The 68644-nt window shown below is 57.7% G+C and overlaps 2 protein-coding genes across 3 annotated transcripts; both read left to right on the top strand.

Moving 5' to 3' along the window:
• The first annotated feature begins 12734 nt into the window (after nucleotides 1–12734).
• Nucleotides 12735–24489, top strand: SUMO3 (small ubiquitin like modifier 3). Its single transcript, XM_062204508.1, has 4 exons — nucleotides 12735–12835; nucleotides 15985–16113; nucleotides 20311–20382; nucleotides 23225–24489. The coding sequence occupies exons 1-4, from the start codon at nucleotides 12815–12817 to the stop codon at nucleotides 23336–23338; spliced, it is 336 nt and encodes a 111-aa protein (XP_062060492.1). The 5' UTR covers nucleotides 12735–12814; the 3' UTR covers nucleotides 23339–24489.
• Nucleotides 24490–26269: 1780 nt separating this feature from the next.
• On the top strand, nucleotides 26270–58111 carry UBE2G2 (ubiquitin conjugating enzyme E2 G2). Of its 2 annotated transcripts, XM_062204520.1 has the most exons (7): nucleotides 27626–27690; nucleotides 34893–35005; nucleotides 37615–37650; nucleotides 37750–37795; nucleotides 49887–50005; nucleotides 55094–55234; nucleotides 56880–58111. In XM_062204520.1, exons 1-7 carry the CDS (start codon nucleotides 27641–27643, stop codon nucleotides 56990–56992), a joined length of 618 nt encoding a protein of 205 aa, XP_062060504.1. In that variant the 5' UTR covers nucleotides 27626–27640; the 3' UTR covers nucleotides 56993–58111. The 2 variants fall into 2 exon arrangements, with proteins under 2 accessions (XP_062060505.1, XP_062060504.1); XM_062204521.1 differs by lacking the exons at nucleotides 27626–27690; nucleotides 34893–35005 and adding an exon at nucleotides 26270–26479 and having other exon boundaries at nucleotides 55094–55218.
• Nucleotides 58112–68644: the final 10533 nt, after the last annotated feature.

Consider the following 68644-nt stretch of genomic DNA (forward strand, 5'->3'; position numbering starts at 1 on the left):
CAGTTGACATACGTCCGGGTATAAGGTGGGCCACCACGCCCCGGGGGTATGTAACCCACTAACGGACCAGGCCACCCGTCCTGTGGAGGAAATTACTTCCCACATTAACAATTGTGGAGCATGGGGATTGGAAAAACAATGGGGAAAGGCCAGGAACATCACAAATATTAAACAGTTTTTGAAAGTCTTAGCTTGAGTGGGTTCTGAGTGCGCTGGAGCTTCCATTTGGCTGGTCTATCCGGATCCTCGGGGCCCTGGGGGGGTGGTGCTCACTTCACGTGTGAGGCGTGGACCCAAGCAGCGATTCCGTCGACCTTGAGAGCGGTGGGAGTTGTCAACAGCACAGTGAAGGGGCCTTTCCACTGGGGCTCTAGAGTCTTAGATTGGTGCCTTCGGACATACACAGCATCACCGATTTGGAAAGGATGTGGGATGGTTGTCGTCTCGGGTTGGTAGGCTGCTGCAAGAGGTTTCCAGACCTGGTTCTGGATGATCTGGAGCGCTCTCAACCGGGCCTGTAACTTAGGGGCATCGGCAACGGAATCACTGGCAAGGTCAAGCAAGCCTGCTACTGGTGGGGGCCCTCCATAAAGGATTTCGTATGGCGTCAGCCCGCAATGAGAGGGCGTGTTTTGGACCCGGAACAACACCATAGGGAGGAGTTGGACCCAGTCTTTAACGCCAGTCTCCAACACTAATTTGGTCAAGGTCTCTTTAATTGTTCTGTTCATTCTTTCTACCTGTCCTGAACTTTGGGGTCTATAGGCACAGTGCAATTTCCAATTTATGCCTAATGCTTTGGCCACCAACTGACTTACCTGGGAGACAAACGCTGGGCCATTGTCGGACCCGATTACCTTAGGCAAGCTGAACCGGGGGAAGATCTCCTCTATGATCTTCTTGACGACCACCCGGGCGGTTTCCCGTTTTGTGGGGAATGCCTCAGTCCATCTGGAGAAGGTGTCTACAAAAACTTTTAGGCAGTCCTGCTCTGTTTCAGCAGCAAGGAGGAGGTCGTCCACATACTGCAGGAGGACCAGGTCTGGATGGTTGACTCGGAAGTCGGCCAAATCTAGGTGCAGAGCTTCATCAAACAAGGTAGGCGAGTTTTTAAATCCTTGGGGCAACCTTGTCCAGGTGAGTTGTCCTGAAAACCCGGTCTCTGGGTCTTTCCACTCAAAAGCAAAGATGGATTGGCTCTGAGGGCTCAGTCTTAAACAAAAGAATGCATCTTTTAGATCTAACACAGTGTACCATATGTGGGTCGGAGGCAAGGTACTTAGCAGATTGTAGGGGTTGGGCACTGTGGGATGCATATCCTCCGTTCTCCTGTTAACCTCCCGCAAGTCCTGTACCGGGCGGTAGTCACCCGTCCCGGGATTCTTTACTGGTAGTAGGGGGGTGTTCCAAGGTGAACGACAAGGTTTTAAAATGCCTAGGTGTAACAGTCTCTGGATATGTGGCCGGATACCTTCCTTAGCTTCCTTGCCCATCGGATATTGACGAACTGACACGGGAATGGCCGTGGGCTTCAGATCTATGATCAAGGGAGGCCGGTTGACGGCCAGCCCTATTCCCGCAGTCTCTGCCCAGGCCTGAGGAAAATCTGCGAGCCACTTGGGGTCCAGGGGAGCCATGGTGGACGAGGGCCTCTCGAATAATCAGTGTTCGTCCTCCAAGCGTAGTGTTAATACCTGGAGGGGCCGCCCTCCTGAGTCTGTGATGGTAGCTCCTTTCTCATGGAAGTGAATTTGGGCTCCTACCTTCGAGAGTAGGTCCCTGCCCAGGAGGGGGTAGGGGCAGTCTGGCACTAGTAAGAACGAGTGTGTCACAAGTCCTGTACTCAACTGGACCTCTCAATTGGTTGTCCAGCGATATAACTTCCCTCCAGTTGCCCCCTGAACCCAGGAAGTCTTGGAGCTTAGAGGCCCTTTTTCTGAAGTCAGTACCGAGTGCTGGGCTCCCGTGTCAATCAGGAAGGTTACCGGTCTGCCCCCCACTTTAAGGGTTATCCTGGGCTCGGGGCGGGGGGGGGGGGGCTCCTGGCCCTGACTCACCTAATTGTCTTCTTCCAGGGACAGGATTGGAACTGGTCTCTTCTTTGGTCCCGGTGGTTTCTTCGGGCCGTCTTTGACCCAGTGTCCTCTTTCTTTACAATAGGCACATTGATCTCTTTCCACCCGAGGCTTTCGTTTGTCTCCCAAGTCCCTATTCTGTCCTGGTCTACTCCTTTCCGTATCCTGCACTACGGTGGCCAAAATTCTACTAGGCTCTCGATTATGTCTTTTGTCTCTTTTGTCTTCCCTTTCCTCCTGATCCTTGCAGATCCTTTCCTCCTTCTCCTCTCGGGTCTCCCTTTTGTTGTAAATCTTTTCTGCCTCCTTCATTAAATCTTGTATAGTATACCCCTGAAGCCCCTCTAGCCGCTGCAATTTATTGCGGATGTCTGGCGCTGACTGTCCTATAAAGGACATGATTACATCTCCATGCTGGTCCTCTGCCAGGGGGTCAAACGGGGTGTACATACGGTAGGCTTCCATTAATCTTTCTAGGAAGCCTGCCGGCGTTTCCTCAGCCCCCTGCACTACTGCACGTACCTTGGCCCAATTGGTGGGGCGCTTTCCAGCCCCTCTGAGACCCGCAAGGAGAATCTGGCGGTAAAGACGAAGTCACTCCCTAACAGCAACAGTGGTGTAGTCCCAATCAGGACGGGTTAAGGGAAACGCCTCTTCGATTTCGTTTGGCAGTAGGGCCGGTCGGCCATCTGCTCCAGGGACGTTTTTCCGTGCCTCAAGGTAGACACGCTGCTTTTCCTCAGTAGTGAGGAGGGTCTGCAGAAGCTGCTGACAATCATCCCAGGTGGGCTGATGAGTCAATAAAATTGACTCAATCAGCCCAGTCAGAGCCTGGGGGTCCTGAGAGAAAGAGGGATTATGGGTTTTCCAATTGTAAAGATTGGAAGCGGAAAATGGCCAGTACTGCATCTGGCCAGCCACTGAACGAAGAGGAAAGGTCTGTGAAGTCCAGACGCTTCCCGAGCCCCCTGCCTGCCCCCAATGGAGGCGCAGGTGGCTGGAGGGTGGGGAAGGCGCTGAGACTTCTTCCCCTGCCCTCGTGGAATCAGGGGATGGTGCAGAAGGTTGCACATCCCGCTCTGGTTGTTGTGGGGGTTCCTGCGGGGGAGCAGGCTGGCCGGGAAGATAGGGTGGGGGAGAGTCAAAGAGCAGAAGGTCCTGATCAGCCGGAAGAACCAGTGGCTTGTCAGGTTTTGGATCTCGAATCTCCTTCAGAGGGTATAGGGAGGAGGTTGGCACAACCGTGACGGGAGGAGGGGGGTTACTTGAAAGATCCTCCCACGTGGTAATGTAGGGCACCTGATCAGGGTGTCCATTGGATCCTGGCTGAAAGACTCGCGCCTTAATCTGTAAAATAATATCGAGGTTAAAAGTGCCATTCCTTGGCCAGCCGACCTCGAAGGCCGGCCACTATGAGGAACAGAATTTTGCCCATCGTTTCCTTTTAACCTCCACTGAGAGGTGGTGCGCGCGTTCTCGAACGTCCTTCCAGTGATCTAGAGTGAGACTTAAAGGGTGGTTATTTGTTGACCCATGGGTGCAAAGATTTCAGCCCAAACAAAAAGAACAGCCAATGCACAGACACATACAGTAAACAAAACAAACCGCGCGGCACCAGCTCTAGGACAAATCGACAATGCTACCTCAGATGGGAGGAGCCGCTTGGCCAGGCTTTTCCTGGGGAGGGAGACTTGGTCCCCGGCCTTCCTCCAGACCATTCCAGGCACGTCAAACCAAGCAAAAAGAACAGCCAACAAAAACCGCGCAGCAACAGACCTACGACAAATCGAACGCTATTGCACTATTTTTGGGAGCGACTGCCTGACCAGCCCTCCCCGGGAAGGAGGGAGACTTGGTCTCCGACCCACCTCCAGACCACCCCGGGAGCGTCTTCCGGGGGAACGGACCGAGGGTTTCCCCTACTGGTCTCACAAACCGGAGCGTCCTCCGGGGAACGGACCAGGGGTTGCTGGGCACGCCTGCCTCCCCCACTGGTCTCACAGAGTCAGGTACTGGCCAGTCAGAACACTCAAGACGAAGAACAACAAACAGAAAACACTTAATTATACCTCCAACTGGTCCGCGGGGAATGGGTCTGAGGGCGACCTAAAATCCCCGTACGGGCCACCAAAATGTTGGACCTCTCAGTTGCAGAGATGCCCACTTGCTCGGGAGGACGCCCAAAGATCCAGACTCCAGACCAGTTGATGCAAAAAGCACGAGGTTTTTATTGAACGTTTGCGCAAATGGGCCCCCACCTCAGTAGTGAGGAGCCCTGAGCGGCAGTTTCACACAGGTTATATAGGCAACGAATTAGCATATTCCTAATGCGCATGCGTAGGATTGGTCAGTTCAGAGGGACCATTAGCATATGGGAGAATGCTGGCGAAGAATGCTGGTGGAGAGTGCTGGTGGAAAATGCAGAGGTGGCATGGGATTGGCTGGTTCGGAGGGACAATTAGCATACCGGAGAATGCTGAGGGAGAGTGCTGAGGTGTTACAGGATTGGCCGGTCGCAGTGACATCATAAGTGCGCGCCTAGAGACTCTCCGAAGGGGAGGGGCAGCTCTGCTCTGGGCGCGCCCAGAGGTTTCCCGGAGGGGAGGGGCAGCTCTGCTCTGGGCGCGCCCAGAGGTTTCCCGGAGGGGAGGGGCAGTTCTGCTCTGGGCGTGCCTAGAGGTTTCCTGGAGGGGAGGGACAGCTCTGCTCTGGGCGCGCCCAGAGGTTTCCCGGAGGGGAGGGGCAGTTCTGCTCTGGGCGTGCCTAGAGGTTCTCTGAAGGGGATTGACTTTTCCTTCCCAGAGAATGTCCTGCCCGCTGGACTCTGGGGAACATCTAACCTCTTAAGAAGCCCCTGATATTTGCCCAGGCCTAGTTTCTTGTCCCTCCCCCCATAAGGGTCCTTCATAGCGAGAAATCTGTCGCCACAGGCCTGTTCTGACAGCGTTTTCCCGTTAGTTAAGACAGTGCCCATGAGGAGAACTGTGTCCTTCCAGGTAAGGGCAAACATGGTGACCTGGTAAATACAGCCAGTCTGTAGAGTTGTCAGGGTCATTAGCAAGACTTCCCATCTGCGGTTGGTGTGGTTTGAAGGGGGGAATTCTGCACCGCCCGTGCCCATCGGAATCAGGCTGGCTGTGGGATCACCTGACAGCGTGAGTCTCCTCCTCTGCGGTGCTCGCTGGTCCTCTGTAATGTGGCCAGGCCTTCTTTCAGAGAAGAGTCTGGGATCAAACCGTACCTCCTCCCGGAGAGCCTTGTGGCAGAGAGGCAAGTTCCCATCTGGAAGAGAATAGAGGAGAAATGAGGTGACAAGTCGGCCTCCCTCACTGTTTCCCCACTCAGGAACAGCTGGGGGCTTTCCCTGGGTTTTCAACTTAACCCGTGCTCCCACACAGTCCGACTTCCTGGTCTTTTGGATTTAACTGGTGCTTACCGCACAGCCCCAGCTTGGTCATCTCTCAGTCTCTTCCCCGTGAGGCAGGGGAAGGGTCAGCTCTGACACCTGGTTCCAGAAGCAGCGGTTGACCCAGGCCGCTCTGCAAAGCCAGGGGCCAGCACTTGATCGAGATAAGGCCTTTGGTCACGGTGTGAAAAATAATCCGTCCAGCCTGAGAATTCTCATCAAAGCGAGGGGCCAGCTCCACTCAGAGCTAGGGTAGCGCTCAGACGTTGAAAACTGGACAGACAATGTGGTTAACATTAAGACCCCAGCAATCAAGTGCAGACAACAGAAAACACAAGAAGCGCTCCCCATGACACACAAATTCTCTCACACAAAGTGTCCGTTACAAAAAGCAGAAAAACCTTCGTTAAAAGGATTAGCATCTAATATCAACATGTGATCTCATTATCTGGGGCAGTTAAATATATCAAGGAACAAATAGGTAGGAATAAGGTAATCCTGTTATCTGGACTTCTGAGATAGGAGCTGCTTTTAAAATAATTTCCTTCTAATCTCATCCAACCTAGCATTCAATTTTCCCGACCCTCTCAACATACTTATTCCTCCAGTTCCTCTTTCTATGAGAAAACCTCTTAACATTCTGTCAACAAGAACACCCTCATGCTTGCTTGTAGCTTCCTCCACAACTTTCCTACCTACTGGTTCTTTCTGTTCATATCCTAAAGCAATCCTCTAACCCCTCAAAGTTAAGAGAAAAACATCTTTCAAAAGGATAAACAGAGTTTTAACCCATAGCTACTTTAAAGTAAATTAAGTAGGACACAGGTCAATGATTTTTACATAATTATACTTTACCAAAGTGTTGCAAACCCTAGAAATTCCAGGAAAATTTTAAACCCAGAAGACAAAACATGAAAGTATAGAACAACAAAGTTTCGTTAAAAGACATAGCTCTGTGAATCTGCTTGCAAATATTTTCACATAATTATAGATGGCTGAAGTAACAACTCAGGAACTTGCAGAATGTGAGACAGTACACAGGATTCCACTGTTCAGGCCTCAGGCCCTGTAATCAGGTAGTGGTGAGCAGAAAGCTCTGAGTTTAGCAAGACATATATCAGCTACAGCCATGGAACAGAGGGATCCTAGCTAGGTGGCAGAGAAGTTTCCATAATTTAGCAAACAAAAAAATGGGAACCCTTTGGATCAGAGAGGCCACGAGGCCCACCCCTGTGAACCTAGACAAACAAAACAAAACAAAAACAACCAAACCCCACCAACTTAAAAGGGAGGGAAAGCATGGTCCTGCAGAGGGTCTTATCAGTGGGAAAAATAGCAGTTTAAGACAAAACCTCTTAAGACCAGTTCTTGCCAGTGAACTACCTATTGGTAAATAGTGCCAAAGCAGGTAGGGGAAATGAGGCACATAGTGTCCTTCAGCAGGGAGGGCCAACTAAGACCATATGCTGGGCTTTAGCTGTTAAACCAATGTGATGTTGCCCCTACTTCTTGACATGTGTGATGAGGGAGGGGGCCTGTGAACGGATGCTGGACAGGTCAGCCAGGACAGGGAGGGCTAAGAGGGTCAGGGTAGATAGTTGGAAAGAGAGTAAGTTGGCCTTGGTCTCAAATAGACTTTGGCTGAACGAGTCAGAATAGGGAAAGGCCAACAAGCCTAGTTTAAGGAAAGTGGACAAGCCTCTGACTCCAGGAAACATTCAGTGAGACTTGGCTGCCACTAGACAAGGCAGGAGAAAGCACAGAAGTAGGCTAGACACAGAACATTGCTCAGGGCAAGGTTGCCTGGGACTCACCGCTGCTCTCGTGGTCTCCTGGCTGGCTCGCCAAACATGTTACCGGATATCACTGTCCTTGTCTTTACCCAGGAAAGAATTCAGACATGAGACAGAGTGGTGAGAAGTGAGGTAGCAAAATGTAAAGAAGAGAAAACCCCTGATAGTCCAGGCGGACATTTCAGGGAGGAAGTGAGCGCCATAAGTAGCTATTTTCTTTCTGCATTTTGGAGATCATATCCCACGGTCACCTTGCTCCTGTGCTTCTGTGGAAAAGTCAGGTGTCAGTCCTGTTGTTTCCACTGTATGCATCTGGCTGGTATTATCTTTGTCTTTAGTTTTCAGAAGATTTTTGTGGTTTTGTTTGTATTTATTCTGGTTGGGGTTGAAAGTATCTCCATAGTCTGTGGTTTATCTTTGGTCAAATTTGAAAAATCCTCTATTGTTATTTCTTCTAATATTGCTTTGGGCCAATTCTTTTCTTTCCTTCTAGGTCTCCATTTTTTTAAAAAAAGATTTATTTGTTTATTAGAAAGACAAAGTTACAGACAGAGAGAGTGAGAGATAAAGAGAGAGAGAGAGAGATTCCATCCACTAGTTCACTCCCCAAATGACTGCAACAGCCAGGGCTGGGCCAGGCTGAAGCCAGGATCCAGGAGCTCCATCTGGGCCTCCCGTGCGGGTGCAGGGGCCCAAGCCCTTGGGCAGCCTCCTGTTGCTTTCCCAGGTGCATTAACAGAGATCTGCATTGGAAGTGGAGAGCCAGGACTTGAACCAATACCCATGCTGCATTGCAGGTGGTGGCTCAATTTGTTAAGCCACAATGCCGGCCCCCATGGGACTCCATTTTACACATGTTACACCTTCTCACCACGTCACAGACGTCTCTGAGCCTTTACCACGCTGTCTGTACCTTCTCACCACGTCACAGACGTCTCTGAGCCTTTACCACGCTGTCTATACCTTCTCATGTCACAGACGTCTCGGAGCCTTTACCATGCTGTCTATACCTTCTCGCCACGTCACAGACGTCTCTGAGCCTTTACCATGCTGTCTGTGCCTTCTCACCACGTCACAGACGTCTCTGAGCCTTTACCACGCTGTCTATACCTTCTCGCCACGTCACAGACGTCTCTGAGCCTTTACCACGCTGTCTGTGCCTTCTCACCACGTCACAGACGTCTCAGCCTTTACCATGCTGTCTATACCTTCTCACCACGTCACAGACGTCTCAGCCTTTACCATGCTGTCTATACCTTCTCACCACGTCACAGACGTCTCTGAGCCTTTTCCATGCTGTCTATACCTTCTCACCACGTCACAGACGTCTCTGAGCCTTTACCATGCTGTCTATACCTTCTCACCACGTCACAGACGTCTCAGCCTTTACCACGCTGTCTATACCTTCTCACCACGTCACAGACGTCTCTGAGCCTTTACCACGCTGTCTATACCTTCTCATGTCACAGACGTCTCTGAGCCTTTACCATGCTGTCTGTGCCTTCTCACCACATCACAGACGTCTCTGAGCCTTTACCACGCTGTCTATACCTTCTCGCCACGTCACAGACGTCTCTGAGCCTTTACCACGCTGTCTGTGCCTTCTCACCACGTCACAGACGTCTCAGCCTTTACCATGCTGTCTATACCTTCTCACCACGTCACAGACGTCTCAGCCTTTACCATGCTGTCTATACCTTCTCACCACGTCACAGACGTCTCTGAGCCTTTTCCATGCTGTCTATACCTTCTCACCACGTCACAGACGTCTCTGAGCCTTTACCATGCTGTCTATACCTTCTCACCACGTCACAGACGTCTCAGCCTTTACCACGCTGTCTATACCTTCTCACCACGTCACAGACGTCTCGGAGCCTTTACCACGCTGTCTATACCTTCTCATGTCACAGACGTCTCTGAGCCTTTACCACGCTGTCTGTGCCTTCTCACCACATCACAGACGTCTCTGAGCCTTTACCACGCTGTCTATACCTTCTCGCCACGTCACAGACGTCTCTGAGCCTTTACCATGTTGTCTATACCTTCTCCTGGCTCTGCTTCTGATTATTTTCTCCTGACCTATTTCCTGTTCATTAATTGTCTCTTCGGTATCCAATCTGTTTCAAAATTCCTCTACTGAATTTGTGACTTCAGTTGCTGCATCTTTCTGTTTTTCAGATTTTGTTGGACTATTTTTCATGGATTCCACAGCGTTGCTGAAAATGTCCATCTGATAATCTAGCGTCTCGCACAAACAAATTACGGTTGCCTTAAAGTTTGTGTCCGATAGTCAACATGGTGCCCTCTGTGGGTTATTCATGCTATGACTGTTTCTTTCGGTTTTGTAACATTTGTCTCCTGGCTTTCTTGGGAACTTTATATTTAATTCTGGATACTGTGTAAGAAAATAGCTTAGTTTGCTCTAGGCCCTGGGTACTGCGGCTCTCCCCTTTCTGCTTCAGGCTGACAGTGGGAGGAGGAATTCAGCTCGTTCCACAGTGAGGTTGAGCTCTTGGAATCCGTGCTTTGGGCTCTGTGAGGGTTCTTCCACTCACTCCTCCACCTTACTCCCGCGGTGCGGTCCTCAGGGCTCCCAGCTGAAGGCCTGGGGGACCTATGGGAGCCCCCTCTCCAGAAGGCCGTCTTGCTCACTCGGGAGACCCGAAAGCTCAAGTTCCTGTCTTAACTTCTGGCCCACTGCATACGCTATGGACTGAATTGTGCCCCCCCTCCAACTCATATGCTGAAGCCCCGGCCCCCGCGTGGCTGCATTGGGGCTGGGGCTTTGGGGAAGTACTGAGGCTGACTGAGGGCACAGGTGCGAGGCCGGAGTCAGGACTGCTGCCCCCTGAAGAGCCGGAAGAACACCGAGGTCCCGCCCTCTCCCCTCTGCACACGCGGAGGGAAGCTCCCAGGAGGACACGGCAAGGAGGGGGCTGCCTCCAAGCCACAAGTGAGGCCCCACCAGAGAAGCCGACCCCAACAGCACCTCGATTTTGTAGTTCTAACCTTCAGAACTGTGCTAAGACGGATGTCTGTTGTTTAAACCACATACTGAGTGTGATGTGGGGTGTGTGTGATGTGTGCATGTATGTACTGTGTGTTGTATGTATGTGATGTGATATGTGTATGAGGGTTGTGTATGTGGTGTGTGGTATATATGTGTGTGGGTGTGTATGTGATATGCATGTGTCATGTATGTGTGTGATATGTGCATACCATGTGTGATATAGTGTATGTGGTATGTGCATGGTATATGTGTGTGAATGTGTGCGTGTGTGATATGGTATGTGTGTATCTGGGGTGTATGTGATGTGGTATGTATATGTGTGATGTATGTGCGTATGTGGTATGTATGATGTGTGCGTGATGTGGTGTTTGTATATGTGTGTATGTAGTATGTGATGTGTGTGAGACATGTGGGGGAATGTGGTATATGTGTGGTGTAGGTGTGTATGAAGTGTGTGTATGTGATGTGTGTGTATATGACATGTTTGTGTACGGGTGGTATGTGTGATGTATATATGTATGTGGAGTGTATGTGATGTGGTATGTGTATGATGTGTGTGATGTGTCTGTGGGATGTGGTGTGTGTGTGGGGTATGGGATGTGTGTGGGGGATGTGGTGTGTGGTATGTGATGGGTGTGCGGTATGTGATGTGTTGTGTATTTGGGGTGTGTGTGTTTGTTTAAAGGCAGCCTGAGTTGAATGACCAGCTTGCTGCTGGTCACCAAATACCTCAAAGGAAAATCGTCCCTCCTCTCTGGAAGCTTTGCTTCTCAGAGAACATCTCCTCCTGTTATCAATGACGTCATTTTTAGTGGTGACATTATATGAACTAATTTCTTGTTCTAACAGCTCTGGGCGCTGTTTCTGGGTCGCAAACTTTTCCTTTTAGCCCCAGAAAGCGGGATGTGGCTTCCACCCACCACCTGCCTCGGTCAGCTGTGTCTGGGGTGTGTAAGGACATGTGATCGTCCACAGGTCATGGCGTCTCTAGCCAAGGCTGTGCTGTTGGCCCTGGACACCGTCCACCATGGCAGCAGGGAGCCGGGCGCCGGAAGAGACCAAGCCCTACCCGGAGCCGTGGGGTGGGAAGCTGGCGTAGCTCTCACGGCCAGACTGCAGAATCTTCTTTTTCTCTCTGCTTTTACTTACTTATTGGAGAGGTAGCATTACAGACAGAGAGAAGTCCTCCATCTGCTGGTTCTCTCCACAACGGCCGGAGCTGCGCTGATCCGAAGCCAGGAGCCTGGAGCTTCTTCCGGGCCTCCCACATGGGCACAGGGCCCCAAGGACTTGGGCCGTCTGCTGCTTTGAATGGCGCCCATAGATTCCCGCGCTGCAGGCGGAGGCTTGGCCCCTGTGCCCCAGCCCCAGCCCCAGAAACCTTTGCTCTTAATGGTGGCCCTGCCCAGACGTTGGAGGGTAGAAGGGGCTTGGGAGATGCTCTGTGGCTCTGCAGCGTTACCAGGAAGTGAGTGGCACCTGTCTGCTGGGCCTGCTCAGGCAGGATGGAAATGGTTCCCAGCCTTGGGCTGAGGCTCATCCTGGTGCCGCCCACTGGCCCCTCCATCCGAGGTGATTAAGGTCGGGGGTGGGCGTGCCTTCCGCGGTTCCGTGGGCCCCTATCTTGCGTGGGCCCCACGGCCAGGTGACACCCGGGCCTGTGGTTTCACCTCCCACTGCCTCGGTTTTCTAATATGTGAAATGGGCTGTTGCGAGGACTAGGTGTGGACAGCATTCTAGAAAAGTCAGCCAAACCACCGCGAGGGGGCTCCCCATGGTGGAGAGTGGACGCCCCAGAGGAGGCGCCGGCCAGGGAAGCGGCCGGGAGGAGAGGACCTGGTGACCCCAGCCCTGTCCTCAGGAGCCTGCGTGATGTGGACAAAGGACACAGGTCCCTCCAGTCGGGGAAGGGCATTTCCCGGGCCCCCCGGCCTTTCCTTTACTCCCTAGAGAAATGCAGCCCCGCAGAAGTGGGGGGTGCGTGGCCTGGCCTCGGCCTGCACCGCTCAGAGGCCTGGGGCCGCGCCGGGAGGGGGGGCTCCCAAGGGGACTTGCAGGTGGCTCCAGGGCCCCGAGGCCCGAACTGGACCCTGCCCCTGCCCACGTCAGCGCGGCCACTCTGGAGCCCAGGCCTGGCCCTCACGCCCCCGCCCCCAAGCCTGATCCGGGCCCTGGGCTCCCCAAGCCGTGCACTCCCTGCGCGTCCCCGGGGCCGGGCACCCGCGACAGCCCGCCGCCCTGGGTCCCACGCGCGCCCCCGGGCGCCCAGACTGCGGGGTCGCGCGGGGACCCGCCCCGTGACGCACTTCCAACCGCCGGGAACCGCGGCCGGCCCGGGCGCGCGCCCGACGCCCCAGGGCGCGCGCCTCGTGCACGCGCGCCCGCCACGTGACCTCCCCCGGCCAACCGGCGCGCCGGGATTTGAGGGATAAAGCGCGGCCCCGAGGGCAGTTGCGGCGGGAGAGCGGCGGCCCGGAGAGCGACTGCCCCGCTCGCGCTGCTGCTGCCGCCGCCGCGACCGCGCGCAGCCATGTCCGAGGAGAAGCCCAAGGTAAGCGCCGCGGCCCGCCGCCGCCCGCCGCCCCGGGGGCACCCGCGCCTCCGCTCCCGGCAGGCCCCCGCCCCGCCCGCCGCGGCCACGGCGCCCGCGAGCCCCGCGCCCGGGCCCCAGCCCGCCCCTCCCCCGCGGGGCTCCGCGCCCCTCCCCCACGGGGCTCCGCGGCGCGCCCCGCCCCGTCCTAGCCCCGCCCCTGCTCTGCACCCTTCGGAGCTCCTCCCCGAGCCCGCCCCCTTCCGCTTCTCGAGCCCCGCCCCGAGCAGCCCCGCCTCCGACAGCGTCTCTCCAAGCCCCGCCCCCTCGCTTGTCTCGAGCCCCTCTACGTCCTAGCCCCGCCCCCAACAGCGTCTCTCCCCCGAGACACGCCCCCTTTCTGGTCTCGGGCCCCTTACGTCATAGCCCCGCCCCGAGAAGCCCCGCCCCGACAGCGTCTCTCCCGAGCCCCGCTCTAAGCCCCGCCTCCTGGCCCCGCCCCCGCTGTGCGCCCCCTGGCGCGCGTCCTCGAGGGCCTGTTCGCCGCCCCGTCCTCCGTCCTGATTTTCCCGCGCGGTGGCCCCTCTCCTGAGAGGGTGGGAGTAGCCGAGGTCGGTAGCCCCGCTGCGACCCCGGGTGTGCTGCCGTCTCCCAGCACGGTCCCGGGGTGCGGCCCTTCCCCGTCCGGCCATCGTGCGCCCCTCCCCGTCACTGTCCCAGGGTGCACCACTCCCCCGACATGGCCCCAGGGTGCGCCCACCTCTCCATCACAGTCCCAGGGTGCTCTCCCTCCCCGTCACGTCCCCAGGGTGCGCCCACCTCCCCATCACGTCCCCAGGGTGCTCCCCCTACTCGTCACGTCCCCAGGGTGCGCCCACCTCCCCCTCCCTGTCACGTCCCTAGGGTGCGCCCACCTCCCCGTCACGTCCCCAGGGTGCGCCCACCTCTCCGTCACAGTCCCAGGGTGCACCCACCTCTCCGTCACGTCCCCAGGGTGCTCCCCCTCCCCGTCACCTCCCCAGGGTGTGCCCACCTCTCCATCACAGTCCCAGGGTGCTCTCCCTCCCCGTCACGTCCCCAGGGTGCTCCCCCTCCCCGTCACGTCCCCAGGGTGCTCCCCCTCCCCGTCACGTCCCCAGGGTGGGCCCACCTCCCCGTCACGGTCCCAGGGTGGGCCCACCTCCCCGTCACGTCCCCAGGGTGCTCCCACCTCCCCGTCGCGGCCCCGGGGTGCGCCCACCTCCCCGTCACTGTCCCAGGGTGTGTCCACCTCCCCGTCACGTCCCCAGGGTGAGCCCCTCCCCGTCACGGCCCCAGGGTGGGCCCACCTCCCCGTCACGTCCCCAGGGTGAGCCCCTCCCCGTCACGGTCCCAGGGTGCTCCCACCTCCCCGTCACGGTCCCAGGGTGCTCCCCCTCCCCGTCGCGGCCCCGGGGTGCGCCCACCTCCCCGTCACTGTCCCAGGGTGTGTCCACCTCCCCGTCACGTCCCCAGGGTGAGCCCCTCCCCGTCACGGCCCCAGGGTGCGCCCCTCCCCATCACGGCCCCAGGGTGCTCCCCCTCCCCGTCACGTCCCCAGGGTGGGCCCACCTCCCCGTCACGTCCCCAGGGTGCTCCCACCTCCCCGTCACGGTCCCAGGGTGCGCCCACCTCCCCGTCACGGTCCCAGGGTGCTCCCACCTCCCTGTCACGGTCCCAGGGTGCTCCCACCTCTCCGTCACGGTCCCAGGGTGCGCCCACCTCTCCGTCACGGTCCCAGGGTGCGCCCACCTCCCCGTCACTGTCCCAGGGTGCGCCCACCTCTCCGTCACGGTCCCAGGGTGCTCCCACCTCCCTGTCACGGTCCCAGGGTGCTCCCCCTCCCCGTCGCGGCCCCGGGGTGCGCCCACCTCCCCGTCACTGTCCCAGGGTGTGTCCACCTCCCCGTCACGTCCCCAGGGTGAGCCCCTCCCCATCACGGCCCCAGGGTGCGCCCCTCCCCATCACGGCCCCAGGGTGCTCCCCCTCCCCATCACGATCCAGGGGTGCGCCCCCTCCCCTCACGGCCCCAGGGTGCTCCCCTCCCTGTCGCAGCCCCAGGGTGCTCTCCCTCCCTGTCCCGGCCCTGGGGTGCGCCCCTCCCTGTCGCAGCCCCTTCCCGTGGGCCCCTTCCAGTCCCGCCCCGAGGGCTGCCCTGGGTCAGGCTGGCAGTCCTTGGGTAGGTCTGCGGTGAGAGTGAGGCGAAGCTCCGGGTCTCTGCTGGGGACCTGGGGCTCCGGCCGCAGCTGGAGTGAGCAGCCCCCCTTCACAGGTGAGGGAGGAGGCGCGGCTGGAGCAGGGCGGCCCCACCCCCAGCCCCTGGCCAGGCCCTGCTTGGGTGAGGGAGGAAAGCCGACATCTGGCGACATCTGGCGCAGCCCGAGCGGCCCCGATTCCCCCACAGCCAGGGCCGGGCACCCTGGCTGAGCCCTGCGGTGTCCGCTCCTTCAGCCTGCCCCAGGTCCTCGCCCATGGCATAAACTTGCCGGTGGACGCCAGCTCTGCTCCGGGCGTGGGGCGTGGGCGTGCAGGAAGGCAGCCTTGTGGTCAGATGGGAAAACCGTTTCTGCCCCCCCCAGAATATTGACCACAGTGAATTGGGGCAATGGTTTTAGGACTTCTTTTCCTCTTTTTAAAAAAGATTTTAAAATGTGTTTACTTCAGAGACAGAGAGAGGGTTTCCTGTCAGCCCTGTGCGTCCCCAGATGCCTGCAACTGCCGGGCTGGGGCCGGGAGCTGGCAGCCCCATCCACATGTCCCCGAGGGGCCGTCATGGCCTTCGTGGCTGGCAGCACTACACCTGCCCGGGCCGCATGTCCCTCCTGGCCGCAGCCGTGTGGACCACAGCTCCCCTCCTGTCAATGCTGCCTTCTGCGTGCAGTGTGTGGTTCTGTTAGTTTTGTAAAAGTAACTTTCAAACAAAGATGGGTTTTCCGACTTTCTCCTAGGCCCTGCAGCCTCGGGCGAGCTGCTCCCACGGCCGCCCAGCGGCTGGGGGTGAAAGTCGGTTCTGTGCCAAAACAAAGCAGCCCCCTGCTGGAGGGGACTGGAGGGCTGTGCCGGTTAGGTTGGTGGTGATGACGTCAGTGAAGCCCGGCCGCCCCTCAGCTCCTGGAGAGCCTGTTCCTTAGAGGTGTTTCCTGTCCCTGCAGGAGGGCGTGAAGACTGAGAATGACCACATCAACCTGAAGGTGGCCGGGCAGGACGGCTCCGTGGTGCAGTTCAAGATCAAGAGGCACACCCCGCTGAGCAAGCTGATGAAGGCCTACTGTGAGCGGCAGGTGCGGCCCCGGCTGCCTTGCTCAGAGTTCTCGTCCCAGTCCCTGTGTCCCTGTAAACCGACAGGTGGCGCTCACCGCGGGCGGGCCCTTCTGCTGAGACGCCCTCTGGGGCCGGTGCCGCGCATGTCTGCTTGTCGGTGCCTGCGATGCACTGCCGGGCAGGTCCCTCGTCGCTCCTCGCCTTACTTGTGCCCGTCAACAGTGTGCTTTGCCAGCTTGTTTAGCAAAGGCGAGAAAATGATGGATTCTTCCCCAGTTTCCCAAACAGCGAGCTGCCTCACCAGCACCCTCCCCTGTGGTCAGTCAGAATGGCCATTTCTGGTGGTTAGCGTTCGTCTCACCAGCTCATGGGTCATACACATCTGTGCTTCGACGGTCGTGGCGTTGCAGTTGTGCCCAATGCGCTCATCTTGGGAAGGTGGGCGTCTGGCCAGTCCGCTGCAGAATTCTTGCCACTGCATGGCCTTGCTGACTCATGGCTGACTGCTGGGACCTGGATCGCACCTGCCCTGCCAGTCTGGCCAGCCCAGCGCTGCCATTGCTTGTTCCTTTGAGTGGCAGCTCAGAGCATCTGATGACACTTAGCATGAGGCTGCCTTTCTTGATTACTTTGAAAATATAGTGATTGCTACCTTTTTTTTTTTTTTTTTGGTGTATTTATTTATTTGCAAGGCAGAGTAACAGAGAGAGAGAGAGAAAGAGAGAGAGAGAGCTTCTATCTAGTACTTCACTCCCCAGATGTCTGCAAAAGCTGGGGCTGAGCCAGCCTGAGTGAAGCCAGAATCTCTACCTGGCTCTCCCACGTGGGTGACAGGGACTCAGGTCCTTGAGCCGTCACCGGCTGCTCCCAGGCGCATTAGCGGGGAGCTGCGTTGGAAGCAGAGCAGCTGGGCCTGGCGCTGCAGTGTGGGCTGCGGGTGACCCAGGCGGCAGCTAAGCCCCCACTGTTACTGTTTGGTTTTGCTCTATTGGTTTGATAGTTCTTGCCTTTGGGGTTTTTTTAAACGATAAAACGCTTTGCAACAGTTCTCTGCCACCTTTTCCCGCCCCACGTGTGAAGCCTGGCCCCTGGGAGGCGTCACTGCTGACTCCTTCAACTTTCCCTTTCACTCAGGGTTGGGAAATTTTGCGGTTTGTTCCCTGTCTCCTTGGCTTTTTTTTTTTTTTTTTTTTTTAAGATTTATTTATATCTGAAAGGCCGAGTTAGAGAGAGGCAGAAGCAGAGATAGAGAGGTCTTCCATCCACCTGTTCACGGCCGGAGCTGCGCCGATCTGGAGCCAGGAGCTTCCTCCGGGTCTCCCATGCAGGTGCAGGGCCCAAGGACCTGGGCCATCTTCCACTGCTTTCCCAGGCCACAGCAGAGAGCTGGGACTCGAACCGGCACCCACATGGGATGCTGGCACTGCAGGTGGCGGCTTTACCCGCTATCCTGCAGCGCTGGCCCCTCCTGGTTTTTATCATAGAGGTTATTCTCAGCTGTGCCTGGGGAGAGGGAACTCTGTCCCCCACGTTCCCTGGCAGAGCGAGTGCCCCTGTGAGCAGCCGAAGCCGGGCCGCGGGGCTGGCTCTGTTCTCACCGTCTGTTTTCCTGGTGGTGTTTGGGCGACTGCAGGCGCCCATGGCAAAGTCATCACGCATGTTCTGTGTTGCGCTGCAAGGTTGTCCTCTGTGGCCGTCTGCTTCTCCCACGGCCCCACCCGGACCCCTGCTTGGGAGGTGGCTGCATGGCTGTCGTCCCAGAGCCTCCTGTGGGACTCATTCTGGAAGCTTCCTTTGCCGCCTTCCCAGGTCTTCTTGGGATTAATCTTTCCCTGTTTTGTGGAGACCAGCGTCTGACCCCATCAGGAAGTGTGTGGGGTGTGGCGTGAGGAGACGCTGCGTGCCGAAGGTTCTTTGGCTCGTTGTAAACCTTTGCACTAACGTTCTGGGCGGGAACTCGCTTTCCTTTTTGGAAGTTAATGCATCGTTTTCCGTCTTCCTACGCCCTTCATTCTGCTCTGTCCTTTGTACGTGGCGTGGTTTTCTCTGAAAGCTTTGGGGGCCGTCTTCCGCCGTTCTGAGCTGTCAGGAGCTGAGGCATCGGGTCACTCACTTCTGGGCACTCAGAGCCCCTTCTGTCTAGAAACACTTTTTTTTTTTTTAAATTAGAAATCTATTTCATTGAGAGACAGAGTCAGACGGCCCACTCATCTGCCAGTCCACTCCCCAGAGGGTTGCAATGGTTTCCCTGGCCTGGCGGGAGCCAGGGACTGGGGACTCCACCCAGGTCTCCCAGGGGCTTGGCAGGGACCTGAGAGCTGGCGCCATCCCTGCCGCCTCCCAGGGTGTGCGTCGGCTGGAGCCTGGAGCAGAGTGGAGGCTCAGACCCAGCACGCTGATGTGGAACACTGGAGTTGTAACCAGTGTATGTTCTCTGGTTTTTCTGGTGGTGGGGGGTGGTTTATGTGTTTAGTTGAAAGGCACAGTGGCAGGGGGAGAGGAGGGTGAGAGAGAGAGAGAGATGTATCTTTCATCCTCTGGTTCACTCCACAAATGGTCACAATAGCCAGGCTGGGCTGGGCGAGTCTCTGACGCGGGTGGCAGGGACCCAAATGCTCGAGCTGCCTCCCAGGTACATTGGCAGGAAGATGGACTTGGAACGAGGCTCTGGGGTTCAAAGCAGCACTTTGATGGGCGATGCGGGGGTGCGCAGCTCTAGGAGTGCATTTTCGGCTCAGGACATCCATCCTCCGTATTAGCTCCGTGACCCTGTGTGGCCTCTTCCTGGAGTTTTCTGTCCCTACTGAAATGAATGTCCTGAGTGTTTTAATTTCTGTGACTTTTCTGATGAGGTTTTGTTTTGCTTTAAGCACTAAGCACGCAGGCTGAGCCTGCACGGACAGGCGGAGTCTCCGGAGAGACCGCACTGGTCTGCGTCCCTGCCGGGGTGGGGGTGGGGTGGGGTGGTGCCCGGGGCTCCTCCCTCAGCCCTCACCGACGTGGCTGAGCTCCTTTCTGGACAGTTTTCTCATCTTCTGTGCTCTGTGGATGTTCTTTTCTTTCTTTTTCTTTTTGTATTTTTAAATATATATTTCTTAGAGAGAGAGAGGTCTTCCATCCGCTCAGTCACTCCTCAGTGGGCCACAGTGGCTGGAGCTGTGCCCATCCGAAGCCAGGAGCCAGGAGCTTCTTCCAGGTCTCCCATGTGGGTGCAGGGGCCCAAGCACTTGGGCCATCTTCCACTGCTTTCCCAGGCCACAGCAGAGAGCTGGATCGGAAGTGGAGCAGCTGGGTCTCAAACCGGCGCCCATGTGGGATGCCAGCACTGCAGGCGGTGGCTTTAACTGTACGCCACACCGCTGGCCCCTGGACGTTCTTATTTCCGTCATGATTTTTGGTTTCCAGAATTCTCTGCTCTTTCCTCTTCCGAGTGTCCCTGGACCTGACGGTTTCTCACTGCCCCAGGAGCTGCCAGTGCCTGCGTTTCCGGTGCTCCCGCTCCCTCCTCTTCCCAGATCCTCGGTTTCTTTCCATCTCCAGGGCTTTGATGGCCCAGATCCGAGTCTTGGTTGGCTGCTCGTCCTGCAGAGGGGAACGCTGAGGCTGGTCCGATGCGCCCTGCACGTGGGCGGGTGCGTGGGCAGGGCTGCCTCTTCCTGGGGCAGCCTGCTAGGTTCTGTGGGGGACTCGGGCACTGCATCTCAGGGTCACTGCCGCCACTGGAGCAGACGCCTCCAGGCTCCCGCCAGTATCCTTGGTGTGCTGCTGCTTCCTGCCGGCCTCGCCTCTCCACACACTGGGTGTCATGCTGGCTGCCATGGAGAGCTCCTGACTTGGGGGTCTGGACATGAACCTCCCAGCAGTCATTCAGATCAGCTGCGTGCCCCTCTGCAGACCCTGGTGCCCTCCCACACCAGGGGCCCTGTGTCTGCTCCCTGCTGTCCCGGGCCTCCCTCCTGCCCGCTTGCCCCGTGTCCTCCCAGGGCACGGTGGCGCCAGCAGTGTGGAAATTTGCTCGGCTTCTGGCAGGAGGGGTGGGTGGGGCGGGGGAGGGCAGGGGGAAGTGAGCGTGGAGGTGGAGGTGCACGTGCGGCACGGCGGACTGCAGGCCCCACGGCAGTCTGTGGATTCTGATTCTGATATTTTGATGTGTTTACTTTTTTGAATTAAGCTGTGTTATCTGGAAATATTTAATGGAAATTGCTTTTTCTTTTCAGGGCTTGTCAATGAGGCAGATTAGATTCAGGTTCGATGGGCAACCAATTAACGAAGCGGACACACCTGCGCAGGTATGAGCCCGTGGCGCCCCAGGGCTGCTCTGGTCTGCATGGGTGGGCGTCGCTGCCGTTTGGAGTACAGACTTGAAAATTACTGCTTGGTGCTCTTATGGCATACCTCACTTTTTTCTTATTAGATTTCTAAATTTTAAAACTTTGACGTTCGAGTTTTCAACTGAAGACCATTCTTTGTCAGACATAGTCCTTCTGTTTGGAGATGGCCCGATGGCTGGGCCCAGGGCGGTCAGCACAGGCGGCGCCCAGCACGCAGCCCCTGCGCAGAGCGGTTCAGAGCCTGTCCCGCTGGTTGCTGGGACGCCTGGCGTCCGGTTTCATCCGTGTGTAGCTACGCGACCGCCTGCTTTCGCGTTTTGCTGCCGTGGTGTGAGTGAGAACAAGTGAACGCGAGGGCCCTTCGGAATTCTGGGAAGTGAGTTCTGAGACACCTGTGCGTGGAATTGGAAATTGCTTTTGTACCAGAATAAACTTTAAAGATTTATGTATTTATTTTGAAAAAGTTACAGAGAAAGGCAGAGACAGAGATTTTTCACCTGCTGGTTCATTTCCCAGGTGGCTACACTGGCCAACGCTGGGCCAGGCCAAAGCCAAGAGCTTCTTCTGGGTCTCCATGTGGGTGGCAGCGGCCCGAACACTTGGCATCTTCCAGTGCTTTCCCCGGCACATCAGCGGAGACCTGGATGGGAAGTGGAGCCGCTGGGACATGAACCGGCACCCACATGGGTGCCAGCATTACAGGCGGAGGTTTAACCTTCTGTGCCACAGCGCCAGGGTGCAATTTACTACTTTTTAGAAGATTTCTTTCATTTGAAAGAGTGATAGAGCTGAGACAGAGATATCGATTGATCTTCCATCTGCTGGTTTACTCTCCAAATGGCCACAATGGTCAGGGCTGGGCCAGGCCAAAGCCAGAGCCTGGAACTCCATCCAGGTCTCCCACGTGAGTGCAGGGGCCCAAGCATTTGGCCCATCTTCTGCTGCCTTCCCAGGTACATTAGCAGGGAGTGGATCATTAGGCCTCAGACGCGCCCATATGGGATGCCCGTGTTGCAGTTTGCGGCTTAACCTGCTGCACCACAATGCAGACCCCAACATAAAGTTATCTTTTAGTTCCATTTTCCCGTGAAGTTTCTGAAAACCCTCAAACATCTTACCCTCAGTAAGAAAGCTTTTTAAGAAAACATATATGTGACTCGATACATTATGTTATAGGGTATCACATGGTAGTTAAAAAGAACTTTGGGCTTATGAGTAGAAGTTTTGTTGTTTTTAAATTTATTTATTTGACAGAGAGAGAGAGGCAAAGACAGATCTTCTATCTGCTGGTTCACTTTCTAAATACCTACAACAGCTGGGGCTGGGCCAGTCTGAAGCCAAGAGCCCAGTACTCCGTCTGGGTCTCCTATGCGGATGGCAGGGACCTAACTGCTAGAGCCATCACTGTGGCCTCACGGGGTGTGCCTTAATAGGATGCTGGAATGGAAACACAGAAACTGGGTCTCGAACCCGGGCACTGCGGCACATGGGCGTTCCAAGCAGTGTCCTTTTTTTTTTTTTTTTTAAATTTATTTGAAAGGTAGAGTTACAGACAGAGACAGAGAGAAAGGTCTTCCTTCCGTTGGTTGATCCCCCAAATGGGTGCTACGGCCGGCGCTGCGCCGATCCAAAGCCAGGAGCCAGGTGCTTCCTCCTGGTCTCCCATACAGATGTGGGGTCCAAGGACCTGGGCCATCCTCTACTGCCTTCCCAGGCCACAGCAGAGAGCTGGACTGGAAGAGGAGCAACCGGGACAGAACCCAGGGTGCCGGCACTGCAGGCGGAGGATTAGCCTAGTAAGCCGCAGCACCAGCCCCAAGCAGTGTCTTAACTGCTTAGCAGATGCCTGCCTCTAGAAGTTAAGTTCAAGTGCAGCTCTTGTCACTTGTCAGTCGATAACCTTGGGATCCAGAGCAGCTGAATCTCGAGTCTCAGTTTGTTCTGTCTGTAGAATGGCGATCATACCTGATTTCCTGCCTACCATGCTGTGAGAATCCATGGGAATGCCTTAAGTGAAAGTATTGTTGCCAAGTATATTCAGCATTTAATAAATACTGAAAACTTGTTTGCAATAATCGTTTAATTTCGGGCCACTTGAAACCCTACACTGTTGAGATGGGCTGTGCCGTGCAGGGGCTCCCAGCTGTCATAGGCTGCTGGAACCCAGCAGGGCCTGAGCCAGGAGGGGCCAGGCAGGAGCAGAGGGGCTGCAGGGCCGGGGAACAGAGGCCCCGCGTCCCTGTGCAGTGCTGCTGCTTCCAGCCTCCACTCCCTGTGTGACCCTGGCAGGAGCTCCCTTTTGTTCAGGGAATGAAAAAGATCAGCATAGAAGTTTTGGGCCCAGGGTGTCAGAAGAGAAGCCAGCAGGAAGTGTTGGTGACCCCGTGCCCTGGCCTCTGAAAGAAGAGGGCATCGAGGAAGGGGCGGCGTCAGCCTGGGACCCTGTCCTCAGCACAGCCCTTGCCCCATGGCCGTTGTCCTCAGCACAGCCCTTGCCCCATGGCCGTTCTTGTTAACGTTGGACTCGCTCTGAGGTGCACGGTGCCCATGGGCCAGTAACGGAGTGTTCTCAGTGGGAATCTGTTTGTGTGATTCCCAGGAAGAATTAGACGTCCTACTTTATGTTTGATTGCCCCAGTGCTTAGCTTCGAGAATCTGGTGAACTCTGCAGCTCCACCATGGCCCCTCATCTTGCACGGGACAGAGGGGTGGGGCCTCGCAGTGGGGATGAGGTTCGGAGACACCAGGACAGGGAAAACTAACGGGCTTCTCTCTGTGTACCTGGCACCGTGACTGACAGCTGGAGATGGACGACGAGGACACCATCGACGTGTTCCAGCAGCAGACGGGCGGTGTGACCAGCCGCTTGCAGGGGCGTGGCCTGTTTTCCATCCTTGCGTTTGCTGTTGAATAGTGAGACCATGCAGTCACAAAGGAGTCTGCAGAAACTCAAGGACATGCAGCGAAATGACTTCCTCTCTGGCTCAAACTCTTCTCTGCAGGGACGAATCCACGACTGAAATGGGGCCAATCAGAATTGTTATCTTTGTTTAGGTAAAATGAGTTTTTGGGGTTTTTCATTTTTATTTGTCCCCTCCTTTGCTCCCCAAACCTGTGGCCTGAGTGTGGGTTCTCGAGGACGGGCCTTGGCTCCCCTGTGCCAGGCTCGCCTTGATCCTGTCCATAACTCGCAATTGGGGGGGTGGAAGACAGGACCTCACTTACCACTTGTAGGCACGGGTTGTTGAAATGCTCGATATTGGAAATTTAAGCCTTGTCAAGTTTGGTAATGTGGAAGGGGAAATCTGGAATGCTTCTTAAAAAGTAAAAACATAAAAACAAAAAAACAAGTCCTTTAGTAAAATGGCCCAAGTGCTCTCTGCCCTGTTGAGTGTGGCCCCTTGGGTCCAAGGCCCAGCAGCCCCAGCTCAGCTCAGCACCTAGTGATTTGTACATGGGCAGAGCCTGGCACACCAAAAATTGGCTTTTTTCCTTTTATTAACATAGAAGAAAGTCACTACCACCTTTCTCCTTTGTTAATAGTATTGTGGTCTCAGATTTCTTCTAGTATTTGCTCTGATGAACAATTACGGTCTCTATATGAAAAAGTAAGGTTAAGTATTGCTGACTTTCCAGTTTGTTCTTGTGTAGAGAGCCACTTCCGAGGGTGGTGACCTCTAACCCATGGGAAGAGGACCTCTATGGATCTGTGCTATGCTGCTTTCCAAACACGTACTGAATTTATGCATTAGTAGGGGTTTCAGTTCTGTGAATGTATTTTGGGATGTGTACCAATTAAAATGTTCATAGTTCTGCCTTTGTCCTCCTAGAAGGACCACTGCTGCTGGTGGCCTTCTCTGCCTTTTTTATAGTCAGCTGAAGGAGTCCGCATCTCTGGCTTGCTTGAAATCTTGCTGAAGATGTTCTCATTTCCTGTTTCACTGTTCGGGTTCAGTGGGGTGTTTGTTGGCTCTGTTGTGTTTACTCGCCAATTTGTACATAACTGTTGTCCTTTCCTACTGTACACAGTAAATATAGTTTGGTATCCTGTCTCTTGGTGTATATTAAACAGTGCATCTGAAGGCTGGGCCGCCCGTCCTGTCACAGCGCAGTGACCCTTCTGCCAGGCCGCGCAGAAACTCCGATTTAAAAGCTGCTCCCTGGAAAGTTAGTTTCCACGTGACTTCCACGGGGACGCGGTGTTGTTCCCACAGGGGCATGCTCCCCCCCGGGAGCCCTCTCAGCTGACGGCACTGGCATCCTGGCGACACTTTGCTCCTCTCCTGGGTTCCACGTGTAGAGGGTGGATCTGGGTGGCAGACAAGCCTGGATGTTAATGGGCATTAAGTTGGTATTTTCCTTTGCACAACTGGCCGCCTCTTTCGTCTGCTTTGAAATGCAGTGAATGGATACCAACCTGGCGTTGAGGAAGTCAGAATACTAGATCCGACAGAGCCAGCCAGAGCTGAGCATGAGAGCTGGTGAGCGAGCACAAGCCGAAGGGGTCAGGGAGGCTGGGAAAGCGGGCTTGACTCGCTCACGCCGGCAAGTATGTGGACTACGGTGGACAGCCTGCCTGCCTGCAGGGACGGCAGGGCCACGTAGGAGTGACACGGCCATTGTGTTGAAGCAACTCGTATTTTAGGGGTTTTTGCCACTTGAAGATGAAACTAATCCTGATACTGTTAGATAGGAAGTCAGGATTTAGCCTGTGTGTGTGTGTGTGTGTGTGTGAGAGAGAGAGAGAGAGAGAGAGAGAGAGAGAAAGGCCTGAAGACAGCACCTGCTACGGAAGCCCCCGAAGCCCAGCGTCTCCCACTCCAAAGTCCTGCCCAGACCCTGGTGACCTCCCGGGGAAAGCTATCAGGAGAATTCTCTCAGGACCAAAGGGGCTACCTGACCTGAGGACGTGGGGCACTAAAACCTTCCCAGACACCCTGGGGGAGCCCCCCTACTCTGCCCGGAGCCAGCGAATCTGGGGAGGAGTTTGCTAATTTTCACCCCTTCCGCCAGGACTCCCCACCCTTTGTCCTGGAAGAGAGGGGGAGGGGGTAAACAGACGCCCTTAAAAACCCAGGGAGTCTCACCGGCCCTCCGCTCTCTGCTGACCGCCCGCCTGGCCGGCCCAGGGGTGTTCTCTCCACTCAGCCACGTGACCTCGCTTCCCCAGTCCCAGCGACTGGGCGCTCGCTCTCTGTCCCTTGCGTCCTGACCGATGCCCGTCCCCAATAAAGCCTCATCACTCTGCCCTCTGTCTCACGCCTGGATTTGTTGCGTGAAGACGGCCTCCCCTCCGGTGACAGAGCGAGCTACAAACCGCATTTCTGAAAACAGTGCCGTCGATGAGTAGGCAAATGACACACGCCAGGGTCCGAGCGTGGCCACGGTGACGGAGTCCCGGGTGTAGACCCGCGCAGGCGGAACGCCCAGGGCGGAGCGAGGACTCCTGAGTGCCGCCGTGGAGGACTGACATCCCACAGTCCTCTGCCGCCCTAAATGCACTCCCCTCGGCCACACCGACGAGGACACGGCCGCCCGCGGGGGAAGGGTCAATTCCGCGACGGAGGAGGCGGCCGCTGCGGGCGAGTTCGGGGCCCACGCCGTGACCACCCGGCCTCGGGCCCGCGGCCACCCGACAGGGCGGGAGACGGGCTCCGCCCCTCAGAGGAGGCGGGCGCCGCGGCCGGCGGCGGCCCTCAGGCGAGGAGAGCCCGCGGGAAGGCGGGGCGGAACCCGGGCCGCGGCCTCCGCCCTCCTCCAGGCTGAGCCCCGAGGCGCGGCCCCGCTCCCCGACGCCGGAACGCGCCGCCAACCGGCCCCGAGCCCCGCCCGGAAGACGCCCGGGCGCCCGGAGCCCCGCTCAGCCCCGCTGCGACGCCGCGCATGCGCGCCCCGCCTCGCCCCGGAAGGGCTTGCGCGCCCACGGCGGCGACCCGGAAGAAGTCCCTCGCGAGGGGGCGGGAGGGACGAGCGCGGATGCGGCGAGGCCGCTGAGCCAGCTGTCGCCGGGCCATGGCGGGTACGGCGCTCAAGAGGCTGATGGCCGAGTACAAACGTGAGTCCGGGGCGGCGGGCTGCGGCCTGGGGCCCGGGGGAGCGGAGGAGCTCGGGACGGGGCGCCCGCGTGCGCGAGAGCGAGGCCGGAGCCCGGCGCGGTGGCCCTCGGCCGCGGGAGCGCTGAGGCGAGGGGCCGGTCAGGCCGGGGCTTCCGGAGCTGGGCTGGCGCCGGCGCCTCTCTGGTCGGGAGCCCGAGTGCTTCCGCGCCGCTGGGAGCCCCCGACTAGGCGTGAGGCGCGGAGCGGTGCGGGGCGGGCCCCGCCACATCCCGCCCGCCCGGCTGCAGAGAGCCCGGCTCTCGCTGTCGGGAGGAACTTGGGCGTTGGGTAAAACAGCGAGTGTCGTAGAAACAAGTGGTGGACACAGCTGCACTTGCGCTTCCTGGGCGGCGTTGGCGCTCCGAGGCCCGCGCGGACGGTGGAGCCGTGGGAGGGCCCGGGCGGGGCGGGGGTCTGGTTCCGTTCTGGTTCCGTTGGCCCTAGTCTGGACGAGCGGGTGGTAACTTCCTCACGTATCTCGAAGGCAGCCCTAGCGCCCGTCCGCCCGCCCCAGCCTTGGCAGTGCTGAGTTCGGGTTCCTGGCGGGGTGCGCGCCGGCAGAGGTGTTTCCCCGTGTGTCTGGCCAGAGCTCCGGCCCTGCTTCGGCCCGGTTGTCGGTTGCAGTCATGAGCCCTAGAGCCGCTGGCCCGGAGCTGTGCTGTGTGTGTCCCTGTCTGAAACCCCGGAGTGGGTGAGGAGGGCAGGGCTCCACGGATGCCTCCGCGGGCCCCCGGGCCCCGTCACCAAACTCTAGTGGGAGTGGGGGCTTTGGGATACGATAAGGTTCCTGAGTCTAGAGGGAGGCGATTCTGCCCTGAACGGACCCAAGGCGGGAGGAGCCTGCCTGCCCCGACGGCCGTGGGCCAACAGGCAGCAGCCTGGGGCCTCGCCTCCAGCCACGTGGCACTGCAGCCACCGTGCCAGCCGCTGAGTACACGTGGGCGGCTCCCGGCCAGCATCTGGATTCTGGCTTGGAGAAGCTAAACAGCTGGCTGCCCTGCTCGGCCCAGACTTCCGGCAGTGGGAACTGTGAGGTCATCAGTGGGCATTGTTTCACCGCCAAGTTCCGTCACGGTGTGGGCTGCCATACAGGATGAACACGTGAACGCAGCGTGCGGACCATGAGCACGGAAGGAGGCCTTGCCCTGCGGCCTGGAGACGCACGGTGCAGGTGCGTGGCTTGTTGTCAGCACGTCCCAGGAGAAGGCAGCCTCAGGGACAGGGTGTGGGCAGGGTCGGAGGGATGTTCAGGCCAGCTCGCTGCCCTCGGGAGTAATCGCAGGATGGAGACCGATAGCTACTCTGTCCAGGCGCCTACAGGCAGTGGAACTCCAGGCAGAGTGATGAGCCCAGGCCCGTGGGGTCCGACAGGAGGCGGACGCAGACGCCTCACTGCAGGCTTCTGGAGGCTTCTGCGCGCATCCTCTGGCTTTTCCAGGGCTCTCAGGCCCAGGGCCGCCATGATAAAATGCTGCCAAGCGCGCCCCTTGACGCCCGTGTTCTGTCCTCTCTCCGCTCTGGGGCCCAGAAGTCTCCAGTCAAGGTGTGGGCAGGACTGTGCTGCCTCTGAGGGTTCTGGGGAGACCCCTTCCCTGTCTCTTCGGCTCCTGGTGGTTGCCCACAATCCTCGGTGTTCTTGGCTCCTGGTAGCAGAACTCCGACCTCTGACCCTGTCTCTCAGGGGTGTGTGTGTGTGTGTGTGTGTGTGTGCGCGCGCGCGCGCGTGCACGCGTGCCTGGTGGTGGTGTTGCCCTTATCAGGACATCAGGTGTTGGTAATCAGTGACTTCAAAGACCACATTTCCAAATAAGGCCACATTCACACATGCTGGTACACAAGTTTTGGGGGGACATAAAAACCCCAGTACAGTATCTAGTGGGACCCCAGAATTGTGGGTCTGAAACTGCTTTCTCATCTCGTTTGTCGGGTTGTTTGGGCTAAAAGCCCTCAGTGCCCTGATGCCTCACTGTACAGCCGTGTGTAACCCCGGGGGGGTCCTCCCCCAAGCTCCCCCACTCCCCACCCCCATGCTGGCCCCGGGCTCCTCTTCATCCTTGGAGGTCTGCTGCTGCTCTCGCTCCACAGACAGAGCCTGTTACAGTGCAGGTCCGAGCAGGCCGCTTGCCCAGAACCCACGTCACACTGAAGCTCCAGTCCTTACGTGGCCCTCCCTGCACACTGTGCCCCTTCTCCTCCCTGTGCCTTCACCCCTGAGCCTGCCCTGCCGCCCTGGCTGGCCTTCCGGCTGCTGCCCCCTTTAGTTTGTCAGATATTGCAGATTGTGAAGTCTGCTTTTATGTGCAGGTGCGTGATGAGGTGTGTCCAGATTGGATAGCAGAGCGATCCTCTGTGTCTGAGCGTGGCTCAAGACCGAAGGGTCGCAGCAGTGGGAAGTCCTTCCCTCGGCCGCCAGCACTGGCTGCCGTCCTGGGTTTCGTCTGAGTCCTCATTACAGCTCTCAGCAACGTGTTTTGTCTTTGGCCTGCACAGCATGTGTTCTGCGAATCGCAGTTGGCTTAGCATTTTTCCTTTTCATTTTTTTGGAAGATTTATTTTGAAAGTTGGAGTTAGAGTTGGAGTGAGGGTAGAGAGAGAGAGAGAGAGAGAGAGAGATCTTCCATCCACTGGTTCACTTCCCAGATGGCTGCAGCTGCCAGCACTGGGCCAGGCTGAAGCCAGGAGCTTCATGTGGGTCTCCCACTGGGTGCAGGGGCCCAAGGACTTGCTCCATCTTCCTCTGCTTTCCCTGATGCATTAGCAGAGAGCTGGATTGGAAGTGGAGCAGCCAGGACCTGAACTGGCACCTGTATGGGATGCTGGCATTGCAAGTGACAGCTTTACCCCCTACCATTCATTAGTATTCCATTAGTGATGGACATTTAGGGGCTTCCAGGTTCTGCTTTTTGTTTTTTTTTTTTAGATTTATTTATTTGAAATGCAGAGTGACAGAGCTTTGAGCCCCTGGTTTACTCCCCAAATGACCACAACAGCTAGGGCTGGCCAGGCCGAAGCCAGGAGGTCTGGCTGGGTCTCCCACGTGGGCGACAGAGGCCCCAGCGCTTGCACTGTCCTTCCCTGCTTTCCCAGGAGCGTTAGCTGGATGGGAGCAGACAGAACAATGGGGACCGAGCCCAGTGCTCCTGTGGCGCAGGCTGGCACCAGTACTGAACTGGGACCGAGCCCGGTGCTGCTGTGGGGCAGGCCGGCACCAGTACTGAACTGGGACCGAGCCCAGTGCTCCTGTGGCGCAGGCCGGCACCAGTACTGAACTGGCACCGAGCCTGGTGCTCCTGTGCGGCAGGCCGGCACCAGTACTGAACTGGGACCCAACCCAGTGCTCCTGTGGGGCAGGCCGGCATTGCAGTGGGGGGCTTCCCCTGCTGCACCACGGCGCCGGCCAGGCGTTCCCGGTTTTTTGACCTCCTTCTAGAGTGTGTCTTGGTGCCCGTGCGCAGAGTGTGGGGCGCGGTGTAGGGCCGGCTGATTGAGCGTGTGTTCCTGTGCAAGCGGCAAGAGCTGCTGTCGCCGTGCAGTGTTCCCTTGCCGGCGTGCGCGGGGGACGGGGACGTGGTGCTGGGGCTGCCAGCTCGTGTTTCCCTCGTCTTGAATGGAGCTGAGAACCCTTCAGGGCCAGCAGGAGGGCCAGCGTGTGTGCCTCTCTCACTAGTGCTCGGCAGGTTCCGTGTCTCACTGCGTTTCTTTTCTCTGTGCTGTCCCTAAGCCGTGTTGTTCGGTGTTGGGTTATTTTCCCTGTTGATGCCGTCTTCCAGCCTGTCGGAGCGCCTGGTTCCAGTCCCACACCTACACTTCTCATCCGGCTTCCTGCTGATGCACAGGCCCAGGTGGTGACTCCAGTGCTGGGCCCTTACCACCCACAGGGGAGGCCCAGGTGGTGACTCCAGTGCTGGGCCCGTGCCACCCACAGGGGAGGCCCAGGTGGAGTTCACAACCCCTGGCATTGGTCTGGCCCAGCCCTCGCTGTTATGGGCATTCGGGAAGTGAATCAGTGCATAGAAGATACTCTCTCTTCTTCCTCTCTCTCTCTGTTGCTCTGTCTTTCAAATAAATCTTTTTAAAGATCTAAAAAAAGGTTTTTAAAAATGTGCAACTTGATGAGCTTCATCATGTATATACTGTGTGGCCTTCAGCATGGTCACTGTGAGTGGTCCCTGTCATCCCAGGGGTCTGCCCTGCCCTGTCCTCCCATCTCCCCACCTGCCCCTGTCCTCCTGTCCCCCCCCCCCCCGCTTTCTCCACCTACCCCTGTCCTCCTGTCCCCACCCCGTTCCCCCCACCTGCCCCTGTCCTCCCATTCCCCCACCTGCCCCTGTTGTCCTCCTGCCCCCCGCTTTCTCCACCTGCCTGTCCTCCCATCCCCCCTGCTCCCCCACCTGCCCCTGTCCTACTGTCCCCCCCACTCTCCCCACCTGCCCCTGTCCCCCCCACTTTCTCCACCTGCCCTGTCCTCCTGTCCTCCCTGCTCTCCCCACCTGCCCCTGTCCTCCCGCCCCCCCGCTCCCTCCACCTGCCCGCTCTCCTCCTATTTCCCCCTGCTTCCCCCACCTGCCCTTGTCATCCTCCCATTCCCCCACCTGACCCTGTCCTCCTATTCCCCCCCCTCCACCTGTCCCTGTCCTCCTATTTCCCCCTGCTCTCCCCACCTGCCCCTGTCCTCCCGCCCCCCGCTCCCTCCACCTGCCCGCTCTCCTCCTATTTCCCCCTGCTTCCCCCACCTACCCTTGTCATCCTCCCATTCCCCCACCTGCCCTTGTCATCCTCCCATTCCCCCACCTGACCCTGTCCTCCTATTCCCCCCCTCCACCTGCCCCTGTCCTCCCGCCGCCCGCTCCCCCCACCTGCCCCTGTCCTCCTATTCCCCCCCATCCACCTGCCCCTGTCCTCCTATTTCCCCCTTGCTCCCCCCACCTGCCCCGTCCTCCCATTTCCCCACCTGCCCCTATCCTCCCGCTCCCCCAACCTGCTCCTGTCGTCCTGTTCCCCTCTCTCCACATGGTCTTTCACATCCTGTGGATTATCATGCCTGTTTGGGGCAGGCTTCTTTCACAGAGTTGTCTGTGTTGTGTGTGTCAGGGCAGGCGTCCCCTTTCCTCGGGGTTTGTTCCAGGACCCCCAGCAGATGCCTGAAACCATGGGAATGCTACGTTTGTTTCCTGTGTGTACAAACCTGTGATACAGTAGGTCAGCTGTAACAGGCGCTCTGTGCCTGTGGTGTCTGCACGGCCACGCGGCAGGCAGTGAGCACAGTGGTGGCCCGGGTCCTGCGTGGGCTCCCGGTCTCCTGGTGCCTAGGGACTGCTTATCTCTGCCCTCACGTGGCCAGCACCTGGTCTTTTTTTTTTTTTTTTTTTTTTTTTGACAGGCAGAGTGGACAGTAGAGAGAGACAGAGAGAAAGGTCTTCCTTTGCCGTTGGTTCACCCTCCAATGGCCGCCGCGGCTGGCGCGCTACGGCCGGCGCACCGCATTGATCCGATGGCAGGAGCCAGGTGCTTATCCTGGTCTCCCGTGGGGTGCAGGACCCAAGCACTTGGGCCATCCTCCACTGCCTTCCCGGGCCACAGCAGAGAGCTGGCCTGGAAGGGGGACAACCGGGACAGGATCGGTGCCCTGACCGGGACTAGAACCCGGTGTGCCGGCACCGCAAGGCGGAGGATTAGCCTATTGAGCCGCGGCGCCGGCCAGCACCTGGTCTTGGTCTTTGACTTTGCCCTCCTGCTGGGCAGGGGCATTGGGGTTATCCTCTTACAGTGAACCTACCTTTCCCTGTGGTTGCTGAAGGCAGGCATCATCTCGTATTCTTTTTTTTTTTTTTTTTTTTGATAAAGTGCCAGTCCTCTGAACTTCTGTTTTTTAAAAATTTATTTATTTGAAAAACATGGGGTGGCCTTATGGTGTAAGGCCATCTGCAACATTGGTTCAAGTCTCCGCTGCTTCAGGTCCAGTCCACGCCTGGAAGAGCAGCCTAAGAGCTTGGGCCCCTGCACCCAGGTCGGAGACATGAGAGAAGCTCCTGGCTCCTGGCTCCACCCTTGCTCAGGTCCAGCTGTACAGTCATCTGGGGAGTGAACCAGTGGATGGAAGAAGGATCTGCTTCTCTGTCTCTCTCTGTCTTTCAAATAAATAAAATCTTAAAAAAAGAGTGACAAAGAGAGACGTTCCATCCACTGTTTTACTTCCCAGATGGCTGCAACAGCCAGGTAGGGGCCAGGCCTAAGCTGGGAGCCGGGAGCTCCATCTTGTTTTCTCACACGGGTGCAGGGGCCCAGACACTTGGGCCATCTCCTGCTGCTTTCCCGTCGCATTAGCAGGATACTGGATTGGAAGCAGAGCTGCCGGACTCGAAGGGTTGTTCCAATGGACATGCGATATCAGCGTCACAAATGGCGGCCTAACTGCTGAGCCACAGTGCTGGCTCCCTCTGAACACTTTTTTTTTTTTTTTTTAAAGTTTTTTTGTTTTGTTTTTTGTTTTTATTTGAAAGGCAAAATTTCAGAGAGAGAGGTCTTCCACCTGCCGGTTCACTTTCCAGATGGCTGCAACAGTTGGGGCTGGGCCAGGCCGAAGCCAGGAGCCTGGGGCTGCTTCGTGGGTGCAGGGTATAGCATGGCTCCTGGGCTGTCCTCCGTTGCTTTCCTAGGCACACTAGCAGAGAGTGGGATCAGAAGGGGAGCAGCTGGGAATCCAGCCAGCACCCACATGGGATGCTGGTGCCCCAGGAGGCAGCCTAACCCGCGCCACAGCACTGGCCCCTTTGGGCACTTTCTCAGCGTGCATTGTAGAGTTGTTGAGTGTGCTGCTGTGCAGTGCGTCTCTGAGCCTCTGTAGCCCTTGGACCATCGCTCCTGTGCTTTGACGTCTACGTTTCTGAGTCGTGCCTTTTGAAGATTACAAGGTGGGGCTGCACTGCGGCACAGAGGGTTAAAGCTCCGGCCTGCAGCAGCAGCATCCCCTGTGGGCGCCGATTCCAATCCTGGCTGTTCCACTTCTGATCCAGCTCTCTGCTAATGGACCTGAGAAAGCAGCAGAAGACGGCCCAAGTGCTTGGGTCCCTGCGCCTTGGGAGACCTGGAAGAAGCCTCTGGCTCCTGGCTTCAGCATAGTCTGTCATTGTGGCCATCTGGGGAGTGAACCAGCAGATGGGAGATCTCTGTCTCTACCTATCTCTGTAACTTTGCCTTTCAGATACATAAAATAAATCTTAAAAAGATCATAAGTTTTTTTTTCTGTTTCTGTGAGGTACAATTTGGTTTTAAATTTTTTTAGTTTTTTTTTTCTTAAAAAAGATGTATTTATTTGAAAGAGTTAGAGAAGGAGAGAGACAGAGACAGAGACATCTTCCATTGTCTGGTTCACTCCCCAGATGGCTGTCCAGCCCAGACTGGGCCACGCTGGAGCCAGGAGCCTGGAGCTCCATCTGGGTCCCTCACATGGGCGGCAGAGGCCTTCCTGGATGCCTTGGCAGGCAGCAGCTGGGACTTGAGCTAACGCCCATAAGGTGCCAGCGTCACAGGTTGGGGATTAGCCTGCTGTACCCCAACACCAGCCCCCATAGTTCAGTTTTTAAAAGGTTTTTAATTTTTTCCCTTGATTTCAAAGAGAGAGATTTTTCTGTCTGCTTGTTTACGCCACAAATGCCTGCGACGGCCGGGCTGGGCCGGGCCGGAGAGCCTGGAACTCGATCTGGGTGTCGCACGGGGGACTTGGCTGCCGGCTGGTGTCCCGGCATGCACATTAGCAGGAGGCCGGGTTGGTAGAGCAGGGGGGCTGCCCCGGGCGCTGCAGCGGGGGTGTGGGCTTCCAGAGAGCCGTTGAGCCGCTGTGCCGAGTTCCGGTTCCCTGACTCAGTATCTCCTGCTTCTGTGCTCTCTCCGAAGTCGTTGCGAATCCACTGAGGTTTCTTGTAAGATTTCTTCTAGATATTTCTAGGGTTCTTTGAGTCGCCTCTCTGGCCCACCTGAAGTGAGGTTTTGCGTGTGTGAGATAAAGGTCAGGGTCATTTGCAAATGGCCATGCAGCTGGTAGTGGTAGCGTGTAGACATGTATTGCCGCAAGGCCTGCAGCTGGGAGTCTGAGAGCCCTCCCCGGCACCTGTGTCCCCACCCGCCCCGTCTCCTCTCCCAGTGCAGAGGCCTCCTCGGACAACCTTGCTTACACGCCCTCCGCAGTCTTCATCTGACTTGTCCTGTGCTCACTCTTCTAGCGTCTGGGGTGTCTAGCTGCGGCGTTCTCCCCAGGGGTGTGTGGCCCCTCTTGATAGATATTTGCATAGCTTCCAGTTTTGGCTGGCATAGAAACCCCTGGAATGAGGAGCGTTATGCATGTATCTTTTCTTATTATAATTGTTTATTTGAAAGGCAGACTCAGAGAGATGTTCTACCCACTGTTTCACTTCCCGCATCCCCGCAACCGCCAGGCTGGGACAGGCCCGAAGCCAGGAGACCGGAACGCAGTGCCGTCTCCCGTGTAGGTGGGTGCAGCAACCTGAGCCCTCGAGCCCTCACTGCCTCCAGACAGTCGTTGTGCATCCAAACCCTGAGTCCAGCGCCTTTCCTTGTTCCCACAGTGCATCTGTGGGATAGCTTTCTAGAAGTGGGGCTCTGGGTCAAAGGTTAAATTTATCTTTCATTTTACATGGTGACTAGTTTTTAAAGCCACGATTTTAAGAAAATTAAGTTTTTAACAAGTGAGTGTTCTCAAGGGGTCATTGAAAACGAGTGGCAGGTGGTCTTCGGAGACTTCTGATGTTAAAATTTCTTTCTAAACTTTTCTCCCCCAATAAATGTGTGTGTGTGCGCGTGTGCACGCCTGCCCATGCCTGCCCGTGCCCATGACACTCTAGAAGCTGTGTGTGTGTGCACGTGCCTACCTGTGCAGATCACAACGGGGAGAAGTGTGCTGCAGTTCCCTAATGGCCAGCAGAGGCCGCTGTTGGATAGGGCTACAGGTGGGTAGGAGAGCAGGTGAGGGAGGAGTCACGTGGGGGAACTCCGATGGAAGAGTGGGCCTGCCTAGAGCACACCTGGCAGGCTCCGCCCCTCCCCCACCGAGCTGGCAGTTTACCGCGCTCCTGCCTTACTTTGTTCTTTTTCTTTAATTAGGTAATTTGTGGATAAATTGCAACAATTTACACATCTTCATTTTTCATTTTCACTTCTTGAATCAGTGCAGGCCTCTTCCCACGTCCAAGAGTGAGTGTCTGGGGAGCAGAGGAGGCTGGTTTTAGACAGACAAGGGCAGAAGCAGCAGAAGGGTCCTTTGGAGTTAGTGTCTGGCGGGGCGGGGACAGGAGACGGAGCCCTGGGGAAGTGCGTAGGTCAGGTCGCCTCTGGGTGTGAGGACTGGAGCAGAGGTGGCTGGGCTGTCACCCCGTGGAAGTGGCCTGTTGGGAGATTGGAGCTCTGATCCCGACTTGGCAGAGGGGCCTCGTGAGCTCTGTCTGAGCTCCGTGCCGGGAGCCCGTGTGTGAGTGGCTCCAGCTTGGATTTTAGTGGTCAGTTCAGAAGCCCTGTCTACAGCAGCGGCCTCCTGGAACTTTGATTTCATCGTGGGAACTAGCCGAGGTTTCATGTGATTGAGCGTGGACGGCCTGTGCACCGGACACAGAGAGGTTGCGGGGCTTGGTGTTTACCCCCTCCTCCTCTGAGTCCTCCCTCCTTGCAGTGCGTGGTTCAGTTGACTTGGGGTCAGCGCCACTGCTCACCCTGCTTCTCCGGCCCCGCCGGCGTCCCGCGCTGTCGCTTCCTCCTCTGCCGCTCCACGCCTGCGCACCCGTGCCCCCTTGGAGCAGGTCTCTAGTTCCAGCACTGGGGGCGTTCAGGGCACAGTGGTTTTCCTGGGTCGGCCTTGTGTATGGCGGGGTGTTGAGCTCGGTGTTCCCTAGGCCTTGCAAAAGCAGGCAGTGGCACCCTGGGAAGTGGCGCTCCGGAGGGCTCCGTGTGCTCCAGTGGGTGCCCTGTGTTCTGTGTACACGCCCCCAGACGCACATCTCCAGGGTCCGTCTTTGCTTCCAGCGTCACTCACTGCCTCCCGCCTGCCCGTTGACCCTTCTCGCCTGCTTGTGAAACAGGTGGCCGTGAGCGGGGCTCCCTTTAGGACCAGTGCTTCTGGCCTGCCGACTTCGTGCCTAGGTCCGTGTGAGTCTTGACCTCCTGTACTGTCCTCTAGGAGCTGATCTTATGTTCCATAAAGCAACTGAAATTGTTGGGTGGGCTTTATTGAGACAGGCTCTGCACATGATAGACGTGTAGGGCTCAGGTGCTGTCTGAGCTGTTGTTTAGCTGCCGGCGCTGCAGCCACAAGAGCCCTGGTGCCCTGCCGCCCGCCCTCCCGTCCCCCTGGCTTCTGGCAGCGTTGCACTTCCTGTTGGGAGTTTCACCTTTTCTAGAATCTCATGTGAATAGACTCACAAGTCACGTGACCATTTGTGCCACACTCCTTTCACTCAACGCCATGCTGTGCAGGGCAGCGTGTGGCTGTGTGTGTCCGTGGTCTGTTTTCACTGCGCAGTGTAAGCGGGTCTCACCTCCGCACCGGGTGGTGGGCAGAGCTTGGCTGCAGTCTCCAGCAGCCTCTGGTCTAGAACCATGGGGGGTCTGGGCACCTGCGGAATGTGGGTGTGTGGGTCTTCGCACCGCAGCGAGGTGGCGCAGCCGATGGCCAGTGTGCGGAATGCCATAGATCAGATCACGTGAAGCTTTGCGGCTCACCGTGGCGCAGCGCTCTATCTAGCTGGTCACTCAGAGAGCTTTGTGCCAACTTTTAAAGGGGCAGGAAATACTGTTCAGTGGAAAATAAGATGCCAGATTTATGAGGGTTAACCAGAGTAACCAGCCGTCAGGAGTGCTCTGCAGAGACAGGGTCTCTTGTTGCTTTTCACTCATAAAATGAAAACATTTACAATTTTGTGGCTGCGAGGAACCCTGAGTGGTCGAGGCTTTTGCTTTGGGCAGGCAGGTCCACTCGTTGAGTGTGTGCTCTGTGATTTACCAGCTTATATAACTTGTCTGTACAGCTGTTTTGTTAAAATGACGTGACTTTCATTCTGTTCGGTGATGGTTTTGCTTTTTAATTTTGTAGAATTAACGCTGAATCCCCCAGAAGGAATTGTGGCAGGTAAGACGCTGACATTTACTTCTTTGTAACTTGCTTTTAATTGCCAAAGTTGCTTTCGAACTTGAAATGTTTTGGGATTTTTTTTTTCTTGCCCCGCAGGTCCCATGAACGAGGAGAATTTTTTTGAGTGGGAGGCGCTGATCATGTAAGTTACTCCTGTGTTGCTGGTGTCCAGGATTTTCCCGTTTAGCGCTGAGGCTGTCCAGAAGCATCTGCTGGGAAGAGGCCACGTGGACACGGACACGCTGTGCACTTCCGTGTCCATGGTGTGGGCGGGAGGCAGCCGGAACAAGAGGTCCCCGGGGAGTGGCAGTGAACGTGTCGCTGTAAATATTGTGTGTTTGTAGGATTTTAAAATAATTTTTTAATGTCGTCTTGTCATGGTGGGTTAGCCTACATCAGGGGTGACTCGGGCTTCCAGAAGCCCTGAAACTCCCAACTGAGGCTTGGATAGAAGGGGTCAGGGGCGACTGCACAGGGCCCGCCAGCTGCTGGGACCTCATTCCTTCACCTCCTGCCCTAACCACTCACCCCTGTGACCGCCCCTCCTACTCCTGTTGCCCTGGAGCTGCCCTGGCCTGAAGCCCCATCCAGACTTCCCGCTGCTGCCCGGCTCACAGCCGCGCTGCTGGCAAGAGGGTAGAAGAGCCTGTGATCTCTGCCTTGTTTGTACCTTGGACAGCTGGGGGTGGGAGGGCCCTTCCCGGGCTGACTTTTTTCACAGCAGGGTCAGGGAGACGAGGGAGCTGAGCTTGTGAGCAGTGTGGTTTTGTCCTTAGTGAGCTGGGATGTTCCTGTGCTGGGTGTTGCTGCGTTGAGAAGTGCTGTAGTGAGCGGGGGCGGGACAGCGGCAGAGGCTCTGCTGGGCCAAGCGTGAACCCCGCTCAGGGACAGAATCCTCCCCTTCATCAAGCGTTTGGCATTTGCCTGTCACTTGTATCACGTCACTTCTTCATGACATCTGCAAAACAAGCTGTTACCAAATGTTGTCTGGGGAGGTCAGGTAATACATGAAAATTGTTTTGAAAAATGAGGTTTTTTGATTAGCAAAAAGGTTTTTAAAAGATCACTTATAAACACTGTCTAGACAGAGTGCAGCCTGCCTCACAGTGCCTGGTCATTTCTAGCATTGCTGATTGTTCCAGCTTAGGGCACGCATTTTTCCTGTGTCTGCAAGTTCTAGAACGTGTGTGTATGCCATGCGGCATCATCGGTACCCCCATCCTCTGTCCATTTGGGCCACATTCCAACCTGCAGCGGACGCCTGAGCCTACAGACAGCACCAGACTGTGTGCAGGAGACTTTGGAGTTTGTAGAAGATGCACACGAAAGTTTCCTGTGCCCGTGATGTAAGGGTGCTGCACAAAAGTTCATGGAAAATGAAGTTAATAGATGTTTATCTGGTGCAAAATTGTAAAATCCATGCATACTAGGAGTCTTCAAAAATCAATGCAAAATATATATTATGGAAAACTGCATGGATTTCAAAAGTTTTTTGCATCAAAGTAATCATTTAATTCCATTTTCCAGGAACTTTTTGAAGTACTCTTGTAAAATTTGATTTATAAGCCCAGTTCAAGATAAACAGTATTTAATAATAAAATGGAACAGTAGTAACAAAATGTGGTAATAAGTGTTACTAAATCATTTATTTCTGGAATTTTCCATTGATATTGTCAGACTGCGGTGAACTGTGGGTACCTGGAACTGCAGTATTGTGTCTTTCACCCTAAGGCGGTCCGCGGTGCCTCAGCCTGTGCTGTCGTGCAGCTAGTGGACGACAGCAGTGTCCTGCATGGTTCGTGACCTGCTTGTCTGGTCTGCTGTGTCCTGTGCCTCCACAGAGACACCTGCCATCACTCCCACGCCACCTGGACAGCACCTGCTGGTGGGCCAGTGCACACCCGCAAGAGATGTGTCAAGAGCTCATTAAGGGAACAGTTGAGCCCTGTGGTTGGTTTTTGAAAATTGTTCATTGTTAAAAATCTGTTAGTGTAACTATTACTGATTTTAGATAAACAGCATAAAACTAAGCCAATGTTTTGAAAGCCTGTCTTACAAAGTATTAGAACTATTTTTAGGTAGAGCACTTTTGTGTTTGAATGAAGCTTTTGCATTAACGTGGAATTCCCCTGCTTCGAGATCTGGTGAGTTTGTGGGTTTTGGTTCTGTTCCAGACCCTTCACAAACAAGAGGCCGTTTACAAATGTACTTACAGCATCTCTCAGGGACTTAACTGTCCTCCTTGGGTTTGTCTCGCCCTGCTGTCTTGGCAGACAGCCGCCCGAGGCTTCTCTCCTCAGTGGGGCTTTCTTCTCTTTCTGGTTCTCCCTCAGCAGCTCCCAAGGCCGCCTCTGCTGCGGTGTTTCTGAGCGCGGTCACTCCGGGAGGCCACGGCTGCCACGGTGCACCTCCAGGGCCGCCTCCTGCGGTGACAGCGTCTTCATCTTCAGATAAGCGAGCCACAGTAGCTGAGCTCCTTTGACACGGGGACCTTGTCTGCAAAGGGGAGGGGTATCATAGGTGAGCCCAGGCTTCTACCCAGGGAGTGTGGCCCTGTTGGGTAATGGGACAGATTGTTGAGCCAGAGAGGGACCCAAAGGAGGAAAACACCGGAGCTGGAGCGAGCGGTTCCACGGGGCACACGTGGGCCTGGCCACTGTGGCTCTGTGGTGTTGTTGCTGTGTGGCCCCTGGCCTTGGCCTCTCTGAATTCCTTTTTTTTTTTTTTTTTTTTTTGCATCACTATGAAGAGGCACAGCCTCCTTTAGACACATGGCCTTGGGTCCCCAGCAGCCAGAGCATATGAGGCTGGTGTGACCCCTTCACCACAGCACTGGGTCAGAACGGGTGCTGCACCTGCCGTGCAGGACAGCCGGGGGAGGTGTGCATGCCCTGGGACCCTGCTCTCCCATTCTGTCAGTGTTTTAGAAGCAGCTGGCATGGCGGCCCCCTGCTTGGTTAGTGGCCTGGTTGCTGTCACCTCTCCAGACAAGTGGCTCTCGGGGTTGTGGTCACACAGTAAGCACCTTCCTTTTGCAGAGGGTCGGGGACCCTGGGCTGAGCGCACCTCCTAGGTTACTGTCAGTGTGTTGGGGCCCAGATGAGGAAGGAGCTTGTCCACCTTTCCAGCCGTGAGCACAGTGAGCTCACAGGTCCCCAGCGGTCACGTTCCCAGCAGGGTGCCCTCCCTGGGGTGCAGCCGTCGTGATCTCGGGAGCCATTTTGGGCCAGGATTATTGTGTGCTGTGGGATGTCACAGTACGCCTCCTGGAGGTGCTGTGCCCTGCGGGGATAAACTTGAGCCACCCAGTAGACGGCTCCAGCTGTCCGGGGAGTCTCTGACCCTGCCTGAGCAGTGGCTTCAGGGAAGTGCTGCAGAGATCCTCGGGGGATCACAACACATAAACCTGGCTGTCCAGCATCAGCCACGTAGCACCCATACACTGGAGAGCCACACGGCACGGCAAGACCAGGCAGAGCCTGCCTGCTGTCACGGAGAGTGGTGTCCGCTGTGAGTGGACGCTGCCGAGTGTGGAAGAACAAGTTGAGACCAGTGCTTTCCACCAGGCGAGACTGCTCCCCCGTGGCAGTACCTGGAGTCGTTAGGGCTCTTGCCGCGTCGGGGGCTGTGCTCCAGGCCTCGGGCAGTAAGCTGCCCGCAGGCACGCCCGGCCCCGACAGACGAGGGTCTGGCCGCGAGCGGCAGTGTGCTGGGGCTGAGGGCCCTGTGCGGTGCTGTCCACAGCCAAGCCTTCCGCAGCTGTATTGAGGTACAGTTCACATGTCCTTTGGCCGGTCTGAGGTGACCAAGTCATAGTGTTGGGAAGCTTGTAGAGTTGTGAGGTCATCAGCACGGTGGCGTGGGTGTTGGGCCATTTCCACCAGAGTCCTCATGCCTGTCTGTCCTCTGCCCGCGGCGCTGCCTTCTGGGTGTGGATTTGCCTTTTCCAGGGTCTGGCATCTTCCAGCGCCCTGAGCGTGTGCTTGTCTGTGTTAACGTGCCTCAGCGTGTGTCCCAGCATGCTTCAGTGTGTGTCAGTGTGTATCTCTCAGTGTCTCAGTGTGTGTCGGTGTGTGTTAGCATGTCTCAGTGTGTGTCGCTCAGTGTCTCAGCGTGTGTCCGTGTGCCTCAGCTTATCTCAGTGTGGCTTAGTGTGTCCCAGCATGCTTCAGGATGTGTCAGTGTGCGTCTCCCAGTGTCTCAGCGTGTCCCCCAGTGTCTCAGCGTGTGTCCGTGTGTCTCAGCATGTGTCACATGTGTTAGTGTGTCTCGGTGTATGTCAGTGTGTGTCCCTCAGTGTCTCAGCATGTGTCCATGTGTGTCACATGTGTCAATGTGTCTCAATGTGTGTGTCTCAGTGTCTCAGCATGTGTCAGTGTGTGTCAGCGTCTCAGTGTCTCAGCGTGTGCCCGCGTGTCTCAGCATGTGTCGGCGTGTGTCACATGTGTTAGTGGGTCTCGGTGTGTGTCCGTGTCTCAGCGTGTGCCCGCATGTCTCAGCATGTGTCGGCGTGTCACGTGTTAGTGGGTCTCGGTGTGTGTCAGTGTCTCAGCGTGTGTCCACGTGTCTCAGCATGTGTCAGCGTGTGTCACATGTGTTAGTGGGTCTCGGTGTGTGTCAGTGTCTCAGCGTGTGTCCATGTGTGTCACATGTGTTAGTGGGTCTCGGTGTGTGTCAGCGTCTCAGCGTGTGTCGGCGTGTCTCAGCATGCGTCAGCGTGTGTCACACGTGTTAGTGGGTCTCGGTGTGTGTCAGTGTCTCAGCGTGTGTCCGCGTGTCTCAGCATGTGTCGGCGTGTGTCACACGTGTTAGTGGGTCTCGGTGTGTGTCAGTGTTTCAGCGTGTGTCCGCGTGTCTCAGCATGTGTCGGCGTGTGTCACACGTGTTAGTGGGTCTCGGTGTGTGTCCGTGTCTCAGCGTGTGTCCGCGTGTCTCAGCATGTGTCGGTGTGTGTCACACGTGTTAGTGGGTCTTGGTGTGTGTCAGTGTCTCAGCGTGTGTCGGCGTGTGTCACATGTGTTAGTGGGTCTCGGTGTGTGTCAGTGTCTCAGCGTGTGTCCACGTGTCTCAGCATGTGTCAGCGTGTGTCACATGTGTTAGTGGGTCTCGGTGTGTGTCAGTGTCTCAGCGTGTGTCCATGTGTGTCACATGTGTTAGTGGGTCTCGGTGTGTGTCAGCGTCTCAGCATGTGTCCGCGTGTCTCAGCATGCGTCAGCGTGTGTCACACGTGTTAGTGGGTCTCGGTGTGTGTCAGTGTCTCAGCGTGTGTCCGCGTGTCTCAGCATGTGTCGGTGTGTGTCACACGTGTTAGTGGGTCTCGGTGTGTGTCAGTGTTTCAGCGTGTGTCCACGTGTCTCAGCATGTGTCGGCGTGTGTCACACGTGTTAGTGGGTCTCGGTGTGTGTCCGTGTCTCAGCGTGTGTCCGCGTGTCTCAGCATGTGTCGGCGTGTGTCACGTGTTAGTGGGTCTCGGTGTGTGTCAGTGTCTCAGCGTGTGTCCGCGTGTCTCAGCATGTGTCGGCGTGTGTCACACGTGTTAGTGGGTCTCGGTGTGTGTCAGTGTCTCAGCGTGTGTCCGTGTGTCTCAGCATGTGTCGGCGTGTGTCACACGTGTTAGTGGGTCTCGGTGGGTGTCAGTGTCTCAGCGTGTGTCCGCGTGTCTCAGCATGTGTCGGCGTGTGTCACATGTGTTAGTGGGTCTCGGTGTGTGTCAGTGTCTCAGCGTGTGTCCGCGTGTCTCAGCATGTGTCGGCGTGTGTCACACGTGTTAGTGGGTCTCGGTGTGTGTCCGTGTCTCAGCGTGTGTCCGTGTGTGTCACATGTGTTAGTGGGTCTCGGTGTATGTCAGTGTCTCAGCATGTGTCCGCGTGTCTCAGCATGCGTCAGCGTGTGTCACATGTGTTAGTGGGTCTCGGTGTGTGTCAGTGTCTCAGCGTGTGTCCGCGTGTCTCAGCATGCGTCAGCGTGTGTCACATGTGTTAGTGGGTCTCGGTGTGTGTCAGTGTCTCAGCGTGTGTCCGCGTGTCTCAGCATGTGTCGGCGTGTGTCACGTGTTAGTGGGTCTCGGTGTGTGTCAGTGTCTCAGCATGTGTCGGCGTGTGTCACATGTGTTAGTGGGTCTCGGTGTGTGTCAGTGTCTCAGCGTGTGTCCGCGTGTCTCAGCATGTGTCGGCGTGTGTCACACGTGTTAGTGGGTCTCGGTGTGTGTCCGTGTCTCAGCGTGTGTCCGTGTGTGTCACATGTGTTAGTGGGTCTCGGTGTATGTCAGTGTCTCAGCATGTGTCCGCGTGTCTCAGCATGCGTCAGCGTGTGTCACATGTGTTAGTGGGTCTCGGTGTGTGTCAGTGTCTCAGCGTGTGTCCGCGTGTCTCAGCATGTGTCGGCGTGTGTCACGTGTTAGTGGGTCTCGGTGTGTGTCAGTGTCTCAGCATGTGTCGGCGTGTGTCACATGTGTTAGTGGGTCTCGGTGTGTGTCAGTGTCTCAGCGTGTGTCCGCGTGTCTCAGCATGTGTCGGCGTGTGTCACATGTGTTAGTGGGTCTCGGTGTGTGTCAGTGTCTCAGCGTGTGTCCGTGTGTCTCAGCATGTGTCGGCGTGTGTCACATGTGTTAGTGGGTCTCGGTGTGTGTCCGTGTCTCAGCGTGTGTCGGCGTGTGTCACATGTGTTAGTGGGTCTCGGTGTGTGTCAGTGTCTCAGCGTGTGTCCACGTGTCTCAGCATGTGTCGGCGTGTGTCACACGTGTTAGTGGGTCTCGGTGTGTGTCAGTGTCTCAGCGTGTGTCCGTGTGTCTCAGCATGTGTCGGCGTGTGTCACACGTGTTAGTGGGTCTCGGTGTGTGTCAGTGTCTCAGTATGTGTCGGCGTGTGTCACATGTGTTAGTGGGTCTCGGTGTGTGTCAGTGTCTCAGCGTGTGTCCGTGTGTCTCAGCATGTGTCGGCGTGTGTCACACGTGTTAGTGGGTCTCGGTGTGTCTCAGTGTCTCAGTGTGTCTTGGCCTCTGTCAGCAGTCCTGCTGTTTCCTGTAGCGTGGACTTGCCACCTGGCGTGTGTGCACGCAGCAGTGTGGACGTTCAGGTTCCTGCTGTGAAGGGCGCGCACGGTGTGTGGGGACTCCGTCTCCGCTGCTTTTTGGCAGGCACCTGGCTGTGGAGCAGCTTTGTTTCCGGTCTGTGTCCTTGCCAGCACTTTCTTGCGCGTGACACAAAGCTACGAGGGTTTTCTTTTAGAGGCTTCGCAGTGTCTGGCCCTTTGTGTTGAGGTCTTTGTCCGTCTGACGTAGTCTCCGTCTATGGAATTGGGTCAGGCTCTGCCTGGATTCTCTGCCTGTGGGGGCCCAGCTGTCTGAGGGCCTTTTGTTGGAAGACGGCCCTTTTCCCATTGAATCATCCGGGCATTTTGCTCAAAAACCGCTTGGCCGTAAGTGCAAGGGTTTCGTGTTGGACTCTAAGTCCTGTCCTTGCTCCACACCTGTCCTCGGGCCAGCACCACACCGTCTGAACATTGGTAGCTTTGTAGTAAGTTTTATTTTGTTTTTGTTTTTTTGCAAAGATTTATTTATTTGAAAGTTGGAGTTACACAAAGAGAGAAAGAGAGGCATAGAGAGGTCTCCCATCCGCTGGTTCACTCCCCAATTGGCCACAATGGTCAGAGCTGCACTGGTCCGAAGCCAGGAGCCAGGAGCTTCCTTCAGGTCTTTTCACACAGGTGCAGGGGTCCAAGGACTTGGGCCATCTTCTACTGCTCCCAGGCCATGGAAGAGAGCTGGATTGGAAGTGGAGCAGCCGGGACTGGAACTGGAACCCACATGGGATGCCGGCACTGCAGGCAGCGGCTTTCCCCACTACGCCACAGCGCTGGCCCCTGTAATAAGTTTTAAAGTCAGGAGATGGAAATCCGGTAGCTGTGTTCTCAGACTTGTGGAGGCTGCTCTGGGTCCTCTGCATCTTCATGTATTTTTGGGAGCAGTTGTCAGTTTCTGTACAAACGCCTGCTGGACTTTGATGGGGTGCTGTAATCTAGGCAGGCACCGGGAGAGGGTTCACTTGCTTTTACTTTGCGTGATTCTGTATTCGAATGTTTTCTAAAATATGATTTTTCTAGTTAAATAAAATCAAAGTTTCAGTTATAAAATAATTTTTCTTTTAGAATTCACTGCAAAGGGACCAGTGTGTGGTGTAGCCAGTAAAGCTACTGCCTGGGACCCTGGCATCCCAAATGGGTGCCAGTTCAAGTCCAGGCTGATCCACTTCCCACCCAGACCCCTGCTGATGGCCTGGGAAAAGCGGCGGAGAATGGCTTGGGCCCTGCTACCCGGGTAGGGGACACAGATTTTAGGTTGGCTTTAGCCTGGCGTAGCCCTGGCCATAGCAGCCATTTGTGGAGTGAACTGGTAGGCAGAAGAGCTCTCCGCCCTCCAACCGCTTTGTAACTCTGACTTTCAAATAAATTAAAAAAAAAAAAAATCATCACTGTAAAATGTTTGTAATTGGCTGGCGCCGCGGCTCACTAGGCTAATCCGCCGCCTGCGGTGCCGGCACCCCGGGTTCTAGTCCCAGTTGGGGCGCCTGTTCTGTCCCGGTCGCTCCTCTTCCAGTCCAGCTCTCTGCTGTGGCCCAAGTGCTTGGGCCCTGCACCCCATGGGATACCAGGAGAAGCACCTGGCTCCTGCCTTCGGATTGGCGCAGCGCGCTGGCCATAGCAGCCATTTGGGGGGTGAACCAACGGAAGGAAGACCTTTCTCTCTGTCGCCCTCTCTCTCATTGTCTAACTCTGCCTGTCCAAAAAAAAAAAAAAAAAAAAAAAAGTTTGTAGTTAATGGACTTATTTAATGCACTTTAAATATAGTTCAAAGGTATTTGGAATAAAGTTGTTCAGAAACGTCTGTTCTGCAGGAAATATGGCTGCAGACTCCTCTTGGACAGGTTCATCGGGGCAGCAGCCCTTTGAACAAAGCCTGTGTTTGCTGTTCCTAAAACAGTTTCTCCCCACAGTCCTCAGCGTAGGTCTTTACACAGTCGCCTGGGGCTCCTGGAATAGGACAGGAAGCTGGCGGGGAGCGGCCGTGGCCTTTTGCCTGCAAGGGAGTCAGGGTCCCTGAGTCGGCACCTGCCCTGAGCAGTTTCTGTTTAACTCCTGCTGCCTCGTGCCACCTGCTGTGGGTAGCCAGAGCCTCCAGCCATTGCTAGGTTAGTGGGCAGGGCCCGGGTAATGCCGGGAGGTGGCCTCCAGTGGGGGGACTGTGTCCTGCCCCACGTACCAGCAGGGCGGGAGCAGCAATGAGACGCTGTCACTGGACTGAGGGGAGGCCATGGGGCCCTCGCCGCCCTCCCACCCCTCCCACCCCATGCCTGAGTGGCTTCCACAGCGTGGCGTTTGGGAGTGACCTGCCCCTTTCCACAGGTTAGGTGGCCTATCTGGGCCTCGACCAGGTTGATGATTCCTTGCCTTTCCCACGTGCTCAGCAGTGAGCACGCAGCTGCTCTGACCAACCCCCTTTCTTCAGAGGGAGGTGGGGAGCAGCAGGGGGGCTGTGGACCACCTGTCTCAGCTGTGGTGCTGGCCGCAGGCCTGGGCTGGCTGTGCTGCGCTCCTGCTGGCCCGCACTGGGAGGGAGAGGCTTCCGTGGCACCCGCAGTGGTTGCAGGGAGGGCCCGGTAACCCAGGCTTGAGGCATCTCGGCTGCGGGGGCTGCCCTGCGCGGAGCCGGTGGCCTGGCCTCAACCTGCCCTGGTCTCGGGCTAGAGCTCTAGGACAGCGTCCCCAGCAGCCTTGTCCATTGCATTTGCCCAAGCAGCACGGATGTGCTCTCCTTAGACTGAGGGACACTGGGCCCTCCAGCACGGTCTGTGGTTCCTGTGGTGACGTTTTGCGGGCGGTGGTTACAGCCTCCGTGCGCGGGGTCTTCTGGGGACTTTCCACTACGTGAAAGTGAAAGTCTTCCTGCACTGCTTTCTGGGCTTTTTTTTTGTCTTTTTCCTTTTGGTTATGGAAATAAGTATTGCTTTTAATATTTACAAATCCATATTTTTAGTTTTTTTTTATTTATTTTTATTTTTTATTATTTATTTTTTTGACAGGCAGAATGGACTGTGAGAGAGAGAGACAGAGAGAAAGGTCTTCCTTTGCTGTTGGTTCACCCTTCAATGGCCGCCGCGGCTGGCGCGCTGCAGCCAGCGCACCGCGCTGATCCAAAGGCAGGAGCCAGGTGCTTCTCCTGGTATCCCATGGGGTGCAGGGCCCAAGCACTTGGGCCATCCTCCACTGCACTCCCGGGCCACAGCAGAGAGCTGGCCTGGAAGGGGGGCAACCGAGACAGAATCGGTGCCCCGACCGGGACTAGAACCCGGTGTGCTGGCGCTGCAAGGCGGAGGATTAGCCTATTGAGCCGCGGCGCCAGCCTCCATATTTTTATTAATTTCACTGAACCAAGACCACTTTAGGATTTTAAACAAGTATGTACTTTAACAAGTCATTTAGGGGCCTGGTGTTGTGGCATAGGGGGTTAAACCGCCTCCCGTGATGCCGGCATCCCATATGCGCGCTAGTCTGAGCCCCGGCTGCTCCACTTCTGATCCAGCCCCTGCTGATGCACCTGGGAAAGCAGCAGAAGATGGCCCAAGTGCTTGGGCCCTGGACCCACATGGGAGACCTGGATGGAGCTCCTGGCTCCTGGCTCCTGGCTTTAGCCCAACCTGGCCCTGGCTGTTGCAGCCACTTGGGGATTGAACCAGCAGATGGAATTGCACTCCCGTGTGCTCTTTTCTCTCTCTAACTCTGACTTTCAAATAAATAAAATTTTTTTAAAGAAATCTTTTAGGAAATAAGTTTGTTTTAGAATGAATTTTTCTTCATCACCTTTTCCTGTGCTGGTGGCCCTGTGGGGAGGCCCTTCTGTGCTGGAGCCTGCGCCCAGAGGGAGTGCTTCCAGGCTGCGGGGACAGGCGGGCTCCACGCTCCTGGCTGCCGGCGGCACCTCTGCTGTTGCCCTGTCCTGGCCATCAGTCCGCAGTCCTTCGTTCTGATTAAGTTCCCGTGGTTGAGATGCTCTGAGGTCCGTCCGTGGAGGACGATGGGTTTGGGTGGAGGTGCAGGCTGGTGGCTGTCCCCCTCTCCTGCGCCCCTCATGTTCTGCTCACGGTAGCATCGCTCACACCTGTGGCTTTCAGAACTTGAGCGGAGCTTCTGACAGGGTTTAGTGCGTCCCTGCCATTTACACGTGTGTGCCCTCATGTGCACCAGTGACTGTGCGTGTACATCAGTGACAGGGAGACGTCTGTGTATTTGTGTGTGTCTGTGTGTGTGCATACATGCATCAGTGGCAGGGAGAGACGTGTGTGGGCACCAGCGATGGGGGGGGGGGGGGCGCTGTGTGTGTGTCTCAGTGGCAGAGCTGCTGGAGCGTGGGGCTCCAGGTGTGGGCTGAGGTCCCCGGGCTCAGCCTAAGTCGAAGTCAGGGGTTGTGTGTGTGTTTGCTTAAGGTTGCAAAAATCACCAGCCTTTGAATACAACTCCTCATTTATGTCAGTACAGTAGAATTGTGCTATCACTATGGCGTAGTGCACACCATTACCCCAGGGTGTGACTTTTTCATACACACAGACCAGGGGTCCCTAGGGCATTGCAATGTTGGCATCAGTTATTTTCTGATCCCACTATTACAAAGAGGTTTTGGCTGCTTGATTTTTTAAAAATAGATTTAAAACTTTTTAAAACTTTGGACAGAAACTAAGAGAGCGAGAAAACTGAGCCTGCGGTTCAGCCTTTGTGCTTGCACCCACGATGGATGATTTGCTTTAAAAGCTGAATATTGTAGGCATTTACTTGAAAGGCAGAGAGCGAGGTTCCCCATCTGCTGGCTCCCTCCCCAGATGCCTGCAGTGGCTGAGGCTGGGCCAGGCTGGGCCAGAGCCGGGAGCTGGGGACTCCGTTTGGGTCTGCCACGTGGAAGGGGGACCCGGCCGTGTGACCCATCGGCAGGAAGCAGGAGCCCGGAGCCAGAGCTGGGGGTCTCCCCGGACCAGCATCTTAACCACTGGGCCGGGCGTCTCCATCCGTGTAACTGGAAATGGAAGGCCGGGGTGGAGGGCGAGCCTTTGCATTCGGAGATGTGCGTCACTCTGGTTTCGGTCACGCAGTCTTCAGGTGCTGCTGTGAGCAGTACACACCCTTGACAGTGCTGAGACGTGGACCTTGCCTGACGCCTGATGTGCTGTTTCCATGTGTTGTGCTTCCAGGGGCCCAGAAGACACCTGCTTTGAGTTTGGTGTTTTTCCTGCCATCCTGAGTTTCCCACTTGATTACCCGTTAAGTCCCCCGAAGATGAGATTTACCTGTGAGATGTTTCACCCCAACAGTAAGTGCCTTCGAGAGTCCTCTGAGGTGCTGGGAGCGGCAGGGAGGTCACAGAGCCACAGGAAGCGAGTGCGTCACCTCACCAGACGCCTAGCACGCGATTGCCATCTGCAGGCGAGAGATGCGAGCCTGCCGCTGGGCCACAGTGGGTCGTTAGAAAGCAGTGTTAGCGTGAGCTCCTCCGTGGGGTAAGCGTGTGACAGGGCGGGCGTGCACCTGCGGAGGGTCACACGTCTGCTGTGGGGTTATTGTTCACGGTGGAACACCGGTAAAGTAGCCTTTCAGCAATAGAGAAGTTACGTTCACATCACAGATGGTGTGGTTACGTAAAGTGCAGTGAGTGTGCCACATTGACTGGGAGAAGCAGGTTACTAATTAGGACTGTGATAATTCCAGCTTTGAAAACACTGTGTATAACTGGGAAGAAGCACAAGATGTTAAAAGTGAGTTTTCTCATTGGGAGTATTTTTCCCTCATAAATATTTATTCTCTCCCCAAATTAAACATTTGCTACTTTGCAAAAAAAAAAAATATTTATTTATTAGAAAAAGTGACGGGCAGACAGCGAGAAAGAGACCCTCCATCATCTGGTTTGCTCCCCAAATGGCCACAGTGGCTGGAGCTGGGCCAGGCCGAAGCCAGGAGCCTGGAGCTCCATCCAGGTCTCCCACATGGGGGCAGGGGACCAAGAACGTGGGCCATCTTCCCCTGCCTTTCCGGGCCATGAGCAGAAATCTGGGTCAGAAGTGAAGCTGTTGGGACGCAAACCTGCGCCCAGAGGGGATGCCTGTGTTGCAGGCAGTTTAACCCGCTGCACCACAATGCCAGTTTGCTTGATATAAAGATTTATTTTATTTACTTGAAAGAATTAGTGAGAGAGAGAGAGATCTTCCATCCGCTGATTCACTCCCCAATTGGCTGCAATGACCAGGGCCAGGCAAAGCTGAAGCCAGGAGCCAGAATGTTCTTCCAGGTCTCCCATATGGGTGCAGGGGCCTAGGCACATCAACAGGGAGCTGGATCAGAAGCTGAGCAGTCGGGACTCAAACAGACGCCCATATGGGACTCTGGCATTGCAGGCGGCAGCGTTACCCACTACGCCACAGCACCAGCACCCCTCCCCTTGTTATTTTTACAGAGAGAAAAAACAAGATCTCTTGAATAAACTGTTTGGCCGCAGCTGGGAGTGCATCCAGTGGCAGGGGTTGGAACCCTGAAGAAGCCGTTGCTGGTTCTTCTTTCTGTGTTGGCAATTACACAGGGAGCGAGCTGTGTTTAGTGATTGCACTTAGAATAATGTATCTTATAAATGAGCATTGTTGCCGTTGACAATCACAGTCTTACTAGCCATGGGGGAGAAGGAGGATGTACTAAATACTTGTTGGAAGCCAGGTACCTATGCTGTCTTTTCTGCATATCAGATAACTACAGGCTAGATTTTTAGAAAGTTTTGTATTTTCATGTTATTTGAAAGGACAGAAACCGAGAAAGAGCTGCTGTCCCCTGGTTCACTCCCCCAGGGCCCTCGGTAGTTGGTGCTGGGCCAGACCAAAGCCAAGAGCCTGGACTCCAACCCAGGTGTCTCACGTGGACGCAGGGACCAAAGTCCTTGAGCCTTTGCCTGCTGCTCCAGGGTCTGCGGGAAGCTGGGTCCGAAGGTGAGCAGCTGAGCTTGGATGTGGCATCCCAAGCAGCTGTGCTAAACACCCACCGAGAATCTAGAATATTCTGAACCTCTGGCTTCTCTCTTGGTTTAAAGATGACCCACTGGGCGCCCCTCCCTGCTCCACACCCACTGGCACCCCCGCCCGTCAGATCCCTGCCTGCCAGGCTTTCAGGAGCGCCTGCCTGGCAGGACCTGGGGTGCTGGTGCCGCCGTGTGGGCGCTGAGCCGTCCCCGCTTCTCCTGGCTGCTTTGCCGCAGATGCCGGTCCTGCCAACACGGCCCTGAGCGCTGCTGTTGAGATGGGGGATGGCGCACGTAGGGCTCACTGTTGTCTTATCTCCTCTAGTGTGCTTCTGGCGTTTTTGGCAGTAGAAGGTCTGAAGCGTGTGTCCTGGTTGGTAGGTTGGTGTCAGCGGAAGAGAGCAACAGCTTGGCTCGCCACCTGAGGCGTGCTCGGGGGCCGAGATGACGGGGCCCGCGCACTTCCCAGGCTCCGTGAAGCCCTCGTGTCAGGAGGCCTCTGGATAATTAAATACAGATATAAGACGACAGAAGATAAAGGCATTCTTCAGGCAGTGCCTGGAGCTGGTGTCAGACAAGTACAGCCTATAAATAAGTTATGTGAGTAGGGGCAGCGTAGTAGTCATTGTTAGTGTTCTGATAGCTGTTTTTAGATGTTCAAGTAGTTAATGTAAATGGCCTAGGTTTGGCCTTACTGCAAGGGGCTATGCATTGTTCTTATGTTGTAAAAACAGTTCAGTCTGAAGGGAGGGGTGGATGTTCAGGTGAGCACAAGCCAGGCAAGGGGCAGGAGGCGAGCGGGAGTCCCCGTGTTGCTGTTTATTCTGGATGGCCCGAGGGACCTGGAGGAGGAAGCACCTTGCCACCAAGTGTGGGCACGGCAGCAGAGGGCTCACAGAGGGCCGGGGGCAGGGTGCCCGTGCTCCGGCATGTCCTGGGGGTGTGTGGGGTCCCTGTGCAGTGCCCGCCGCCCTGCGGAGGTGATGTCGACGCCTGTAAGCAACGACAGGTGCCTTAAGCTTTCCGGACTGGGCTGACGTGGCTGGCAGGCGGCCTGCGGACGGTGCTGCCGGTGGCCGCTGCCGGAGCGGGCGCAGCGCCTCTTCCTGGGGCTGCCATCGTGGTCAGCATGTTCAGGAACCCAGCCCTGAACGCTGCTGTTACAGCAGCTGCTGGGGTCTGCCTCCTTTGGGTGTAGCGCCTGAACTGCCGGTCACACGGGTGTCTCCGGGGGCCCTCTTTGGAGGCTGCGGAGCAGGGAGGTCCTTGCCACGTGACCAGGTCGCCTCCTCTGTCAAAAGTGATTTATCCTCTCTCGTGAAAGGGGGAAAGGATCCATGGCCCTCCACCCGGTTCCCCCAGACCCGAGCCTGCCGCCCCCCGGCCCATGGTGAGGGCTGCAGAGCGTGGATGAGTCGCTGGCTCCTGGGACGGCTCTCCTGTGTGGAGGGGCAGGCACGGCAGGTCAGCTGGCCTGGGTGGGCGTGACAGGTGGTCGGCCTGTGCAGCGTCCTGGCTCCCTCAGAGCAGGCCCGGCAGAGCTGGGCAGCGTGGGGACTGTCTGGAGGGTGTGGTTGGTTGTTGCTCTGGGTGGGCTTGTCTTGAGGGCGGGCGGCTTAGGGAGTCTGTCACAGTGGGTGAGGACTGGCACAAGATGTGGTGACGCCTTTGGGTGACAGCGCCTGTGAGTGAGGAAGCCGTGTGTGCTCGGCGAGCGGCGTCTGCGAACGGGGCCGTCCCTGTAGCGAGCCTGGAGCTCGCCCTGCAGAGCGGCAGTGTGGGGTCTGACCGTCCCTGGAGCGAGCCTGGAGCTGGCCCTGCAGAGCGGCAGTGTGGGGTCTGACCGTCCCTGGAGCGAGCCTGGAGCTGGCCCTGCAGAGCGGCAGTGTGGGGTCTGACCGTCCCTGGAGCGAGCCTGGAGCTGGCCCTGCAGAGCGGCAGTGTGGGGTCTGACCGTCCCTGGAGCGAGCCTGGAGCTGGCCCTGCAGAGCGGCAGTGTGGGGTCTGACCATCCCTGGAGCGAGCCTGGAGCTGGCCCTGCAGAGCGGCAGTGTGGGGTCTGACCGTCCCTGGAGCGAGCCTGGAGCTGGCCCTGCAGAGCGGCAGTGTGGGGTTTCAGGACAGTTGTCGGGGCTTAGAGCTGTGGGAATGCACCTCAAGACAACCTGGACGCATGGCCTGGGGAGCCGGTCAGACATCGTGCTGTGTGTCTTGGCCTTGAAAGTGACAAGTGAGGGGCTGGCACTGTGGCGTAGTAGGATAGCATCTGCCTGTGGTGCCATCTTCCCATAGGGGCTCAGCCTGAGTCTCGGCTGCTCCACTTCCAATCCAGCTCCTTGCTGATGGCCTGGGAAAGCGATGGCCCATGCACTCGGGCCCCTGCACCCACTTGGGAGACGTGGAAGAAGCTCCTGGCTTCAGATCGGCTCAGCTCCAGCCGTTGTGCCCATTTGGAGAGTGAACCAGCAGGTGGAAGACCTTTCTCCCTGTTTCTCCCTTTCTCTGTAATTCTGCCTCTCAAGTAAGCAAATCTTTAAAAAAAAAAAAGTGACTTTCAGTGCTGTGGCGCAGTGGGTTAAAGCTCTGGACTGAAGCGCCAGCATCCCATATGGGCACTGGTTCTAGTCCCGGCTGCTCCTCTTCCAATCCAGCTCTCTGCTGTGGCCTGGGAAAGCAGTGGAAGATGGCCCAAGTGCCGAGGCTCCTGCACCCCTGTGGGAGACCCGGAGGAAGCTCCTGGTTCCTGGCTTCGGATCGGCGCAGCTCCGGCTGTTGCATCCAATTGGGGAGTGAACCAGCGGGCGGAAGACCTCTCTCTGTATCTATCTCTCTCTGTAACTCTGTCTTTCAAATAAATAAAATAAATCTTTAAAAAAGAAAAAATAAGAAAGTAACAATGAACAGAATCGAATGCGGCCGGGGCCGTGGAGCTGCTCAGTGCGCTTGTTGGCTGAGCTGGTTGGGGCCAGGAAGACTTCCTGGCTGGCCCTCCTGAACCAGGCACAGGCTTTGCCACACCCTCTGGCGCCTGTGAACCTCGCTGGTTCTCTGGCCGCTAACAGGAAGCGGGACTTGTGGTTCAGAGCATTGGCTGCGGCAGAGTTGTGCATACTGTTTTGGATGAGAAATTTGTCTTCTCTCCATAAATTGTTTCTTGTTTTGGCATTAAAAAAAGTGTCTGAAGGTGAAACGCCGTGCTGACTGCAGAGAGCTGCACGGCCGCCCTGAGCTGCGTCACCGGGTGAGGTCCCTGCCGACTGAGGAGTGGCGGCAGGGCCCCAGGTCATGCTCCAGCTGCGCAAACAGCTCAGTGAGCCCGCAGCTCTGGCTCTCCTTGTCTGTGGGGCACGGCGCCGCAGGCCCTGTTCCCTGGACTCACCCTGCTGTCTGCGGCCCTTGCAGTCTACCCGGACGGGAGGGTCTGCATCTCGATCCTGCACGCGCCAGGGGACGACCCCATGGGCTATGAGAGCAGTGCCGAGAGGTGGAGCCCAGTGCAGAGCGTGGAGAAGATCCTGCTGTCCGTGGTGAGCATGCTGGCAGGTGAGCACCGTGGCCGGGCCCTGCGGCCCGGGCGTGGGCGGTGGAGCTGCCGCTGGGGCGTCGTGCTGGGCAGTCGCCTCCCTCGTGTCGCCGTGTCTCCAGTCCGTGCCTGCGTGCTGGCCCTTCATGCACAGCACCTTCCTGTATGCTGTTTGTGTGCACACGTTGTTCAGAGCTAGAACTCCTAAGGCAGCTCAGTACCGCACGTCGTATCGTTGACCGTCGTCAGCCAGACGTCTGCGTACTCAGTGGTGTTTCCTGGGCCCTGCTCTTGGTGCCAGACGCTGTGCTCCGTGCGCAGCGCAGGGTGACAGAAACCCCAACTTTAAAGGGAGCTTTCAGGGTAGACCTGAGACCAGGACACACACAGGCTGTCAGGCCAGTTCCTGAGAAGGGGCGGCTGGGCTGAGTCTGGGGCATGTTAGCACAGTGGGAGGGTGGGAGAGGCATTTGGGCCAGAGGAAGCCGCCAGACTGGGGGCAGGAGGCAGCTGACTCAGTGGGGCACTGCCAGCTCACTGCGGCTGAGCCAGGGCTGGGAAGCGGGGCGCGGTGGGAACTGGGGCAGGCAGTATGCCATGGGGACAGTGCTGCAGCTGGTGCCGGGGGTGGGAGTGGAGGAGAGGCAGAGATGTGGGGTGGAGTCCAGGGACCCGGGGCGGCAGAGGCTGCAGTGTGATCCCCAGGCCACAGGGCACAGTCCGAGGCCTGGCTGACTTCTCTTTCTCCTGAGAAGGCCAGGGTCCGCCCACTGAGAGGCCCATCCAGGACCACTGGGGAGAAGGGGACTCTGGGTAGGGCGGCAGGTGATGGCACAGCCCAGAGAGGTCACGTAGAGAGGGGCAGGGGGAGAGGAGGAGCCTCCAGAGGTCGGGGAGACACAGAATTGCCACCAGGGTGCCAGGGGCCTGAGGCAGCCATGGTGGGCCGTGCGCCCTCTCTGCAGGAGCTGTGAGAGAAGTGACCACTGCAGAGCCCCTCAGAGCTGAGACCGCGGTGTGGGTGGTGCAGCCGCCGGCCCCACGCAGTCCCCTGGGAGGCTGTGTGCGCCTGTGGCTGTTTCGGGGTGTTTGCAGAGCAAGATGGAAGATGGCTGGTCGTCGGCCTCTCGACACCCACGACAGTTCTCTCGCGAGGGCAGCTGCTGCCCTACGCTGTGTGCTGCGGTCGGTGGTGCCCAGCTGCTTGTGTGGAGAGCTGCGTCCCTCCCTCTCCCGCGCCCGCAGGCTCCAGTGCCTCCTGCTGGTTTCCGGGGACCTCTCTCGCAAGGCCTCTCGGTGTTCTTAAAGGGAATGGAAACTCTGCCGGGTGGCCTGCCTTTTTTTTTTTTTTTTTTAAGTTATTATTAAATGACTTCTTATTTAAAAGGCAGAATGATAGAAAGGGAGAGACAGCTTCCATCCACTGGTGTACTCCGCCAGTACTACACAGCTAGGCCTGGGCCAGGCCAAAGCCAGGAGCCAGGAGCTCCATCTGAGTTTCCCAGTGGGTGGCAGGGCCCAAGCCCTCCGCTGCTCCCAGGTGCGGGAGCGGGAGCCGGGTGAGGCGCAGAGCAGCGGGAGCGCGGCCCCGCCCCGCGCCTGGGTTGCTCGTGTCAGGAGCGGCGGCCCCAGGCTCGCTCCTGCTGAGTGCTGCTGTCCTTCCAGAGCCCAACGACGAGAGTGGAGCAAACGTGGACGCTTCCAAGATGTGGCGTGACGACCGGGAGCAGTTCTACAAGATCGCCAGGCAGATTGTGCGCAAGTCCCTGGGGCTGTGAGGCCAGGCCTCCGGACGCCGAGTGACAGTGACACTGTGCTGGCACCGAAACAGGCCCCTGAGCAGAGCCGCGGTGTCTCACTTTCTCACCTTCCCCTGCCCGGCAGGCCTCTGCGATGGCGGCTGTAGCACCTCGACGGCCACGTCACTACCTCTCCCCGAGGCCACTGCAGCTCCGCCGCCTCCCCTCCTGGAGCTCCGGGGTCGCGCTGGCCAGCCTTCTAGGACAGGGACACCGGCCATGCCCCTGCCCGCCACGGGCCGGGCCACTCCCCGAGCCCCCGGGCCATCGGTCACCTTCCCGCTGCATCCCCCTCACGTCTGGGTCCAGCGTGTGCGTGTGCGTCACAGACCGTCACACTTAGAAATGCCTTCCGGAGTCCTGTGGCCTGCGGGTCCTGGTGGCTGTGGAGGCCTCAGTGCCCCGTGCATCCCCGGCAGGGGCGGGGACGTGTGAAGGCTTGATCGACAGTGTCCTGACCCTCCAGGCGTCCCCTCCCTGTCAGCAGAGAAGCAGACCCTCGCCCCAGCGGTCGTAGCTCGGAGCACAGAGCTGTGCCTTACCCCCGCCCTGGCCAGCATGCGTGGAGCAGGCACACGAGCCTGGGCCCGGCAGAGCCCGCGCCGCTCACAGCCGGACGTGATGGCTGCGTGGCCCGGTGCCGGGAGGCGACATTACAAGCAATAACACATCTGTCACGTGCAGAGTCCACACAGGTTACATTTAATAGGAATCTATTTTTGACATAAGGGATGGGTCTGAGACACAGTCGGCTTTTCCTCACGCTGCCCTCCATCCGCCCGGAGCCGCTCCCTGACGCCGTGCGCGGCGGCTGTGGAAACCAGCTCCTGCCTTTGCTCCACTGGAGGGGTCGTGTACAATCCGAGTCGGGAGCGCGGTGTATGTGCGTCTCCCGGCGGGGACCGGTAACAGGAGCGGGCCGAGGGCCGGCGTGGGGTGGCCGCACACAGGCCCACAGGCTGCCCAGGCGGGAGGAGAGAGTCTACAAAACAAAGTATTTTTATTCATTTGTATTTATTATGTGCCCCCAGCCCCTGCTTCTGTTCTGTGTGGGATTTAATTACTGTGTTGCAAATAAAGTTATCTATTTTCCCCCGATCTGCAGCTCCCTCTTTGTTGTGTTTTATGTGTGCTGTGGAAGCCTCAGCCCAGAGGCCCCAGCACCAGAGGCCCCAGCGGGCGGCAGGGCCTCTCCCGGCCTGGAGCAGTGCTGGGCCGTGTGCTCGTCTCCCTCCCTCCGGGACTCTGGTCCCCAAGGGTGTGACCTCGGATGCAGAGGGCAGGGGAGCCCTGCTGGTGGCAGCTGCAGCCCGGGGCGGGGAAGCGGCGGCCCGTGCAGCCGGAAACCTGAAGTTAGAGTCCGGCTGTTCCGTGTTGGTGAGGAGGCATGGCCCTGGGGTACCGTTGGGGCCCCCCTGCTGGGTGGATGCACCGTCGTGGTTGTGCTTGTGGGGGGTGGCTTCCGTTGCTGTAGCAGTCCCAGTGGGGCTGAGCCTGGGACGCTGAGGTCACTCCCCAGGACCTCCAGGACACGGGGCTGTGCAGTGTCCTGAGTGGGGCACTCCCTCCAGAGTGTGCTGGGCTCCCATGTGGCCCACACTGGCTCACCCACCTGTACCAGGCCCCACCCCTGACATCCTCAGTGCCTGCTGCATTCCAGCGTGCCCATCCTGTGATACACTCACCCCAGGGCAGACTCTGCACCTCCCCCTGCACCGTGGCCGTGGGACAGGAGGTGCCGGGGCCAGCTGTCGGCACCCCTCCATCTGGTGGAGTCATGCCTGGTTCATGCTGCTGTGGTGCCCGAGCAGTGAGGGACACTGCACGCTGTCCACCCGCGGTGGGTGTCCGGTCACCTCACCATCTCCACCCTCAGGGGCGGCGACCACACTGGCCTCGTGGGTAGGGGCAGGGCTGAGGTTTGGGGTAGGAGCGAGTGCCGTGCCCAGCGGCAGCACGCCTGCGGGGGCTCCTGTTGTAGGGTAGAGCTCTCAGCCGGGCTTGCTGTTCTGCGTGCAGCCAGGCTAACCCTAAGGGCAAGGGTCCTGTTGGAATTGGGGTGTGTGGCTGGGCCACTGCTGTCACGCCCTGCAGCCTGGAAAGTGACAGATTCCTGGATTCCAAGGACTCCTTTGTAGAACAGGGCAGGAGTGAGTGTCAGGCGCCCCCACGCCCGCCGGCAGCGCTGGGGCCTCACTCAGCACAGAGCGCAGGCTGGGCTGTGTGGTCACCCACCCCAGGGGTGCTGGGCTCCGCTGAGGCCCAAGGAGAGCGGGTGGCAGGATGGGCTAACAGAGATTGCAAACAGGATGGTTGTAGGGGTTATGGGGTGGGGGCTCAGAGTCCGTCAGAATGATCCTGCACCCCGGCCTTGGTGCTGCCACTCCCAGCTGCTGACCTAGGCACAGCCAGCAGGAGCCAGCAGCCCCCCGCGTGCTCCAGCACAGCTGGCCCTGGGTCCCCCCAGGCCTGGCTCAGACAGCAGCAGCTGGGCGGCACCTGTACCTCAACTGTGAGATGGTTCTGGTGGCGGTGACACTGCAGCCCCGTGGAGCAGCCGTGGGATTGAGACCGCGCCTGGGGACAGCAGCCCTCTGTACCCGCCTGGCAAGAACACATCCATGCCTGAGCCAGCGGTCTTCCTGCCCCTGGTGGCAGTGGGCTCTGCCCGGAGGAGTGGGGAGTCGGAGAGTCTCTGCCGGCCACGCCAGGGTCACCCCGTTTGTCAGTGGTGGTCAGCAAGGCCCCCCTGAGTCCTTCCTGTCTGGGCCTGTGCACGGGGCACGTGGGGTGCAGGAGCCCTGCTCTGGGGTGGCCTTCCAGAAGTCTCCCCTAGAGAGAACTGGGGGGCTCCAGCTGCTCAGCCTGCCCCTGTGAGGGCCAGGATTCTCCCAGGGGCCACTGGCTCGGACTCTCCACAGCAAACCCCATCCTGCACCTGAAGACACGGTCAGGCCAGAGCAGGGGTCCACGCCGCACGAGGTGGATGCCAGACCTGGCCCCGAGATGTCCATGGCAGGCAGGGGCCAGGTGCGCCTGGAGCAGCAGCAGCACCGGCTGTGGTGCCTGCGCCTCCCCAGGACCTGTTTGCTCAGTGTGGGTGGAGGAATGGGGAAACAGTTCACTCCCATACAAGATGTGTGCAGGTGAACGTGTGTGTGCACGTGGACACGTGTGCATGTAAGGGTGCGTGTATGTGTGGGTGTGTGTATATACTTGTACATGTGGGTGTGTGCATATTTGTGCTTGTTCATGCATGTGTGCACGCGTGTAAACTGCATGTATGGGGGTGTACATGTGTGTGTACTTGTGTACGTATATACACGTGGGGAATATGTGCATGTGTGCATGTGTGTGGGTACTTGTGCGCGTATGTACGTGCACGTGTACATGTCTGTGTGGATGCCTGGGGGAGAGGGTGGGAGGACTGGCTTGCTAGTGGCCTCCGCAGCCTTGGAGGATGCACTGAGTGTGTTGGGCCATGGGAAGCAGCTGCCACTCGTGGGCAGAAGACGCGGATGCTTCCAGCCTCCTGCCCCTTGGAGCAGTTCCACCCGAGGAAGCAGCCAGGCTGGGCGGAGGCTGTGGCAAGACCCCAGTCCCATGAGCATGTGTGTGTGGTGTGCGCCCTTGGGGTCTCCGGCGTTGTCCCAGGACAGCACTGTCTGTGCTTTGCTCTGTCCCTGTCTGTCCTCTCCAGTCCAGTCATGTCCACCCTGACCCGCTGTGGAGGAGGAACCCGGGGCGAGTGACACGAGCCTGGTCCACGAGTTTGGTTCTAGCCCTGGGCTCAGTGTTGGAGCTCCTGGCTGTGTCCTCTGGCAGCAGTGCCGGGTGTGGGCATGGCAGGGAGCCTGCCTCTGAAGCTAACAACTTGGTCACAATGGCCCCTGCCCGTGGCTGGCCGCCCCGGGCCTGCCTGCCTAAGCTCCTGAGCCAGGTGGAGGTGCCAGGCCCGCCTCCGTGCACAGGCCGGCTCACCAACGGGGGCCAGGGCAAGGCTGAGCTTCCCTCCTCCCCCCACACCCTTACCACCCCCCCCCCCAACACACTGGGCTCCTGGTGCGTCCGGGATGCCACAGCTGCCGTAGCCAGTGTGTCAGTTCCCGTCGCAAACTTCCCGAGGGGCTCATGCTATGGTGTAGCCGGATAAGCCTCTGCCTGGGATGCTGGCATCCCGTGTGGGCATCGGTCCCAGCCTGACTGCTCCCTGCTCCGATGTCCCTGAGAAGGCAGCAGAGGATGCCCCAAGTGCTGGGGGCCCTGCACCCACACGGGAGACCTGGAAGCAGCTCCGGGCTCCTGGCTTCCGCCTGGCCCAGCCCTGGCCATTGTGGCCATTTGGGGAGTGAACCAGCAGATGGAAGACCTCTCTGTCTCTCCCTCTCTGTAACTCTGCCTTTCAAATAATTAAGTAACAAATATTTACAAGAAAGAATTTCCCGAGACCCCCCCACGCCCACACTCAGCACACAGGGGTGCGTGTGGCCTCCCCTGCCAGCCCCGGGTGACCCCTAAGCTTCCGGCAGCCAGGGCCACTGCCCCTGTGGAGCCCGCGTCCTCTGGGTGGGCACGTCGCCCGGCACTGCCCTGCGGCCTCTTGGCCCTGTTTTGGGCTCCCGCTGTGCGGGTGCTGCATGGTTTTCGGGCTGTGGGGTGACTGCTGTTCGGGGGCTCCACCGCCTCCGGCTGCCCTGTGGGGGTTGCCTTTTGGGGGTCACCCCAGGCTTCTGATCACACGTGGGAGCCTCACCTGCGGCTCCCTCGGGTCCTTCCTGCCCTTTCTCACGGTCCCCTGGGGGCCCCGCTGTGCCCCTGTCCCTGGACACCGCGCCGCAGGTTTACGGTTCTCTGCCTGTCGCTCTGTGACTGCTTCCAGCTCGCACACCCGGGGGCCCGCACTCCTCAGCTCGGATTCCGCCCCTTCTTGGCGCCTGGGGCCCACGTGGCCACCCCGCCACCCGCCCCTTCCTGGCTCCTCAGCCAAGGCCCCGGGCATTCCAGAGGGCGGGGAGCTCACTGCCACCCCCCAAGGCACCGCGCAGGTTCTGTCACCTCCCAGGCGGCCGGGGACTCGGGGCCCCATCCGTCGCGGCTCCTGGCTCAGCCCTGCGCGGCGTGCGGCTCCCAGTGCCGCGGCTCCCGGCAGCCTCTGCTTCCTGCAGCTTTGCCTGTTGCAGGCAGCAGGAAGCCGGAGGTCATTACCGCGCTTGTTTTGTGTTGGTCCGGGTGTCGGAGCAGCGGGAGTTGCTGCTACCATCTGGAAAGCTCGGTGAAGATGAAAGGCGGCTGGAAGCCGTGACGCCCCGGAGATGGCCGGGGCCGGGTGAGAACGAGCTGGGGTTTCCGGTGCCGGCTCGCCCACCGCGGGAGCCTCGGGAGCCTGCTCCCAGTGTTTTGGCTCTGGGCCACCAGCCTTGGGAGTTCTAACAGACAAGAAGCCCAGAGACCCGAGTGTGGCCCCGCTGGACATGGGGCTGGTCAGCGGGTGCTGTGCAGGGGCACCTGCTGTCCATGTGGCCAAGCTCTGGGGAGCCACAGGCTCTGGGGGCAGAGAAGGGTCTGGAGGCACCGCCAGAGTGGTGACAGGCGGGCGCTGGCAGCAGGCAGCAGCACTGGGCGCCTTCAGGAACATCCCGATCTGCCATGCGCGTGTGACCTTGCACTCCCGGTGTGACAGGGAGGCCGAGGGACAGAGCGGGGCCAGGGCTCCAGGGCAGGGAGCCTGGGTGACAGCATGTTCTAGAGGGAGGGCAGAGCTCAGGGGAAGTCCAGGGCTTCTGAGCTGGCCTGGTGGGACTTGGCAGGCAGACGCGCTGCTCTGTGCACACGCACTTATGCACACGTGTGCACACGAACACACCCATGCACATATACAACACACACACGTCCACATCAAAGGGTGGGGTTCCTGAGCGGGCTCCCAGAAGCCCCGCTGTGGACAGAGGCCTGCAGCTCGGGTGCCCCCGGCGCCGGGCTGGCCAGGTTGGCACGAGCTCCATCAGATAGCGTTTCGCTTACCCAGCAGCACCCATGTTTGTGGCGCACCTTCAAGTGTTTCCGTGCACCCTCGAGACAGTGATTACGAAGTCGTTAACCTAAATTTAGCCTGATTGTCAGAAATAAATCAGCCACATGAATCACGGTGGCTTGCCAGCCTACACACGCTTGGCTCCCAGGTGAGCAGCACCACAGGGCAGAGCTGGGGGCCCTGCGGCCTCCCGGGGCGGGCGACGCCCCCCTCACAGGGAGTCGCCGCCAGCCGGCCCGCGCCCACCGGCCGTGGCCAGCGCCTCATGCTGGAGAGTCTACTCTGCCTGACCATGCCTGGCGGCTCTGCCCTGGGTCTGGCTGCCCTTCTGCCTACCCTAGAGTGGGGGGCTCTGCAGACCATGCCGGGCCTCAGGTGCTGGCCTGGGAGCCTCCCGGGCCATGGGGGGCTGCTGGTGGCCACCGCTGCCTGTGGCTCTGAGGGCTCCAGGACAGGGGACGGCCCCGCTCTGCGCAGAGCAGTCACAGGGGCCAAGCTGGGGGCCCTGCTGTCAGCAGGGGAGGCTCTCCGAGCCCTCAGTCCCCGCACACACACACAGGAGCTGGCGGGCACCTTTGCTGGGGCGGCCCCCGGGGGCTGTGGGTCTGGCTCCCCTGCAGGTCCCGTCTGCGCTCTGTGAGGGCCCCCTGCTCCTGTCCTGCCCGGGGCCTCTGGCTCCCTCCACAGGGTCCTCACTGGAGTTTCTTCCTGCCGTTGTCCTCAGGCTCTGGATGTAGCCTGATGACCCCAGCGTGGCTGGAGCCCCACGGCCCCGTGCCGCCGACCACACCCTCGCCCCGCCCCATGCCGCTGGTTTTCCACCTCCCCCTCCAGCGTGGGCTCGCAGCCTCCGATCAGCCAACAAAACACTGGACGAAACTTTTCAGTTCTTTTTTTTTTTTTTTTTTTAATTTGACAGATAGACAGTGAGAGAGAGAGACAGAAAGAAAGGTCTTCCTTCTGTTGGTTCACCCTCCAATGGCCGCTTGTGAACCCACTCGGGGTTGGCAGGCTCAGAGGCTGGGCCCATGCTGGGCCTGGGTCTTGGTACAACACGGACCTTGGGGCAACAGGACCCTGTCCTCTGGTGCTGGTGCTCTAATCTCTGGCCTTCCAGAACATTCTGGGTCTTGGTACAACACAGACCTTGGGGCATCAGGACCCCGTCCTCTGGCGTGGGTACTCTAGCCACCAGCCTTCCAGAACATTCCACCCTCCGGGGTGCCCTCCCCTTGTGTCCATCAATCAATCCTGCACATTCTTGAGTGAATGTGAAAAAAAGGATTTGAATTCTTTCTTAAATTTTTATTTATTTATATATTTTAAAGATTTATTTATTTGAAAGAGTTACACAGAGAGAGAAGGAGAGGCAGAGAGAGAGACAGAGAGAGAGGTCTTCTCTCTGCTGCTTCACTCCCCAGTTGGCCACAACGGCTGGAGCTGTGCTGATCTGAAGCCAGGAGCCAGGAGCCAGGAGCTTCTTCCGGGTCTCCCATGGGGTGCAGGGCCCAAGGACTTGGGCCGTCCTCTACTGCTCTCCAAGGCCATTAGAAGGGAGCCAGATCCTAAGAGGAACAGCCTGGATGGAACCGGCCCCCATATGGGATGCCGGCACCACAGGCGGAGCATTAGCTCACTGTGCCACAGTGCCGGCCCCCAGGGAATTTGAATTCTGATAGAGGGGCCTTAGAGAAACCCAAAGGACGACTCCCAACAGAGCACTCCTCGGCTCGCCCTCAGGGAGCCGCTGCCTGCCACCCCCGGGCCCAGGCTGGCTGGCTTCCTGTCGGTCTCCCCTGCCCCAGGGACCTGTGAGGCTGCCTGCCCCTGTCCTCAGGCACACGCCATTCCCTGTCCCTTGTCCTGCCCGGCCCTGCAGAGAGCACAGAGGGGCTGCCAGGGTCAGCGGCGTGAGTGGCGCCAAGGTCTCCATTTGTTGGCCAGCGACTCTACGTGTCCAGGGCGTGCGCGTGGTGGGGCTGCTCGCAGTGGGTTCCTGTGGCTGCTCCTGACTCTGCCCCTCGACCTTGGCATCTGTGGCTTCGCAGGCCCATTGGGCGCTGGTCCCCACGGCTCTGTGGTGGCTCCTCTCGTCAGCGTGGACAACGCCGGGCTGTGGTCTCTCCGATCCACTATTCAGAGAGCGCCTTGATGCGGCGTCCGGCCTTGGTGCTTCCCGGGCCGCGAGGTGGCCAGAGCCAGGCTGCCTGTCTTGCTCACTGCGGCTCCCGGAGCACAGCACAGAGCTGGGCATCCAGCATGCTGGGAGCCCCTGGAGGCGCTCAGAGCAGCCTCGGAGCCGCCCCCTGCAGCTGGCCGGGTGGAGGCTGCTGGCTTGTCCCCCCAGTGAGGACAGCTGCCAGCCCGAGGTGGGCCCCAGGTGGCCGGGCCAGCCCTCCACGGGCACGCGTTGTTTCTGCACTTCAGCCCTTGGCTTCACACCACTGCGCTGGCCACGTCCAGAGCCCCATTTCCCATCACAGTCATGGTGTCCCCGTCCCCTATCACGTGGTCAGCCCTGCAGCCAGGGCTCCCCGTCACCCTCCTGCCCCTCCGGGAGGCCTGCAGGCTGGTTCGGAGCCAGGGCTCTTGGATCCAGCTGAGCCTGGTTTTCCTGGATCTGCCCATGGGTACTGGGCCACAGGAGCAGCCCACGGGTCCTGGGCCACAGGAGCTGCCCACAGGTGCTGGGCCACAAGAACTGCCTACAGACGCTGAGCCACAGGAGCAGCTCACAGACGCTGGGCCACAGGAGCTGCCCACGGGTGCTGGGCCACAGGAGAAGCCCACGGGTGCTGGGCCACAGGAGCAGCCCTCTGCTGCGAGCACAGAGCCGAGCGCCATCACTCTCATCATCACTGTGCTCAGCACCGCCTCTGTCCACAGTGGGGGCAGAACGGGCCGTCCCCTCAGAGAGTCCCTTCCCTGAGAACTCCCTCCTGGGGCTCAGCTGTCACCCTGCATGGCACAGCGCAGGTCCAGACCAGTCGAGAGCGGTGGCACCGGCTGACGTCGCCGTGCTGTCTCGCCGGGACTGGGAGTCACGCTGGGAAGGCGTCCAGCTGCCTCCCCTGCAGCACCTGGCGCTGCGATGGCCGCCTTCTCTGTCAGATTCATGGAGCCTTAGGGCCGGGCTTCCCCAGCTTTAGTCACCTGTGCGGGATCTGACTCACCCAGCCTGGGTCCCACACGGCTGCTGCCTCCGCTGCCTCCGCACACAGCTCACACATGCACGGCTCCCACGCGTGCACGCACTGTACCCACACACGCTCACACACACTGCCAAGTGCAGACTCACATACAGTGTGCACACACCAACACGTGTTCTCACACACAGAATGTGCACAGATATCCCACACATGTCACACAGACCTATACACACTTCCACTTGCACATACACACTGCACGTGCACGTGTGGACACATGCACACACGCACACTGCCCACAAGACGTGGACACAATGATAGGTGCCCACACTGCACACATGCACACACACAGAGACATGGACACACACTGCACAGTGTAGACATGCAGAATGCACACACAGATACACATGCAAAGCACAAACACACCACATGGAGACATGCATGTAGGCATATGCCCAGTCATACACACACATGAACACACACGCACACACACGCACAAGCACACAGGGACCTGTGCAGACATGCACACACACATGTGCACACACACAAGCACACAGGGACCTGTGCAGACGTGCACACACACACGTGCACACACACAAGCACACAGGGACCTGTGCAGACGTGCACACACACATGCACACACACAAGCACACAGGGACCTGTGCAGACATGCACACACACACGTGCACACACACAAGCACACAGGGACCTGTGCAGACGTGCACACACGTGCACACACACAAACACACACGCACACACACAGGGACCTGTGCAGACATGCACATGCACACATGAACTCACACGCACACACAAGCACACACACACACAAGCACACAGGGACCTGTGCAGACGTGCACACACACAAGCACACACGCACACACAGGGACCTGTGCAGATGTGCACATGCACACATGAACACACACACAAAGCACACAGGGACCTGTGCAGACGTGCACACACATGCACACACACGCACAAGCACACAGGGACCTGTGCAGACATGCACATGCACACATGAACACACATGCACACAGGGACCTGTGCAGACATGCACACACACACGTGCACACACACAAGCACACAGGGACCTGTGCAGACGTGCACACACACACGTGCACACACAAGCACACAGGGACCTGTGCAGACGTGCACACACACACGCACACACGCACACACACAGGGACCTGTGCAGACGTGCACATGCACACATGAACTCACACGCACACACAAGCACACACACACACAAGCACACAGGGACCTGTGCAGACGTGCACACACACAAGCACACACGCACACACAGGGACCTGTGCAGATGTGCACATGCACACATGAACACACACACACAAAGCACACAGGGACCTGTGCAGACGTGCACACACATGCACACACACGCACAAGCACACAGGGACCTGTGCAGACGTGCACACACACATGCACACACACACAAGCACACAGGGACCTGTGCAGACGTGCACATGCACACATGAACACACATGCGCACACACGCACAAGCACACAGGGACCTGTGCAGATGTGCACACACACGCACACACATGCACACACGCACAAAGCACACAGGGACCTGTGCAGACATGCACATGCACACATGAACACACATGCGCACACACGCACAAGCACACAGGGACCTGTGCAGATGTGCACACACACATACACACACACGCACACACGCACAAGCACACAGGGACCTGTGCAGATGTGCACACACGCACACACACGCACACACGCACACACGCACAAGCACACAGGGACCTGTGCAGACGTGCACAGACACACACGCACACACACACACAGCAGCGCTAGGTGCAGAGCAGGGCTGAGTTCTGCCGCATTTCTGTCGCTGGTGCCCCCTAACCCTTCGTGTCTCACGCAGTTAACCGCCAGCAGATTGCTGAATGTGAAAAGCTTAAACATTCCTCGTTAATTCCATTTTAACAATTTACTTATTTATTTGAGAGCGAGAGCCAGAGAGACAGGCAGAGAGAGAACTCTCTCATCCACTGGTTCACTCCTGAAATGCCCACAAAGCTGGGGTTGGCCAGGCAGATGCCAGGAGCCTGGACCTCCATCCAGGCCCTCCAGTGTGGGCAGCGAGGACCCAGTAACTTGACCATCACTGTGCTTCCCGGGGGGAGGAGGCCCAGCTGACCGCTCTGGGCTCTGGGTGTCTCAAGTGGTGTCTTAACCCCTGTACCAAATGCCCAGCCAGTGAATCCTTTATTATTATTATCTATTTAAAGATTAATTTTATTAATTTTAAAGGCAGAGTTAGAGAGAGAGAAATCTTCTATCTGGTGGTTCACTCCCTAAATGGCCGCAACAGCCAGGGCTAGGCCAGCCGAAGCCAGGATCTTCTTCCAGGTCTCCCACATAGGTGCAGGGGCCCAAGGACTTTCCCCCCCTAGGAAAGCAGGACACAGCAGAGAGCTGGATCAG

The sequence above is a fragment of the Lepus europaeus genome, chromosome 2 (genome assembly GCF_033115175.1).
Source record: "Lepus europaeus isolate LE1 chromosome 2, mLepTim1.pri, whole genome shotgun sequence".
Lineage (NCBI taxonomy): Eukaryota > Metazoa > Chordata > Mammalia > Lagomorpha > Leporidae > Lepus > Lepus europaeus.

Bases quoted from the DNA above. Each gene is read 5' to 3' on its own strand.
- SUMO3 (XM_062204508.1), top strand. From the start codon at position 12,815: ATGTCCGAGGAGAAGCCCAAG. The intron at 12,836-15,984 runs GTAAGCGCCGCG...CTGTCCCTGCAG, and splicing joins TGTCCGAGGAGAAGCCCAAG to GAGGGCGTGAAGACTGAGAA. The intron at 20,383-23,224 runs GTATGAGCCCGT...CGTGACTGACAG, and splicing joins AAGCGGACACACCTGCGCAG to CTGGAGATGGACGACGAGGA.
- UBE2G2 (XM_062204520.1), top strand. From the start codon at position 27,641: ATGAGCACGGAAGGAGGCCTTGCCCTGCGGCCTGGAGACGCACGGTGC. The intron at 37,651-37,749 runs GTAAGACGCTGA...CTTGCCCCGCAG, and splicing joins CCCAGAAGGAATTGTGGCAG to GTCCCATGAACGAGGAGAAT. The intron at 50,006-55,093 runs GTAAGTGCCTTC...CGGCCCTTGCAG, and splicing joins TGAGATGTTTCACCCCAACA to TCTACCCGGACGGGAGGGTC.